Source organism: Sylvia atricapilla, chromosome 1 (genome assembly GCF_009819655.1).
Source record: "Sylvia atricapilla isolate bSylAtr1 chromosome 1, bSylAtr1.pri, whole genome shotgun sequence".
Taxonomy (NCBI): Eukaryota; Metazoa; Chordata; class Aves; order Passeriformes; family Sylviidae; genus Sylvia; species Sylvia atricapilla.
In genome coordinates this window covers 124656984-124729072 of record NC_089140.1, presented here as the reverse complement: position 1 = coordinate 124729072, position 72089 = coordinate 124656984, and the positions used below count along the sequence as shown (strand labels likewise).

General features: G+C 38.6%; 1 protein-coding gene across 3 annotated transcripts; it reads left to right on the top strand.

The window, feature by feature from the left end:
- Positions 1-38162: 38162 nt before the first annotated feature.
- SNX16 (sorting nexin 16) lies at positions 38163-65933 on the top strand. Of its 3 annotated transcripts, none has more exons than XM_066332766.1 (8): positions 38163-38233; positions 42764-43229; positions 47337-47423; positions 52143-52291; positions 56797-56866; positions 61018-61154; positions 64066-64182; positions 64444-65933. In XM_066332766.1, exons 2-8 carry the CDS (start codon positions 42858-42860, stop codon positions 64547-64549), a joined length of 1038 nt encoding a protein of 345 aa, XP_066188863.1. In that variant the 5' UTR covers positions 38163-38233; positions 42764-42857; the 3' UTR covers positions 64550-65933. The 3 variants fall into 3 exon arrangements, with proteins under 3 accessions (XP_066188863.1, XP_066188880.1, XP_066188872.1); XM_066332775.1 differs by lacking the exon at positions 38163-38233 and adding an exon at positions 38535-38774; XM_066332783.1 differs by lacking the exon at positions 64066-64182.
- Positions 65934-72089: the final 6156 nt, after the last annotated feature.

The following is a 72089-nucleotide window of genomic DNA, read 5'->3' as shown; positions in this document are numbered from 1 at the left end:
TGTGAAAGGGGTCACAGAACAAGGACTGAATAGTCTATTCCTATTTGTTTCATACTCAATCCCAAATTAACATAATTCTGATGTCATTTCTGGGCTAGTTCTATTTTATATTACCCTTCACATTATTTAGTTTTTCCTTAGCTAAAAAGACAAACTCAACAAACACTGGTATAAACAATTTTTGTCATTCTCTAAGCATTCAGATATGCCATCAAACATCAAGATGAGTTTAGAAATTTTAATGATAAAGAAAACAATCTTTCCTTTAAATCAGATCTTTCAATCTCCTTTGTTAAGTTCTGTAAGGTTTTCATTTATATTTTTAGTAACTGCTAAAGAGCTTCTTAACTGACCAATTAATTGTACAATCACAACTGATATTTCTAAAGTGGAACCTAGAAGCAGAATAAATCTCAGCAACAAATTCCTATTAAGCCTTGACCCTGCAAATGAAACCACATGGAGAAAAACTGGTTTTAGATAAAGAAGAAAAAAGATAAAGTCAGCTGTTCAGAGATGAACAAAGCTACTTCATCTGGTCCCATGTTTAAGAGCCTTTTGTGAAGACTCTACACAGAGCATTTTTCTTCCAGTAAAAGGAATGATCGATAAATATCAATTTTCTTTAAGAAAAATTTTCTGTCTATAAGCCATTTCTCACCAAGATGACAACCCTTTTTTCTTAGAGTCCCAAAGCAGAGCTATTAGATTGCATTTTGGCAAGAGCTGTGTCCTTCAGGAACACTTTCAAAGTCAAGTGATGTCTCACCTACAAATTGCATCCAGGACTGGCATTGAAGGGATTTAAGCTGGTAATAAAGGTTCACATGGCCAGTTAGACCCTGTAGTTTAGATGACTCCCATGAGTTCCTACCCTAGGACGTTACTGAGATGATGCATCAAGACCTTATCTGTTCTTAACTCAGATGACTTCCACATCAACTTGTCAGCAGGTAAGATTGTAGCTCAGAGCTCAAGACTGACATGTCTTTTGAGATAATCAAGATGAGCAGATGAATAAAAGTAATTTATATATATATATATTTGGCAGGTTGACAGTATTTGGCACTGAAAGACAGAAAAGTTGAGGGAAGAAAAAATAAGGCCTGATGCTCTTTGCTTTTAAAGCCCTTTGCCATCTTGTGGGACTTCATCAGGAGCTACAATTCATTAGACTAAAAAGACTATCCCAGGTAAATAGGATTAATAAGTAATAATGCCAGTTATACAATATATGTATGTCTGGGCCAAACAGTGAGACTGAAACAATTACACTAAGTTTTATATTATTGTACAAGAAAACACTTTATAAATGCTGTCATTGGATGTGTGACAGTCCACATTGCAGTCCTGTCCAGAGAACAAGCAGCACAGTGCCAGACACATTGCCCAACAGCAAAGTCAATCATAGACATACACCACTAAGAACAACATTGGAGAGTGCTGGAACTACAGAGAAAAAGATTGGAAAAAATGAATCTTCTCAAGACAGAGAGGGTAAGATTGGGAGAGAGGGAGAACATGGACCAACATAGTGTTTGACTGCATGACAAATCCTAAAAAATTTGTCAGAACTCAAAGGTATGTTTTTGATAAAAAATTGCCCAGTGTAAGTGAATGGATTGTATTCTGCTGTGGGATAAATCAACTCATCTGGACACAGAAAGCAAAACCAGCAGTCAGCAACAGAAGAAATTAGCTCTGTGTACACTGAAAGAATTCTGAAGCTGTTAGAAGTTATGTGCCTCCATTTTGAAATAAGAAGGGAAAACTGCAGCTTCCAAAGTAATATCGAGGGCCTGATGTATTATATCTTTTACAATCACTTCCTTAAAACAATGCAAAATAATTGCCTAAGTGAATACAGATAAAACTGTGAATATAGACAAAACTGTGCACTTGGAATTGTAACAATTAATAGCTTGCACGATAATCTGAAAGAATAATAAACTCTTTAACAGACATCAAATAAGACTGATTTGTTCAGCATAACTTGTTTGATGCTGTTAAAGCCAAGCTGCATGAAAAGAAAAGACAGATTTATGTATTCTCTCATATGAAAAATGTCAAAAAGTATTGGGGAAAAAAAGCTATATTCAGTCTTGCAGGAAGATGATTCACCATCCGCCCCTTGTAGTCACTGAAGTCAGACACATTCATTACCCATTATGCTGAGGAGTTTCATTTTTCCCCTTTCAGTGAATAAGTGCTGAATTACCCATATCACTGAGCCATCTCACTAAATGTGGTGGCTGCTGCTCGCCAAAATAATAATGAAAAGTTTATCTGTAAGGAACTCCAGCTTTTAAGTACACAGAAGCTGCCTCTGCTAATAACAGAGATTTATATTCCATTCTGAGAGGGGTGTACACAAATTCTAAAAATCACTAGTCAATACTACATTCAAGTATAAATGCTCAGTGAATACTTGTGGCTTAAGTCTCTTCCTTTCCATTAGAAGCATTTAGCAGTCTTCAGGGACAGGGTTGATGAAAATGTGAAAAGAAATCACTTTCTGTGAGGATTTATAATCTCCTAAATTCTAAGAGTCCCCTGTTCCATATGGATTGGATTTTGAATTGATAGCCAGAAGCCATTCCAAACATCAAATTTACTATTTTGATGTAAAAATTAAATTTTACTTTTTCTCTAGCTTCACATTTTTAACTTTCTCCTTTTAATCAATTTACTCCCAATCACAAAATGCAACCATTAGGCTGGATTTTTACCAGTCTAGATCTTCCAATCTAATTTGACACTACCTATGTATTACTTTGTTCCTGTAATTAAATCTACTTAAAATAATACTAATCATTTAAAATGTACTGCTGCTGTCACCTAAATGTATGCTCTACCGTGCCACACAAAGATCTGCTTATTATTATGTACCTGTGGAGCTTGAGAATAAATCAACTTATATCAAAAATGTTTTTGTTGAGAATAAACAAATCACACAGGTGTTATAGAACTGTATGAAAGAATCTTCCAAGCTATTCTATATAAGTTTTTTCATGTATTATATTCACTGTTTATACATGGAGTTAATTGCTTCTCCGTTTGCAGAAACAGGAACAATGAGACAGGTTCCTGTCACTGTATTATAAATAATGAAATAAGATCTAGTTACTGGACCAAATTTGACCCATTTAGGTTTTTCACTTATTGGATGTGCAGTTGACTGCCATTTTATTTTTTAGCAAAATTTTTTATTAATCATGTGCAGTTAAGCTCTAATAAACCTAGCCAAGAAAGACACACATCAATTCAAAGCTTTTTCAATTATCCTTCACATTTTTGGACAATTATTTTAAATGTTTAAATGGCTTTTATTCTGTTCCTCTGAAAACTAGATCTTTACACACTAGTCAAAAAATGGTGGGGTCCCTGGCCAGGAAGTAATAGAGGCAGAGCTTGGTGGTAGCTCTCCAACCAAGCTTTGAGCAATGATGAAATCAGGTTAACTATAATAAAGTAGTCCACATTTTCCTAAAACTTTAATGTAGCTGATTAATGCCAATAAGCTAAGTCATGTATTCAGTGTTTTCAAAAACATCGAAAAAAGTAAGGCCAAATAATTAATCCATTTGCCTGGTAACTGGAATAAGGATAGGCTAGAGAGGTAGGTCAGATCACCATAAAGCAAATCTCAGTCCAGGCTCAGTCCTGAGCATGCTGCAAACCAAGCTGTTTGCTTTGGCCTTCAGACATTTTTAGGCCATGTACTAGAAATGTGGATTTCAGTCATTTATCAGTCTCTTGTATTGAACTTCATCAATTGAACTTCAACAATTCAAAAATAACTCAACCTTATTTCCACTCACTCAGATTTTGTCATCCTTTATGTCAGGCAAACTGCTTGCCCAGTAAAGGACTCCACCATATGACTCTAACATCTCAGTTTTCAACTCACTGGTGCAATAAATACAGAAAAACAACTGCAAAAAAAAAGAAGCTAAGAAACTGACCTTGATTTTAAAGCTTTTCATCTTGTACTGTTCTGATGAATAAAGATCTTGCAAACTTTCAGAACACAGACTCAGATTAAGATTCCCAAAATTGTTCTGCACATATGAAAGAAAACTGACTTCTATGCAACTGCCTTCAGTTATTGGAAGTGAGGTGCTTGTACACAGCATGCTGCCTCTACCAAACCCCAATTTTACAGAGGAAAAATGTTATGCAGGAATTTCAGACAATTATAAGTGAGTAGCAGTTTTAATTCTGAACATATTGAAAAACCTAGACTAGATAAAATTACCTATACAAGTGGCAAGACTAAAGAAATTATTCAAATAAAAGTATGTTAAGTATAATTAGAAGTTTAGATGGAATAAATGTACAGTGTGACAGAAGAATGATGGCTCACTTTCCTGTTCACAATCTATTTTTCCTGCATTCTAGGGATCTGATCTAGTAGCATCATTTTTCTCATCATTTCCCCAAAATCAGCTCTAGATCTACTAAAAAAAAGTTTTAAAAAGGTCTGTTTTGTGGCTGGAGCCAAACAGAACCAACTCCTGTGAATGCACACCTTTGTGCCCCCACCTGGTCCATACAATCTCTTCAAGAGATACCTTGCAGGTGTATGATGACATAGCCACTCCAACTTAGCATCCTGAAATTATTCCTCTGCCACATCCAGAGTGCACCAAACTCAGGAACTCTGAAGAATTTGGTTCAACAAGTCAAACTTGGTTTGTCGGGACATTTCGAATCATTGATGATTCTTGATCCTAAAACAAATTTTGATTTTAATCAAGCTTCTGGGAAAAATACACTCTCTTAACTAATGAACTTAATGGAACATTAATCTACAAAAAATGACTAAGAAAAGCCCTGTTTTCCTCTTCTTTTTCTTCTATTCCATAGTACCATGAATAGAAGTGTTTCTAACTGACTCAGTCTCAAGATAAATTCAATACTTTAACAATACTCTTCAGAAATTAGCTGTGGTGATAAAACCAGCACATATTGCCTGTTAAAAATGCTATTGAAGTTTCCGAGTGGAAAGGAAACGTTTTAAGGTCCTCATTGAATCGCATGCACCTTCACTGGAAAATAAGAAGAAAAAAAAAAGGGAAAAAAAATACTCTCTGTGAACTGCTGCTATCTACTGGAAATTAAATAGAAAGGCATTTGGTTTATATACACCTAGAATAAAAGTCAAATCAAGGAAAATAAAGCAGTGTATTCCCTACAATACTACCCATAATATGTGCGTTGCTGACTGGATCTAATAAAAAAATAGTTTTAGTTACTTGTGCAATTGCTTCAGCTAGTTTCATAGACTGATTTGTCTGAACTCAGGCTTTGTAGGGTTTTTGAGTCTATTTTTCTTAAATGGTCTCATATGGTTTATTCCCACATATCAACTTCTCATCACTTCAATAAACAAGGTGTTATTTACACTAGGTAGAACAGTTTTTCAGACTAGGAATATACCTCTTCTTTTACAATACCCTGAACATCAAATGTTCCAGCACATGGCTGAGGTGACACTTCAAATACCAAAAGATGCACCTCACCGACCTCCAGCTGTCACAAAGACCAGCATCAAGTTCAATGTTACCATTGAGGCTACTTCTCTGCAGTCAATGGAGAAAGACAGACACCTCCAGAGTGTGATTCATCTCTTCTGTTCCAGGACAGATAAAGCATTGACTGAAAGTACCAGCCCCTCTCCTTTTGAGGCGACCAACCAGTCCAGAACAGATAGCTAATCCTCCAACACCTTCAGTTAAATGAGATGACTCCCACCCTGACTGCCTGAGGCTGTACCTAATTACCAAGAAAAAAAACAGGGCATACTCCAGGATTTTGATTGCTGGTCTGGGATCCTCCAGGACTTTGCCTGGCTTTCCTTTCTGCAGATATCAGAGCAATGAGATGAAAGGAGGAAGCAGCCTTTTGCGCTCCAAGGTCACAGCCTGACCAGGAGCCAGGATACAGTCTCTGACAGCACCTCAATAAGATTAGAAATGACAGCTTACAGCTGTACAGCCTTCCACTGCTGGAGGTGTGCCTGCTCAGCGTGGTGCAAGGCTGCAGAGAGAGCCCCGAGGCTCCTTGGAACAAGCCAGTCCAGAAGCAAGGCAGCTGCCTTGACCCAGCCCTGTGTATCAGCTTTTCATCACAGCTAATTAGCTACTTTAATTCAGCACACTATCCTTGTTATACAGGCTCTACACAGTTCAAAGACATCTTGGTTATATCTTCATTTTAGATTTAGCCAGAATGCCTGGGAGCTCACACAGATTTAACTCACTTATACTTTAAAAAGTGCTTCTGCAACTAAAGGATTTGAAACGTATTTTCTCCACATGAAAATTCATTTTCTGGAGCATAGTTCAGGCTCAGGGAAGATAAGAGAGGAGACCAGTACAAGGACAAGCCCTGAACTACAGGGCTAGAGACAGTCTACCAAAACGAAAGAAAAAGATATTTCCATATTCAGGAACCTCCACAACTCCAAGGTCAACCTGCTCCCAGTGCTTATAGGCTCAGATAAGCTTCTAAAGCAGAGGTGGAAAACAAGTGTCTTTCTCTACACCTTCAAAAATTTGGAATGCTAAAAATTTCAATCACATGTTACAACTAGGTATTATGCAAAAGTTTGTCCTTTTTGATCTGTGTTTCAATGAAGAGGCTTGGAGAAGACGGACCCTTTGCGATCTCCAGCAATGACAGAGCTGCCAATGGGAAGAGCTCCACACTTAGGTCTAGGACAGCTGAGGAATGGGCTCAGAGTCACCAGAACCAGTCCCACCCCGCACAGCTTGATTTCTTCCAAAAACTGGTATAAATAGTAAAATTACCTCGGGCCTCATCTGACAGTCAGTGAATTCAGTGCACAGTGAGGGTATTTGCTGTACATCTTTCTGACACATCATCGCTTTCTTTTGTTTGGTTTAGCCTGCATGTTTTTTGGGAAAGAGTGCTTCTGGCTTACAATACAGTCAACAGCCAAAGCCAACAGTGCAATTACTTTTTTTCTGGTTTTGGCTGGGGTAGAGTTAAATTTCTTCACAGTTGGCGTTTTGTTAACAGTGTTGATAATTCAGGGATTTTTTTATTATTGCTGATAAATATCAAGGCTTTTTATGCCTCTCCCTCTGCCCCAGCAGTGAGCAGGCTGGGTGTGGATGAGGAGCTGGGAGTGAAAATAGCCAGGACAGCTGACTCCAACTGAACAAAGGGATATCTGATACCATATGACATTATGCTGAGCATAAAAAGCTGGGGGAAGGAAGAAGGAAGTGATGGGAGTTGACATTCAGAGTTGTGGTACTTGTCTTCCCACGTCACTGCTATGTGCCATGGAGGCCTGCTTCCCTAGAGATGACTGAACATCTGCCTGCCTATGGGAAGGGGTGAATTAATTCCTTGGTTTGCCTTTCTCGGGTGTGTATGGCTTTTGCTTTACCTTTATCTCAACCCACAGGTCTTCTCAACTTGTACATTTTGATTCCCTCCCTCACCCCACCAGGGGTGAGTGAGCCAAGAGGCTGTGGGAGGGGTTTGTTGCTGTCTGGGGTTAAACCATGACACTTTCAGGGTATTCATGAGCAGACATCAAAAATACATGGAACTTAACTTTGCTATATATATTTTCTGAGGGCAAGGAGCAGCTTAATACATCTACAGCATGTAAGGACAAATGCTTTAGTTCCACTATCATGTACATGGCGTGCAGGAATGAGTTGTACATTCCTCCTTCTCATAATCCCCCAGGTAAAGGGAGCTCTCAGAAGAAAAAGACCATCACCTTTACAAAAACATCTAAAAACAGTGATGGGGACTGACAGGAACACAATATTTCCTGGAAGTCTCCAGCTAGTATAGAAGATATTACAAACTCATAAAACACTCAGCGTCAAGCTTCATATTGCCCCACCACCAATAATGGCAGCTGAGCAATCCTCCTTTTTCCCTTTTCCACACAGCAGAAGAGAATCCATACCATAAAGATTTGATCTTTCGTCCATTAAGAAAAATAACAAAATTTGCTAGAGGTAGATGTGGGCTTTTGATGGTTCACTGCAGTTATATCTGTGCTACATTTGAATTCTGTATTCTAAAGATGATTTGGTATGCTATGAAAAAGAGCCAGTATTGTTCCATGGGTTTCTGAGCGCAGTAATTCCACAACACAGTCTGAAAGCTTCCATTTTCACCGTCTCAATAAATGTACCAGACCACTCACTGACATCCACTACTCAATATGCATAAGTCTTCAACAAAATTTACCTTGCTGAAGCCTGATACACTATGTCAATGAAATCCAAGTGCAGTTTATTTAGGACTTGTAAGAAAAGGTTTTGAAGTATATCAAGATACTCTGACTCTCAGCACAAGCAAAACTCAGTTACTGAATAGAGTAGCCCTGTCTGCTAATACAGCCTAGGAAATAAATGTCACACATGCTTTCATCTACATTCAAAACTGCACCAAGTTGTCTAAAGGGACAACATACCCTTTCACATACCCACTCATCTAGAATGAAACACTTTCACCATAGTATATGAGACTGGGGAAAAAACAAGAAATTAATTCCAACTCTGAAAGGAATTCCTTTTTGTTTGTTTGTTTTTATTTTACAGATTTGCACACATTACCCTTTATGTCTTGTTTAAAATGTCTGATGGAAATTGGCTTCAGAGTTCATGACAGATCTTGATCTCATGGGACATAAGGAGACAACAGCTTGAGCTACAAATGAAAGTGCAATTAGAGTTAGTTACATCATGCTTTAATCTTTAGTCACCCCACAGTATCAATCACACATCGTTTATACTGGAAAATAAGCACCAAGGAACACGGATTAAAAATAATGCAACTAAAAAAGAAGTAAAAGGAAGCAACAGTACCTTTCTAAGCAGTTTGGGGTGGGGGGTTGATTCCCCATGAGAAATGTAAATGTAGGTGTGTTTACTGTCTTCTAGAAGGATGCCTTTCTCCACACAGAAAGTTGGTCCAAATCAGATTCAGCACACACAGTATCTGAAGGAAACACTCAGCTGCACCAACTATAACTCAGATTTTTTAAAATACAAATAATACTTTTTGAGAAGGGATATAGAGTTTGTTACAGTCTCTTCCCTAAATAACTAAATAAGTAAAATATTGGCAATTTTTTATTTTTAATTCTTTTGCTGTTTGGATAGTTCTAATCCTCACTACACTCACATGGCTCCTATTAATCATGTATTGAGGAAAATGTGTTTATCAATTCATATTTCTTACAGAATAATATGAATCCTAGCTCTTCAGTGTTCAGGAGAAATGCCTAAGAGCAAGCATTTTGTTTATACACAACTTGGTTAAAACTAAACATAATGCAATTGCCCACAGGTGATGAGACAGATAAAACAATCTCCAGCTCCCTTCTGAGTTCTAGGGGAAGAAAGGGGATTCAAAATGAAAAATTAGTTTTAGACTTTAAAATGAAATTATGTAGGCCATCCAGATATAGTGTAAACACCACTGAATGTTAGGCCAAACAGATAATCTTCTCCCTAGGGAAGAAAAAAGAAGTTTTAAATTAATGTTCAAGCATGGGATCAAGTAAGTAAAATTACAGTCTAACATCTGTTCCACTAACTCCAATCATAATCAGCCCAATTCTGCAAAAAAAACAAGTATACTCCTTTCACACTTATTGTCAATAAAGCCAATTTGCCAGGACTGTATCTTGGATTTTTATTTAGCCAGTCAGCATTGACTGGCTAAGAGACCAGACCAGACTCCCAGCTGGGCTGTTTGGCTTACCACTAGTTTAGCAAGACAGAAACAGGGAAGAAATCACTGTCTCAATTTCTGACAGTAGTTTCTGACAGCAGCTGCTGACTTCTCCTTTGCAGACAGTGGGACAAAGTCATTCCCAATTTAATAGGATTGCAGAGTAGTTTCACATGCAACTCTGGTAGAATCATGACTCTAGAAAGAAACAGACCATAAATTAATTCTTCAGTGTGATAAACAGAAACCTCAGCCCAACCTCCAGGCACATTGTGGTAGCAGAACTGATGTAGGTCCAGAGCACCAGCCTGAAGAGTGATGCTGATGTGTGAAAATACTTGTGCAGACATGAAAAGAAGTCCTTTCTCTGAAGAGAGCCCAAGACAAAACAAAACGTTCTCTCTGTGTGGTGATTATCCAAGTGGCCTTGTACTAAAAACCCTTCACAACCTTTTATACCACTCAAGCCTTCTGAATTCTCTTTCCTTGAAGGTGCACCTATATAGGGTACAAGCACAGGCACAGTCTCAGGGTGCTTCTTACCTTCAGCCCATGATCCTGGTTTTAGAAAGGATTTAATGGCATATATTTATTCTCTTTTAAGCAAAGCTGGAAACATAAACTTCAGATATAGTGTCATCTAAGTTGTGTTTAAACACTGCAAAAAAAGTTTCTTCTAGAAGAATAATGGGAGAATGGATGAACTATCAACACCCTTCCTTCCTTTTAACAATCAGGGAAGAAGGCTCAGGACCAATCAAAATGCCTATGGCAGAGCTTGGTACCAGCACTACTCTTATTGTTAGTCAATTTAATAATTTTAACATCAAAACATTTTATCTATTACAAGAGTAGTTTTAGCATGCAACTGGATAGAAGAGTAGGCAATAAGGTCAAATACAATTCTCTAACAATAAGGAAAAATGCCTTCATCGCTGAAAATACGTGAACACCAATGTAAATGTTTTACTATAACATACCCATTTTATAATGTTTAGACCACTGATCAGATAGGAAAAAAAATCAACAGACCAAGGTTGTAAGAATTCAAAACCATCATAAGGGTCTGCAAAATATTACTATTTTAGAATTTCTGAATTGTATTAAACATCTGTACTATTGTGTGTCAACAAAGTGAAGCATTCTTATCCGTGTAGTATCTCAGGTAAACAGAGGACAACATCAAAAGAAATAACTGACAAAACCTTCCAAGTACATAAATTAGTCCACAGACACACTTTTATTATTTTTTATTCCTTGCAGCCTGATAGTCACGTTTTTGATTTTAAAATAAATTGCTTCAGAACTTGGCTCCCTCCTTTCACTTTGAGAAAAATGGATAAGAATGGTTCAACAAAAATTCCTTTGCATTTGTAAAATACATCTTCTCCTTCAGCTAGAACCCATAAAAGGACATTTTCCTTATGTCAAATTATGCCACAAAAATGTGATTCCGGTTCAGTTACTCTCTCTTCTCACCTGCTTGACCAATTCAAATTATACAACTGGCAAAACTGAGTCTTGTTAACTGAGCTGCACCTTAGCTAGCTCAAAGGTAGCTGGGAACAATAGGTATCTTCCAGGACACGCCCAAAGAAGAGGAGAAACCTTCACATTTGTTGGGGAAAGTCAGACTACGAAAGTTTTAGAGAATTAAACCAGGCAGGAATAATGTTCCATTTTGTCACATGCATCCAACATTTTTAAACTGAATGGCAGAGTTGCAAGCTCAGGATTTCTCCGTGCTGCCTGCCAAGCAAGTCAGACCTTCAGCCCTTTCTTTTTACTTCAGTCTCCTTAATGAATGGCAACACAACACAAAATCTCTGATTCAGTTCTGAGCCTATTTACAATCCCTCAGTCCAAGAAAGAGAGAAGATCCTGAGATTTTTGCTAATAAGCTAAACTCAAAATAAGCCACCCTTATCTTTAATATACAGACATTATCAGAGAGGCAACATTTTCCCAGGGTAAATATAACTGGTGAAACTGCAATGAGCTTCTATATACTATATCATCCAGTCTAAACATCTATGTTGACATCCATATTAAAACTTCCAACTTTTAAAATCACAAGGTATCACTTGTTTTTACCTGCAAAGAGTAGGCAGATGCCTTACACAAAATTCACTTGCTTTGAAGACACAGGTCACAGGCCTTACTCAGGTAAGGGGATGTACTAGCAAGCTAGGTGAAAAAAATATTAAGCTTAACCTAATTTCTAACAAAACTTTATTACATGCAAAGACTTCCAGAATGAAACATTTGTACTTTTGTCTTGGAAGCATGTCTTAGATTTGTTTGCCATGTCAGAGAACAGATGAAAAAGGACCTAAAGAAGAGCCAAATGGTAAATTATGTTGTATTGACCTTAGAAAAAAGAGATAACTATGTTTAAGTCCTTGTTTCAGGCCAAGGGAAACAGAGATTCAGATTTTTGTTTACCATTATGTAATTTTAGTGTCTCAAATAGCTGAATACTTTCTGTTCCATTATAGCAGGTTTTCACCTTTGCACTCATTATTTTCTAGCAAATTTCAAGATATCTAAATTTTTCTCTATGTTCAACCAAGGCCAACAAGAAAGGCTTATTTCAGATGGTGTCCTGTGCGCTCAGAACCTTTGCAAACCCAACTCATAGCTCACTATACCACACTCAGCTCTGCATAAGCAATTTCATTGACTTGCACAGATTTGTGCCCAATTCCTCAAGGTCTGATTAAACAATGATCTCTAAAATGCCTTTGAGTAGACCTCAGAGCTGCTTAAATTTGTTATTTTGTACCACAAGCAATTATTCTACTATCCAGCATTAACTTAAAATCAATTGCACAGCACCACAGCTAGCTAGTTATCTAAATATACCTGAGATAGGTAAGGAGTGAAGAATACACAGAAGAAATTCATCACCAATTCAAATGGATATCAAAAAAAGATATAATCAGCAAGGGACTGCATGAATATATAAGAATGTTATATATGAGTTTTATGAGTTAATTCTCTTGTATTCATTACAAACAGCTTTCAATCATTTCTTTTTCTCATATTGATTAATCGGGTGGAGTGAACAAGACAAAACTTTAAATAGTATAAGTCTGTGCACAGAGTTCATGATCCAGTCCATAAAATCAGTGATTTTGGCGGGGGGGCTGGGTTTTTTGTGGGGTTTTTGTTTGTTTGGCTTGGGTTTTTTGTTTTTACTGTTCTTGACAGAATGTTTCCAGTCACAGACTCTAGCCAACACCCAGACCATCTGGTAAATTTTGTCTTGGCTAGGGTCTAGGTGTGGATTCCACTGGTGAAACTCTCTACATGGATTTTTCTCACAGTCCTCCAGGCCATGAGAGCAGCCCCAGCAACACGGCAGATCCCAGGCACAGCACAGCAGATTGCACAGCAGACCGAGACCTGGCACACAGCATCAGGCAGAGCAGACTCTGGCAAGAGCAGCCAGCCAGTCACCAAGGACTGAGGAGCATCAAATCAAAAAGGAGGGTTCAGAGTGACCAAAAAATGGGGTGGAAACTTGTAGGCGAATCCGCAGACGGCTGGGACAAGGAATTTTGCCGACTTGTGTATTCTAGAACATGCGGTTTTATTGCAAGGGTCGTGGGTAAAAAGGTCTTGCCTTCAGCCACCAGCCTCGGCTGAAGGGAAGTCCCAAAGAGAGAGGGAGAAAGAACAGCAGGGTGAGAGCTAAGAGAGAAGGGAGTGAGAGAGCAAGGTGGCAGGGGGAAGAGAGCAAGAGAAGGGGGAAGAGAAAGGGTAAGAGCTAAGAGGTAAGAGTAGCAGGAAGGAGAGGAGGAAGAGGTAAGACGTAAGAGGGTTAAGAGAGTTAAGAGGTAAGAGCTAAGAGAGAGTGAGGTCTTTGTTACAATACATTATATCTCCTTTTGTGATGAATATTCTAATTTACAGTGACCAACCAATACAAGACACAAAAACCTATAGAATCTACATACAGCCTATAAGAACTACTACATTACCATACTGTGTTATATTTTAAACTCTAAAAACTACTCTTTGGACTTCTGTTTTGCTACATTGACCTTTGGATCCCTTAGCCAGCAGAAAGGCATTGTTCAATCAAAAGGGTTTCTCCTTCAGCTAGCTCGGCTATTGTTTTCAGGTTATATAGTAATTATGACTCAGTATCCTACAACTCAAAGATTTCATTTCTATTTCGATTATAGGTTTCATATTTTCAGAATCTTTTGCTAAGCAATCATATTTATAAGGTTTCCCTGATTCATCTTCCCCAACAAACTGTGGTGCTGTTCTCAAGCCAGGCACTCTGAGGATGTGCTTAGAGATGCTGTGTAATAGACGAGGAACCTTGAATGAATCCCAATAAATCATTTGGTATGTGATGTAGTTACTAGATAGTAAGAGTAGCTCAAGAGCAGTGGGAGAAACATGCTGAAGGAATATTCCTCATGATCAAGAGCAAGCCAATGAAAACAATAGGGAGAGATGTGGTTCCTTTTCTCTTGTTTCAGCTTCCTCCCCTGAGAATTTATTTGGTCTTAGAAGAATTGGGATATTTATTCTCCTTATTTGATAGATGCAAAGACAGCAAGAGTTACAAATTCCCCTTATATACTGGGATTTCAATTTTGTGCCACACATGAATATAGAAAAGCAAGTAAAAATTAAAGACTTTGGGATATATACTGTCAGTCAAAGCCTCAAATCCACTCAATTTGTACAGTAGATTGGTTTTGTTGCTTCTTTGAATTTAAGGGCAGTAAAAAGTTTTCTTTTAGAATGAATAACATGCAAAGCTTTGGAGCTCTGCATCCAAACAAAGCTTTAGCAGTGAAAGCATGCGTTCATCTTTTATTATTGCTATTATTACTATCACTGTTACTGTTATGTGATTTTCATTCCCAAAGCTTTGTTACCTGAGTTCTACCCTTATCTATCATTGGAATAATTTATCAGTCCCATACCCATGGGAAAAGGAGAGGTTTTTCTTTTCTACTTCCTTGAATGTTTTCTGCTCCAAGATAAAATATAACACCTGCTGTTTTCTTATCAAATACTCATGAATAGAAAAAAAACCCCACTATATTTGATATTGTATATCTTTGTGAATGTCACCCAGTTACACTTTTCCATGGAATATAAAATTAAGCATACACACAAAAGAAAACTAAAAATAAGGATCAATCTACATCTGCTTTTCTAAGGAAAAAAAAAAAGTAGCAAATATAGAAATAGGTCATTTTACAGAGCCTCCTGGCCCTACAGATCTGCAGACAGGCTTCTGATGGGTGCTGGGAGCTCTGCTGGGAGTTACAGGCAGAGGCAGGGATTGCTGGTGTGATGCAATGCCCAGCCCACCCCACAGTGGGGATCTCAGCCCTGCAGCACCTGCAGGAGCCAGCCTTTGGGCTAACACAGCCTAAGGAGTGCTCACTGACTGAGACACTCACCTCCCTGCATGTGTTAATGGTGGATTTGATCCTCTTGGAGGTCTTTTCCAACCTCAACAATTCTGTGATTCTATGATAACACAATGTGCATAACCCTCTGTAGCAGGAAGGAGGAAAAACAATATAACAGACACTTAAGCAAACTAGAAAGGCCAGAGTGATTCAGGGGCAGAAGAAGAATTTTGACACATTGTGCATCCTATTTTGTCAGAGGAAACATGCTGGACCGTGCTGAGGATGCAAGCCTGTGCCTCTGCATGCATCCTCCTTTCTTCAACATGCACAGACACACTCTGGTCCCCTACATTTGCCAGCACTAAGAGTCCTTGTGCCTGACACACCAGTGCCCTGGTGTCCTCGCCCAGATGTGTTTATTCCAGAAAAACTGCAATTTTGCAGAGAATGCTGAAAGCATCCCGTAATTTTCCTGTTACAAACTGTACCCTCAGAAAGAGCACTTTGATAGCAGAGATCGACACAAGTACAGCAGCGCATCCATACCAGCACTATGTCTGGCCTAAAGTCCTGCACCTTGACCCCTCTTTCATCTTCAGCTTTCACCTGTCTGAATTACCACCTTTCACTTCCTCTTACAGCCTTTTCCTTCAGCCTTGATCATCAATTTCCCTGCTGCACAAAGGATGCTGAGGCAGGGTAATGTGCACAAAGATTTATTAGCAGTATCCACTGCTGATGACACACATCGACTCTAATAGACAAAGTAATCTTGAGGGAAAAAAACAAAAACAAAAGCAGAGAAGGGCAGAGAAAAGAGAACAGGAGAGAGGAAAATGCAGAAAGGAGAGAAAAAAACTCTCCAGAGGCCAGTCAGTAAGAGCAGCCATGGGGTCCCAGATGATCCTCATCCTCTGGACAGTGTCTCCAGTGATAATGAAGGAGGAGGACTTTTCCCCTCATACTAATTGTTTTACTGAAACACACTCAAATTCCCTATGGACTGCTACTGCTTATGATGGTGTTAGCACAGATCAGAGTACAATAAAATGATGCAAGCACTGTACATCGCCTGATTTTTAAGCTTTTTTCCACTTTTATTATTGGATAATGTTTATTGACCATTTGGATGACTACTATCTACTTGTTGTACAAAGTCTTTGGTTTCTCTAATATAGATGAAAGTCTATTCATATTTTAGGGATTGTAATTATCTCACAGTCTTTCCTAATGTACCTCTCAACTCTTACTGAGATAGCAATGCCAGAACTGGGGATCTGTCTGCAAATTAAAGCAGAACAGAGCTTTCTGATTTCCAAAGACTGAATCCAGAATTTGTACCATCCTATCCCTGAATTAAACTAGGATACTCACTAGATTTCTGGTTAGGTAGGGCAGGTTTATATACGTAAACAGACTCCAAACCAGCAGGGGTATCTCAGCAGGGAGGCCAAGGACTAAATGCACATGGTGAGTAAATTATCCTCTCATCTTCCAAAACTGCTCCCTCTGCATGGCATTAAAGACATGCATTAGTTATGTGCATCAGCACAGAAAAAAATTGAGACATGTTTCTGAACGATTAATGATCACTTTATCAAGATGAACAGGTGGACTACATAGGATGGCAGCAGCTAGACAAATAAACTAAATTGTCAAACAAACCATTTGTGAACTTCATTTTACTTCCAAGTTTTAGCTCTAATCTCTCCATTTGGATTCTGTCCTCAGCTTCCATTACAGCAAGGCAAACTTACAAGTGTTTGATATGTGCAGCCTTGCTGAGCCACTGACCATGTTTCTCTGAATAAAGGCAGGATTCAATTACTATCATTCAAAGGTTAATAGGAGAAAAAAAAAGAAGACAGAAAATTATTCAGAAAGTTCCAGAAAATGCACTGAATGTCAAAGACTGCAATCCAAGCAGTTACTTTCTAGCAGAACATACGATTAGGTTTTATGACTAAATCCACCTATCAACAGTACAGGCTGCTAAATGCACTGGCAGACCATCGCCGAACCTGAAAGTGAAGATCCAGAGCAAGAAAAGACGAGGCAGTCAAACGTAAGGACTCGGGTCTCTGAAAAAGTTACAAGTGATTTATTGGCACTGGCATGGGAGGGAAGAATACAGGCCCACTATCCTGCATCAGGATAGCAGGCCAGCCCACAGGGCACCACCCTGGGAACTGTGACCGGCAGTAACAGGCAGTGACAGGCAGAGGGGCTTCCAAGAAGCCCACTCATGCCACAGATGAAGAGAAAGAGGGGTCAGTGAAGTCCATTCCCTGGGAAGCATGCCTGTGCTCATCTAGCGATCCAACCATGCAAAGCACACACAACTCCCCAGGAACAGGGCCTGTAATCTGTTTCCTTTGATTCTTGTGTAAATGATGTTGACTTTCAGTGTTCCCTGACTCTTGTAGAAGATGGGTGACAATCCCAACTCCAGACCGGCAATTAGGACCATCCTGTCTGTCCGGTGGGTGTCCTGTATCCTCAGATGAAACGTCCCAGTGCAAGTGAATTCCAACACACACTGGGGATGCTCCATTCCTTAAGATGCCAGTAGAGAGAGGAAGGAAGACCACATCAGGAAGACTAGATCCTCATTCGATGCTGGTGGCTTTTCTTATGCCAATTTCAAGACATTTCCATCCTTACTTAGAATACTCAAAATTCATTTCCAAAGTGGTGAAATTTTAAAAATCGATGTTCTGAGTTTCTTCTAAACAACTCAAATTAAACCTGATAAAGCAGCACTCCAGCAAATTAAAATCTTTAATAGCTAGTATCTTTTTTTTTCTCATGATGAATATATGAACTTTATTAGGAAAAAGAACAAAAACAGGTAAAAAAATACATCAGAAGAATAATTGCAGAAAATTGGTAACAAAAAGCAAGTCTTTCAGCTCCCACAAAACCCCATACACACAAAACCATTAGGTCACACACTGTGGCAATGGAATAATTTGTCCTTTCCTATAGCTATATAGGTAAAGGTACCTATAAAAAACTCGATTAAAAACTTTGAATATATACTATGCTGTTAACTCAGAAGGCTGCTAGTGTGACATCTTTTACAAAAAAAGCTGCTATTCATTAAAACAATGATATAGAGAACAGGATAACAGATTTATATTCCAAGAGGCTGTAGTTGCAGTTACAGACAGGATAGATGATCATCCTGTACTCTAAATTCCACCATTACAGAAGTTTGGTATAAACCAGAAAGTATCACCCAGTTAGAAACTTTAATAAAGAAGTCTTGAAAAAGAATAAACATAAAACCATTTCCAGCAAGCCTCTAGGTCCTACTGAGATGTGCATTAACCCTGAAGAATCAATCTACCCATAGTCCTTGGCAAAACTGTGCTAGTGCTTTAAACAAACAGACCCTTGCTAAAACTGTGTGATTTAAATTGTTGTTTTTTTGGGTTTTTTTAAAGTTTATCTTAAACTTTTCAGGTGACCTCCTACTGCACAGCGCCACAGGAGTGAATCGGTTTAAAGCACATGACATCCTCCAAGTACAAAGTTACAACCCAGCCTTTTTTCTGACCCAGAAACTGAGGCTGGCTTTTTGTTACAGAACAGATGGTAGCAGGAAATCAGGACTAAAGCATGCATCTTACAATTGGCATTTAGCACTGTTTCTAGTTTCTAAATGGGGTTTTCCTCTAAATGCAACTAAAGCATTGTCAGAATTGCATTTTTGTCATCTCTTATAGATTTGCAGGTTAAATATCTCAGTTTACCAGGAAAATTACTTTTTCTTCTAAACCTCAGGCCCACAAATTCACTCTGGGGAACAGGAAGTCAAGCTGGGTTTTTTCCATCTTAAACATTACTACCAGAAATAAAGGCTTCACAAGACAAGTTTAACTCTCAGTTGTACTTCTGTAAATTCCCTACTTTTAAATCAAGCTTTTAGTTTTGAACTACATCAGGTAAATTTACATCTTAGATGGTTCTCAGGGCAAATATTTAGGTTTTGGAGTTGAGTTTGGAGGGCTAGAGGAGCACTGCTGATGCAGGGACTTTGGACCCTGATGCATATTGTCCTATGAAGGGTCTCTGCTAGTGGTCACCCCCACCCTGCACACTTGTGTCTCTGAACATGACTTGCTGTAATGTCTGCTTATTAGTCTTCAAACTCCTTTGGCCCTCAGACTGCTGACTCACACAGAATCAACAAGGTTGGAAAAGACCTTTGAGATCATCCTAAGTCCAACCTAAGTGACCTAACACCATCATGTCAACTAGACCATGGCACTAGAGCCACTTCCAGTCTTTTCTTAAACACCTCCAGAAGTGATGACTCCACCATCTCTTTGAGCAGCCCATTTCAATGCCCAATCACTCCTTCTGTGAAAAGCTTTTTCCTAATTGTCTTAGGGTGACTATGATTTCCTCCCAAATTTCCCCTTAACCAGGACACTAACGCCCAACCTAAACTTCCCCTGGTGTAGCTTATGACTATGTACTCTTGCTCTATTGGTGGTTGCCAGGGAGAAGAAACTGACCCCCATGGGGTTACAACCTCCTTTCACACAGTTGTAGAGAGTGATAAGGCCTCCCCTGAGCCTCCTTTCTCCAAGCTGAAGACCCACAGCTCCCTCAGCCACTTCTCACAGGACTTGTGTTTCAGACCCTTCACCAGCTTCATCATCCTCCTCTGGACATGCCACAGCACCTCAACACACTCCCTAAATGTAGGGGCACAGGACTCAAGGTGCAGCCTCACCAGGGCTGAGTGTATTGGAAGAATGACTTCTCCAGTCCTGCTGGCCACAGTACTCCTGATACAGGCCAGGATGCCATTGGCCTTCTGGCAGGGGACAGATGCTAAGCAAAACCAGGCACACCCATGCTTAGCTTTCCTTCCTAAGGAGCACTCCAGCCATGCCAAAATTTTACACAGCTCAGTATTATTCTGCACTCCTTAGAGCTTGTGGAAAACTGCTTCAGCATTGGCTTGGGTTCAGTGAATTTGGTAAAGTCAGTTTGGGATCAAGTGCAAGGTCTGGCTCACACTGGCAACACATTCTAACCATTGCACTGAGTTGCATAAACAACAAAGTCATTTCATGGGCAAGCAAGGGAAACTATTGCCAGACCTGCCAATCTGGGACATTTCATTAAAACTAAATTCAACTTTAAGCCCTGTCTCCAAGTCTTTAGCAAATCCATCGGTTTTAGACCAGCTCTAAAATACTGAAGCACAAATTCCAGAAAGCCCAGAAATTCTGAACCACAACATTTTACCTGTGAAATGTTTGTGAAATGCTTCCTAATAAAGCAGACTGAAGGGAGCCCCAGAGAAATCTGGTAGATGTCCTTATTTGGATGCACAAAGCTCCACAGCAAAATGGGTACATTTCTGAAAAAGCTGATGGCAAGCCATGTTTATTTATTTGTTCAGGTCTACAGGTTCAAATTGCCTCAGCTAACTTATTTGGAACTAATGCCATTATAAATATTTGTAAATGTCAGAGATAATCCTCTTGGTTGATTTTGTATTACTTACTCTTCAGTGCTTTAAAATGATACAGTGCTGTCCTATTTAAAATTACTTTCTCCAAGCACGTGCAAAGGCACCAAATTCAAGAGTTTTCTATTGTTTTCAAGTTTCTCGAATGGTGGCAAAAATCAACAACCTGATCCCAGAAAAAAAGCTTCATTATACTGTCACTGCATTCACTTATGGAAAAAATGCAATAAATAACTTTAGACTGCAGAACAGATAATGTTAAGGTTCTTACTTGTCTATCAGGGAACAGACATAATTAAATATGCAATACACAGTATACACTAAAGATTTACTGCAGTTTAACCCCTGTACCCCAATGCAATCAAAAGAGAAAGATAAATATAACAGTAGCACTTTCTAGGAGAAAAGCCAAGTGTTTGCTCTGAACAGAAAAAAAATCTCCCCACTATTTCATCTCTAAAACCCCTTTTAGATAAATACTTAGAAAAGGAATTATTGTGAAAATTAATACAGAAATTACACAAAAAGTAGGCCAGGTAACAATACAATCAATCTTGGCATAAACAACACTTACCGTCATATAATGGATACAGCTTCAGTGCATATTATGCTCCTTTTTTATTTCTGAATTTTAGGTATATTATACTTTACTTGAAATATAAAGAAATAGGGGCCAGAGCTGTCTAAAATACAAAATCAAACTTTAAGTACTAAAAATTGCACAGTTCTTGTGTACTTTCAATCAGCATGACCCTTACTACTTAGAGAATGGAGCTATATATACACAAGACATAACAATAGGAACTCATATACTCAAAGCTTGTTCATTTTCCTGCTTTTCCTTCCTTTTACATTCTTAAAATAAGCCAATAGTCAAGGATGCATATCACTGTAAATACTTGATAGCACACTAAAACACAACATTCCTATTTTAATCCTAAAATAATGTGAACAATAATCTAAACAGCAGCCATGTATTTTTCTGTCAGACCACTTAAAGAAAATCAGGTTTTACAAAGGCAAAAAGTGGCACAGGAACAAAGAAGCAAAGAAATTACTTTGAAAGAGAATATCCAAAAAAGCATTCCTATAATTTTCAATGGTGAAAAAATTGCATTAATGTTTGGATTTATCAGCTAAGGACTAATTTTGGTGATAACACTAGATCCATTCTTGAAATGAGTCTCACTGTTTGGAAAGGTGGAATGAGGTAACAAACTGAGACAAATCAGGGAAAGTAACTTTGAAACTATATATTTGCCAAGACCACTGAGTGTTCTACACTGAGCAAAACAACCTACTAAAGCAGCCTCACTGCAACATATACTTCTTCCTAACAAGACACAGTTTATGCAAATCTTAGCACTGACATACATTATTGTGTTCAGGAAGCCACTATATAGCCCATGGTAATTCCATCTCAATAAAATTTTCCCATTTGAAATTCCTGTTTACATTGGCAACACTCCTAATCTAGATAGACAGATGTTAAAAAGAGTTCTTTGTGAATACAGCTAATTCCATTCTCAAATACAGATTATATTATGATAGCAAAAGAATTCTTTTCCTGGTATAATACACATCTTCCTTGGAAGATGTGAGGGGTTTACCACAAAATCTTTTTAAATGATAACAGAAAGCAATACATCTGATGTCCAAAAATTATAAATATGCAAAACACAAATTCTTTATTGTCGCTTTGTGAATGAACAAGAACCTGAGGGTTTTTATATGCTGGATGAGTTCATAATATCTCCCTTATGGTTTATTTGAACTTTTCCAGAGAAGAAAAATTATTTGCCTGGCCACATTTTATTACTTCTAACACAGATTAGAGAGAATCTTCCTTCCTCCTCGAGAAAAACTGCAGGTCTCTGTCAATGTCTCCTGAACACTCTTCTTTTGTAGGAGTCTTTCTTCAAAAATGGCAAAGGTGACCCCATGTAGATGAGGGATGAGATGCAACAAAAAACCTTAAGCATCATTAGCTATGGAGATCACACTGTTTCAGGCAAACTACCAAAGATGAGCAAGCAGTTTGCTGGAATGTTCAAAGTATTCTCACCAAATGTGAGTTAGTGATTCATCTATGAGAAATGCATAATGCAGGATCAGCACAAATGCACACCATGCATACCAATTCAAATTGCCCTCCTAAATTCACAGAAGAGCACCTTCCTCATTTGTTTCTCTGAATAAGTATTCTTCTATAGACAATAACTGATATTAAGAACTTTCCTAGGGCTGCTAGATTCAGCATATTATGTAAATGATGGAATTCATAACTTTTCTCCATCTAAAATGCAATTATAACTTATCTGTGATGTAGCAACAGAAAATCCTTTTCTGCAAGGAGATGATCCTAATCAGGTTAACCTGAATTTTGACATTGATTTGCATAGAAAAAATATTTGGACTCTGACTACTTATGCATGAAAGAGCAGTTATCTACCTCCAAGACATCTCCTACATTGGTACAGATCTGTCACCTTGCATGACTCTCCCAGCTTCCAAATTGTGCTTCTGAAGTGGTCTAATTTTCACACCACTGTTCCAAAGTCAGCAGCTATTACCCATAACTAATACAATATGACAACACTCCTCAATGTCTCACTCTTCAAATGCCCTTCTTAGTAATTGCCATCACTCAATATTCAGAATTATGCATGCTGGGAAAATGTAGCTCGTAAGTGTAGAGTCTGTTATGCACAGAAATTCCTCTCAAACTTTCAGTCCTGAGTTTTCAGAGGTAATATGAGCCCTGCAGATGCAAGTTCTTCTAAACAAATACATTTCAAAGTAATGTTTTCTTCTATGGGGAACATCCTTGAAAATATAATAGAAGGCATTTTGACCAAGTTATCTTCTGTTTGCCTGCAGCCAATCACACTCAGTTCACATTAGCTAAGCCATCTGGTTTACCCGGATGCCAGTAACCTACTAGAGTTTATCCTGAGCTCTGCAACCAGTTTTGCCAGCACAGTTCTAGATTACAGAAGAGGAATACTGACAAATAATGAAGTATAATCACTGCTTGGAGCACAAGGTGCATTATCTTACGGACTTGTTCTTTCTGTCTCAGAATCAAACATTTCTTTGATCACAGCTCTTCTCCCATAGCAGAGTGGCTTAATAACACTGGGCTCAAGAGCAAACACCCTGACTTTTGTCACCCTTTCTCACCTAAACAGCACTTTGTCATGTAAACAGATACACTGAACCAATAAGTACTTTTAGAGTAAGGCATTTTATTACCTGAAATGAGTCAGGGTGACAGAACTGAACCCTTCCTATTTAAAGGGGGCTTAATCGGTACATACATGCCACCACTGCCCATTTGCACTGCTCTGGAAGTATAAAAGGGCCTTGAAATGGGTGCAACTACAAATGTCAGATCAAAACCAGCAGTGCATGCATACTGCAGTCATTAGCAAGGTACAGAGTGTGAATAATGGACACAGGTGGCGTCTGCACAGCAGACAGACAAGTGACTAGAGGGGTGCATGGCTAAATAACATGAATAAAGAGTCCAAGAGTTAGTACTGCACTCCTTTATCAGAGGTTCTAATGTCCAGATATAGATCTTTGCAGAGAAAGAGGGGAATGAAAATGCCCTACAACAGCAGCAACTGCAACCCTTAGACCACCAATGGGAGTCATCGAGACAACAGGAGCTTTCTCGAAGCTTACAAAAGTCTATTGTAAGCACTGAGACATGACTGGGGCCCAAAGAAGCATGGCTCAAAACTCAGCATGAGAAAGTTGTCATTGAAAAAAAGTAAGCACTGCCTAAGAGAACTCACTCTGAAGGAAATTAGCTCGTGTTCTACCAATGATACGCAAGATTAGGTTAAAAGAGTTAAGCGGTGAACTAAGTGAAAGGCAGAAAGTGGCCTTGGGCAAAAAACTATCTCCTACAAAGATTGGCTTCACGTCACCTGACTTCTTGGCACCCTAAGGTGAGAGAAAGCCTTAACAAAAGCAACATTCTTTCCTCTGCCCTGAAATCTTAAGACTGTGACTTGGTCAGTCAGCTGAGTGATCAACTTATGTTCCCTCCATCATCAAGTATTTGACAGGGTGTTATTTTATCAGTGCTAAAAAGCCCTGATGTCTCAGTCCATTACAGAGAGTTTCTGAGGGTAGAAGTCTTTTCAGCCTGCAGAAACACGTACAGAAGTGTCTAGAGAAATCTTTAAAGACTTCTAAAATGTAAACCAGTCAATTTTATGTACTTGACAGGTGCCAAGTTTTTCATGGTCCTTGAAAGCATCCTTTCATCCTATCCAGTGAAGATAAAAAGTAAAGGGTATTTAATTGTATCATATGCAAACTTCTACGTGTCAGTGTATTTACTCTGCAATAACCCCCATTTTTGTTTTTCTCCTAATGGAAATAATTGAATGGACTCAAATATATTGAAGCAAATTAAGTAGAAACAGAAGACAGTTTTCTCAAAACCAATACAAACTCATTTATTTAACAATGCCTTTTTTCCTTTTTGGGACATTAACCTAACTGAAGATGAGGCAAATTTTGCTTCACTTTAGTTTTAAGAGTTAGAAAAGAAACAGGAAAGAAAGCAGGCAAAAAGAGAAATGGCAATTTTTTCTGATAATACTTAACTCAAAACATAGCCAAATTTGATAGCAAATGCAATCAAGAATAGAAGAGTTTTAAACTAAACAAGCAGACAGCATACGTAATTGAATGGGTATAAATTTAGAATAAATCTAGCAGCAAGAAAACTACCCCAAACTCTCTAAAATTGCACAACTTTTTCTGTAGAACAGGAAAATGATAAGACAGGCCAATATGGAGAAAGAGATTAAAGAGAGCAATATACATTGCTAACAGTTAATATGACCACATTTTTTTTGCAGCAAAAAGGAAAAGTTTGTTGTTTTGGTGGGACTAGTTAGTTAAGATTCAAAATTTTGTCCATAAACACTTATAGTTCATAATGGAAGTTGTTTATGGCCTTTAGGAATAAGTAATTTTTTTAAAAAATTGGAGATACTGCAGGTGAGATAGAAATCTAGAGTATTAAAGCAGAATAACTGTGAAGAAGGTGTAAAAGTTTTGGAAAATTGTCCATTTTTTCCCAGTGTGATTAAATTTAGTTAGTGCTAATCTTTCATTAGAAACCCTTTCTGAAAAAAATTATGGACAATTTTTTACAATGTCCCTTTTTATGTCTTTATAGAATAGATAATAAATTTATTGCCTTTTATTTAAAAAATTCCACTGAAAATATATGAGCTAACTTGTTGCACCTTTCAGCACTAACTCAGCTACAAAAAGACAGCAGTTTTGTCATCCAGAAGTGCTTGAATTATTGAACTGCTCTCAGTGTGGTTGATCCTACGTCCAAGTAAATATCCCAGCATTCATCAGCAAATCACACAGCATGCTCTATTCAGCAACCACCACCATATTATCTTTTAGGGACACCCACTGAGATTCCATTACACCTATTTCCAGCTTTTAAAACTTGCATTCAGACTCCTTGAATCTTCCTTTCCTTTATGGGGATTCTCAAAATTCAGGTATAAGACTTAAAGGAAAGCTCAGATATATTTGTGGAAAACCTGAGGGGAGACGACTGATTTTTTTTCACACCACCCAGAAAGCTGGGATGCATCATCCTTTTTTTTAACCACACTGACTTAAAAACACACATGACAATAGGGAGTTAGCAGAGAAAAAGATAGTCTTCTAATTTCACACAGCTTTGTGAGAGCATTATTCTTTCACTGTTGGAAAGCAGAAGGAAATGGTACCCATACCCATCACTCCTGAAGAGGTTGCTGAGGTATGTGTAGAGATTCACACAATTGAGACTGATGCTGCAAATTGCAAAACAGTATCTCACTGAAAAACATAATGAGCTATTTCAGGAAGCCAAACTGGGAACAGACAGTGTTTCAGTGCATTTATCTAAGCAATCACAATTCACACTTCAAAGCAATAGAAGCAGTAAAATAAGAACAATCAAAGAAACTCACTTGCCTAGGTACATTTAATAAATAGGGATGGATGTGGTCCTAAAGAAAGAGTGCTGATCTGTTGGTTGATCTTCACCAGCATATCTTCTTCCCTATGTCCTGGTAGTGGACAGGCTATATAATATTCTTTTCAATACAGAAAATGTGAATTCTCTCCAATACAGAAAGTACATTCAGCTGCCAGGGGTAGAGGCAAAGATGGACCTTCACCCAGAAATCAATCACGTTACGGTTAATTATCTCTTTCCTCATTAGCAGCACTGGCTCTAGAATGAACATCTGGTCCAGACACACGGATCTTTAACAAAACATGGCAAGAATTCATTTTTCAGTTTCCCATAACATCTAAATATGTAACCAAGAGCACACCTTAGAGTAACTCTTATCCTCTGTATTTCCCACCTGAAAAAAAAAAAAAAAAAAAAAAAAAAAAAAAAAAAAAAAAAAAAAAAAAAAAAAAAAAGAAGAGAGAAGACCAAAAAGGAAGCACAAGGGAGGGCATGCAAGCAGTAGCTGAAAATCTTCGATCTTCTAACTTACGTTTGTTGCCTGATAAAAATGTGATAGTTAGATATCTAAGTCTGTAACACCCACTTCAAGAGATCTTGGTGTTAGTCTGGGTCTTTGTACACATACAGCACATACCTACCACTGCTGACCTTAACACTGAATTCTTAAGTAACATTTTTGAGGGAGAGAAAACACTGGTTTTCCCATTTTATTTTTTACTCCAAAACTGAAACACACACCTCAATGACTAGTTTGAGACTCCCAAAAGAAAAGTTATTATAGACAAGCTTTCACTGCAGGAAGTCATGGAAAGTCCATGCTCTTAAGTAATAGGAAACACTGCTTTCTGCCTTCAGGGTGAATGTCATCACTATAATTTTCAGCATGAATATTTAGCATTCACTAAAATATCACATTCTCCTCTTTTCCTTTTTTTAACAGGAAGAGTATCCCCAACATACATAATACATCTTCTGTTCATCTCTGCTCTTAATCTTGTGGATTAAACTCTCATGGAAAATTTTAACCCATATGTCATTTTACTTGAGAGTTCTTGCATGAATTTCCCTCTGGCCATACAAACAAAACTGAGACCCAGCCATCTGGATGAATTGGCATCCAGTATTCATGTACATGGAAACCTAAGCAAAATGATCCAAAAGCAATCTCAAAAAAGGGTTATCACAGAAAAACTGATGTCCTCTGAAAATGTGTTTGTTTAATACAGGCTACTAGGGATATCCACTTTGAACAGAAGTTTAGATGGCTAAACAAAGGTAAGAAGCTTTGTTCCTGAGTGGGTAGGAAAGAGACTCCACTGATGTGACAGTGGACCAAATGGCACAAGAATCTAGTCATCAAAAGGACAAGTCTCCTGACCACTCTACATCATTCACTTAACTTGTTCCTAAAAGGACTGTCTGTCATGTTGACTACAATTTTCTCTCTGCAATGAATCCTCAACCACTGCTTATTCCTTGGTATTAATTGGGTGCTATCACCCCAGGAAATAATTTTTTTTTAATGTAAATATCTAACAGGAAGGAGAACAAAACAATCAATTCCTGCCAAATAGACCACTGAATAATCTCCTGGTGATGACAACTTCAAACCACAATTGACATGGCTGAAAAAGGACTAACGATTTAGATAAGAAAGATGCTTTATGATACTGACAATCCTTTTGCCCTCTACTTGCCCCAGAGTACAATCTTGGTAAAACTTGCATCAGGGAAGGAGGTTAAGTAAAGAGGGCTTGTAATGCAGTATCACATACAGTGTTCCAAAAACTTCAGCTTCTAATCACATTTCATTTTTAATAGTCATCTCCCAGATTATTTATTTTTCAGACAGCAGCTTAAGTTATTTGAACAACTTTGTGAGCAATTTCCTTTACCCCATTTCTTCAGACATTTGCAGTAATTTCATATGTACTAGCTCCTTACATTATTTTCTAGCTCATCACTTTTACTATCATTTTGACTCAGAGCTCATTTCTTTGATGTGCAATAATTTGTTGTGAGAGCACAGGATATCAAAGGACAGAAATATCTTCATCATCTAATGTGCAGCACAATCTACATGTCAGAAAGAAATAGTAAGGTTATTATTTATGCTTCCTCTCAACCATCCGTCTTGCACAATAGTCAGATTGCTACATGCAAATTACAGCATTTCACGCCAAAAAAAAGCTCCATTTAATACCAGGCAAGGAGCCTTGTGGTGTAAAATCCTGTATTCTACATTGCAGAGAGTAAGAAAAGTCCAGCTCCCTTTGTCCCAAAATTGTCCAACGCTCTTTAGATTAATCTGCAACATTGAAAACATCGGATTTGGATCCTATATGCACCATTTCTTGTTGTTGTTGTTGTTGTTGTTTTGGTGTTTTGTTTGTTTTATTTTTTTGTTTTGGGTTTGGTTTTTTTTCCCCCTTGCTCTGGTTTATTTTTGTTCTTTCGTATTTCACTTTTTTTTGTTTTTATAGAAATCTGTTTTAGCCAACCAAGACAGAACCTCTTTTTATTTCATTGTCAACCCACACCCTGAAAGGTGGTTGATGCAGGTTAGCCTGGGTTGTGGGCTGGTATATTCTATATATATCCATCTGGGTTGGATGCAGAGGTGGTATAGTGTACCTGTCATCCTAATTCACAAAGCTGCAAGATAAAAATCAGCATAAACAATAAAAAGTGCAACATCAGCTTTTGTTGTTCTCTTCCCTTTTATGTCTTATTCAATTCCCAGCAAAATTATATGAGAGAAAAAAAATTGGGTAAACAATAGCTTGAATCCATTTCAAGCACATTTTTCTTTTTCCAAAGAAGACATTTGATAAAGTCTATAATATTACCTATAATTTAGTTTAACTAGAGGAACTCCCTTCTAAAACCTTTTCATATACAAAGGAAAACAATTAGGGGATGCCAATTAAATAAACACTTCTTACTTTTTAACATATTACATATTTTTACATTTTTAAATAAAATCTGTATCTTTAAAAGAAATCTTAAATTATACCTCAAATTTTCCAAGTACTTTTCTTCTTTTTTCCATATCTTTATTAAAAGATTGGAATATCTTTTAACAAGACAAAAATAATTTGCAGTGTCAATTCTGGACCGAATAAGCCAAGGTCTTCATGCTGAAACTTCACTCTCATGTGAGTCAGAATAACATGAGACCATTTAGGAACACTTATGAAAGTAACACCATCAAAAATAAGAGATTTTTTTTCAATTATGACAGTAATGTGCATTTGTGGGAATGTGGGTAATAATGCCTGAAGTGGTGAAAGGCAGTATTGATTTCTGATTAAAACCTGACTGTTGCTGTAGGACATGAAAGACTCCAAATATTTCAGAAGGCAAAAAGCATAGAAAAAGAAGGATTTATTGTCTAAATTCTTACTACCTTTTATAAGGTATTTCAGTACAGACTTAACATGATTGGTGAATGACACTTCCCTAATGCCACTGGTTAAACTAGAGAAACAGCAAAACTGTCTGGACAAAGGTTGTTTTGAGAAAAGATAATTGTTTACCAAGATTGTTTTGAGATAAAGCTTTCTTCAGAACATTTTCCTTGGGAAAAAGTTAGCAGCTGCTAGCAGGCTAAAAATATCTCAGGCCCACATCTGATCATTCTAACTAATATTGCCTTTCTCCCATTGTTTATGATGTCTGCTTTGATATGCCTGTGACAGTTCTGACAGCAAATCACCATCTAGCATTGCCTACCTTTCCTACATCCACTCTTGTTTTTGCCACCTCACCCTATGTTTGGAACACCTGCCTTTCACATTACATCCAGCAACAGCAAATGTTTTCATTCAAAGGGCATCCTAATGACTGCCTTCCCCATGAGCACATAAAGGATATTATTTACTCATACAATTTTCTAATTTTCTCCTTCATTTAAAATTATTGAGTTTTGGGGAATGCTGCAATATGCCAGTAATCAGCTGTGTCTGTGTTTCTAGGTGAAACTACCACTACTGCCTGTGAACTGTGGTACCCAGGACTCTTATCCCCAGTCTTGGTGTGAGACATGGCTGTACCCTACCAGCATGCTGGGACCACCCCAACTTCTGCTTCCTCCCGTACTCCTGCATTCACTGGGAAATTCAGCACACGGGCAGTTCAGAAGGAAGGTGCTGGCATTCCAACCCCTGGAACCACATGCAGATGACAGTAAGACAAGTAGTGCAGAAAACACTGCGAGACAGCCTTGCTTCACAGTTTCTGTGATTGGGGGTTTCCTGCCATGCTTCCTCAGTGAGACTTGACACAGCTGAGATCTGCTAAGGCATTCCCTCTAGACCTAGTCTCTCCTAAGAAAAGTCTGCTCCATGTAATCATCCATCATAAATAAATACTGTCTGACAACAAATTCTAAGTCAAGGCCTCAGGTAAGTGATTGATCTTCCTGTGATAACCCTTGCTCTCTCTTATGATCTTGTCTGAAATGTTGTTTAGCATCACTTGTTTCTTCCTGTTCAATATAAAGTTACAAACCTATCCAGAAAATAACGATGTTTTTCTATGTCTCTGCAAATGTTTAGCATACCTTGGGCTCTGCAAGATAGCAAGAACAATAACCACTAAACAGTAGCCTCCAGTCCTAGAATAGCCTGAAAATGTTAATGCTTAATTAACATGCCAGTGTGCAACATATCCTTTAATTGCAATTCACAAGAAAAGTAGAAATAAAAAGAGACCAAAATGCTAAATAAATAGAAAGCAATAGAAAACAAAGTCCTTCTGAAGAAGAGATTTTGTTCCTCTTCAAAGCCAGAAGTCCAAATTATCTGCAGGGGTTTTTAGCATAAATTAAGTACACTATTGTATAATATTCATCTAAAACTAACTCCATATTGCTACTTCACAAGAGAAGAGTATGATTCTATCCAAGTTCACATGTGTGGATGTCAGGTATAGCAGTATCATTTCAAACTCTACTTCTAACACAGAAGGAAAAGCTGCTAGAATTTTGGCTGGCTGAACAGAATTTGAGCTCAATGCAGAAGCTTACTTAAGTGTGGCAGTACTGAACATTGCCACCCTGGCACTTACTGAAGCACAGGGTGTGCTCATTTCCATATCAATGCAACACATGTTTCTCCTAGACAAAGCTGTTTCACACCACTGCAGCTATTTGAACTTTGGAAATAAATGGAAAGGTTTCGGTGTTATTGTTAAAAGACAATGAAACTTATATCCTTTGTGCACAGGATACAGTTAATAAACGCTGTCCTTTGTAGAACTGTATTAGTGATTTTGGGCAAAAGGAACACATTATAACAGAGCTGGGTTGTGGAAGAAAGACAAGTATCACTTTAGATTCAGAACACAGAGTTGCAAAGTAATAGTAATGCCTTTCAGATTTAGAAGATTATATTCACTGCAACTTTGTTAGCTTGCTGAATGAGCCTATAGCAAAACCTGGGAATTGACATTAAAGTGAAATTTAAGTGATTTGTGCAAGGTCACAGAGAAACACTGGAAACAATTAACAGTCTGTCCCACTTGTGTGCCCACTCATGTTTTAACAAGACCAAATTTCTTCTCCTTACCCCACAGAGAAAGAAATACTTTTCAGACTCTCACAAATCAATACTAAAATACAAAACAGTAAGCTGTAGAGCATTAGGAAGAAAAAAACAAAACCCTCAAGAAAAGCTGTATCAAAGGACCAGAAGTTTTGTCACATCACATTAAAACCCAGGGTATCACTGCATCCAAAAGGGTATTACTGGGAAAGAACCACCTCTCCCCTGCAGCAAAAGCAAGCAAATGGTTCAATGATGTAAAACCAAGACCATTTAAAGTCACTACTTTTAGCTAAGAGCAAACCAATTACTTTTAAATTTGAAGCTTCACAGTCATGTAAAGAACTCATTATTGTATATTAATATGACCCCTCAATCTAAATGCCCGTAATCCCTACCATAATACTTTTATTTAGATTGAAAAGAAAACATATAGTCTACTAAATTAACAATAATTCCTTATTCTCTGCTCCCTGGGTTTTCCTTAAAATGTTCTTTTCACAATGATTACAGGGAAGAAGAAAGAGAAGGCAAGAAAAAAGTACCTTACTCAGAAAAAAAAGTATCAGAAAGTACATTCAAAGATTACCTGTCAACTTGCCACAAGTTGAATTTTATTTCATCACACAACAGCAAATGAGAACAATTTTTTCTCCCATACTCTTTGAAGAGTAAATGCTTTTAAGAAAACAGAAATAGAAACAGTGCTGGTGCCTTTTTGTTCTTCAGCAACAACAGGATGGAGGGTCTCTAAGCTCACAAAATCAAAGAAGGGTTGCTGGTGCAAGGAACCTCTCAAAATCATCTAGTCCAGCCCCTGCTTAAAAGAAGGGTCAGCTAGTGCAAGTAGCTCAGGGCTGTGTCCAGTCAGGTTTTAAATATCATCAAACAATTACTTCTCTGGAAATCTATTCCAGTGTTTGATCCCCTCACAATAAAAATGAGCTTTCTTATGTTCAGATGGAATTTGCTCTGTTTACGTTTGTGGCCTTGACTCTCTTCCTGTCACTGGGAGCCACTGAGAAAAGCCTGGCTCCAACTTCTTTGCACACTCCCATCAGGTATTTCTGCACGTGGACAAGGCATCCTTGAACCTGCTCCTCTCCAGGCTGAACAATTCCAGCTTTTGATTTGCAGATGTCTACTTGTACTTGGCATTGGTGAGGCTGCACCTCAAGTGCTGTGTCCAGTTCTGGGCCCCTCACTTCAAAAAAGACATTGAGGTGCTGGAGTGTGTCCAGCAAAGGGCAGCAAGGCTGATGAAGGGTCTAGAAAACGACACTTATGAGAAGCATCTGAGGGACCTGGGTTTGTTAGGTCTTAAAAAGGCTCAGGGGGCACCTCATCGCTCTCCAAAACACCCTGAAAGGAAGTTGTGGTGAGTTGGGGGCCAGTCTTCCCTACCATGCCTGTGACAGGAATAGAGGGAACAGCCTTAAGCTTAGATGAGAGATTCAGATTAGATATTAGAAAAAATTTTTCTCTGTTAAGGTACTGGAGCAGGCTGCCCAGGGAGGAGGAGGAGGGCTCACTATCCCTCAAGGTGTTTAAGAAGTGCTTGGATCCAGTACTGGGTGATCCTGTTTAGTGTCAGGTGCACAGTAGGACAGGATGATCTCAAAGGTCTCTTAGAACATTGATGGTTCTATGATTCTATTTTTTAATGACACATCATTATTAGCAGTTGGTGATCATTACTACTTGTGCATTTTAAAGCTGAAGCAAGATATACCCAGCCAGGACAGGGGCTGAAAATGCTAATGGTAAGGATAAGAAGGAAGTAAGAAGGAAGGACACAGTTTTCTAGGCATTTCAATAACTGCTACTGGACAGAAGCAAATGTTACAATCCAAATTATTTTAAAGTTCACATTTATAGTTCATTCGTCTGAAAATTCTGGCCATTACATCCATGAGTTTCTCTACCCAGATGGAATCCCTAAGAGAAATATTCCTTATTCCCAAATATTCCCAAATATTCCCAAAATACAGCTAGCCTCTCCTAGGCAGAAATTTTTTAACTCCTTAGAGGCTTCTGCTTTCTTACTTGAGGACTCCCATCTCAGAGAGAAGCACAACAGGCATACCTGAACAGAAAACTTTTAAGTCTCATTCATAACTCATAAGTGAATTGCCCAGAATAATACACAAGAGCTGAACTCCACATGTGAACCTGTTATTCCACAAAAAAAAGCCTATCACGGCTACCTTTATTCCATAAATGGATCATTATCATTATAGCACATTGGAACCAAGTTAGGTGTAACAGAATATTAAGAGTACAGCTAAAGACGAGCAACAGAAGATACCATACAGACGTTAGCAGGCTAGGAGGAATCAGTTAGGTGTCATAGAGGCAATCAGTCTCCCACACCCGAAGTCATGGTCAGGGGTCAAGTCTGAAATCCAAAACCTGAGCTAGAAAGATCTACAGCGAACAAAAAACGGACTTTGTGAAAGCTTAGTCTTCAGCAAGCTACTTTAAACAACAACTGCAGGCTCCCAGGAGCCTACACTGCACAAGCAAGGTGCCCCACAACGATTTCAAAGGAAACTTGAACACAGTCAGCCACAGAGCAGTGAATCACAGAGTCAGACCAGAACCAGCCCACAATGGAGTCTAAATCCTACCTCTTACCTCTCCCCAGATCCTTTCTGGATATCTGAAATAGGGTATTACAACCTCCCAAGGACAGGAGCTCTCAAAAGATATATGAAAAAGATCATGGTTTTTTAGCTTTTCAAAAACCAAAGTCCTTCTGAACATGTGCTGACATCACACAGGCACAGGAAGTATTAAAATACAACATCCACACACTGACACCCCCTCTGAAGTGGAGACATTAGTATGACAGGACATACTGAAATTCCCAGTTTCAATGCTTAAGTCTACTTTCAGAATATCCAGGTGTAAATTTCTGAAGTTGTTCATTTTTTAGAATTTAGAAGGAATTAAAGAATTGCCTCTAGAAGAAGCTCCATCACTTCTAACAATGAAGGCTCTATAGCTGGGAAAGAAAATTAGCTGTTTTTCAATAAAACAAATATCCCCCAAGTCACTGAATTCATAGTATCCTGAGAGAGAAAGATCCAAATCCCATTGGAATATAATGAGATTGAATGTATGCATTCTAAAGTACAATGGAATTTAAGTGCCTACATCCAACTTAAATGCAATTAGATGTGAGTACCTAAATCCCATAACCTGATTGAAAGTCTACCCTCAGTGATCCCACAGGATCATGGGGGCAGGTGGGACTTTGAGAACATATCACATTATTGCTCAACAAGAACAAAAGAAGCTGCATTTAGTTCAATAAGATTAACCCAGCGCTCTCACCTATAGGATTATTTTCTTGGGTTTTATTCTTTTACAACAGAAGGTGGCATTGCTGAACCACTGGTGTTACACGATTAGCAGTTCTTGCATTCTTCTTCCCAGCAGAGAAAGTGCAGGGAAGTTCACAGAGGTTGCATAAAGTTCTCTTACATTAATAGGCTTTCCTGATTCTGCAAGCCCTAGCCCCTAAATAAGGTTAAATTAAGCTAGTGAGCCAGTCAGCATCAGCAAAAATCATGGGTTTGGCACATAGGATTACAACGGCTGCACATATTTTGATCAGGCCTATAATATACATATACCAATCCTCTGTAAAAGTAAATAACTAGCAAACGGAGGCAGAATATATATGACATCTGGTACCAATATATGAGAGAGGGAAAAAAAAAGCCAGCAAATACTTTCCACTGTTTTACGCATTCAGTAACTAGTTTTGTGCTCCTTTCACCAATAAAGGCGAATTGCAGGGTACTGCCACAGGGTGGCTCATCTCGCCCGCGATGCGAGTCACAGCGAACTTGGTGCCTACACAAGCAGCCGAAGCAAAGCCCATCTTTCTCAAAGCCGGATTGCCACTGACGGAGTACACAGGGAAGAACTACTACAAAGAGAAAGCCAGGAAGAGCACAGACCAAATTATAACTCATCTTAACCATAGTTTCTGTCCAGCCCGTGAACCAACAACAGTCATTCCTGATGAGTTTCCAGGCAGATAGAACCTTGTGACATGAAGGCTATGAGCCCACATCGCTCAGCAGCCAAAAATCCCACTGACTCCATTGGAATGTCCAAATGACCGAAGAAATTCATCCTCACGCCTTGGTCCTACACCTGCTCACTGGTGACAAAATAGATCTTGTTCTTTTCAAAGGGCATGGGATGGGACTCCTGTTCGATGGACAGTGCCATTATGAAAACTGACCTCACTATCACCTGGGGGCCGGTAAAAATTTTATGCTAACCTCTGCAGGAAAATCATATCACAAACTGTTAAGAAAGGAGACTTAGCAAACTGAAAAACATACACTTTTAACTATCATATAATCATATGTGAAATGATTATGATTATATAATCATATCATAAAATCTAGATGCGAAAAACAAACCCCTCGCTTCTTTTAGAAAAGGAGCTTTATACAGGTAAGAAAATAAGTAACTGTTTACAGTTAAATAAATTCAAACATCGAATATGCGACCAAATTATCGTATTGATCAAACATGATCAACTACTGTTTAAAAAAAAAGTGTTCTAAAGAACTGGAAATTAGATTTCTCTTGTTTTTAATGTTCCCCCCCCCCTTTTTCTGTGGCTCTATGTTGAGGAATATTTTCATCCTAAGTAAGACAAAGTTTAGAGTTCATAATAATTATATACTCAGCATATCTGGTTTGGCAGTGCATTTTTCAAAATGTAATTTAATCAATTTCCCCAGATTTAATATGACATTTTAAAACCTAGTGAATTGTCCCTTCCCAGTACCATGTATTTAAAATGGAATTGGATCCACAAAAGTTCCCATTGCATGGCTTCTGAACTAGTCATTCACAAATACTTTTTGACTGTATTAATTCTACTCATGATTAATGCAAGCTACCCTGCCAAGTCTGAGACTATTTCTTGAAAGAGTAGCATCCAGAAAAACCACCAAGTTCAAAATTAACTCCAGTCAGTCCAATGTGCTGCTGAAACAATACGACAGAGCAGGGAAAAAAACCAAAAACCACTAAGCACAGAAAAAAAAAATTCCCTTACATGCTAAGAATATAATCCCAAGGGAAGAATTACACTCCAGGGGTGACATTAGCCCCCAGGGCAGCATTTACTCCCAGGGGCGATGCCACAGGCCGGTCAGCAGCACAGCCCGGATCGCCCGCAGTGCAGTTCTGTTCCGCTATTCGTGAGCCCGAGCCCCGCAAAAGGCGTCGGGTTCATGACCAGCGACAGAGGAGTTGTGCACTGCAAACAAGGGGTGCCGTATTTTCCAGAGCCGTGAACACAGGAGACATCTCGGGGAGCGGCCATTGCGCTTTTAAATTACGTATAAAGAATGTAAAACGAGTGAAGGAAGTGTACTTGTTACCAAAAATTGTGCTGCGTTTATCTTCTCCAGAGTATCACACCACTGCTTACGTACCCTAAATCACTACTGAGATAGCCAGAAGTGATTTATTCCCACCACTACCTAAGAACAGCGCTTTCTACCCCCCATCACCCAGGAAATTCCCAGATCACTTTGATCCTCGAAATTCACACGGCGCTCCACGACCACACAGGTAACGCTGCGCTACCCTGCGCGGGCAACTCGCGGTACAGCGGGGCTTCACGGCAGGGCTAGGCGAAACCACGTGAAGAGCCCGCACTCGGCAGAGGCCAGGGGGCTTTCCTATAGGCAGGAACCGGGAATGGGAAGACACCCGGCCCTCCCACGCCCTCCTTCCCTGCGCGGAGGCGCGGCCAGCCTCAGGGGACATCCCGCCCCGCGGGAGCACACCGCCACACCACAGAACTACAGGCCCCAAAATGCACCGCGCGCCGCACACCGGAAAGCGGAGCTCGCGTTAGCGGGCGGGGCACGCCGGTCGTTGTAGTCCCTGCGCGGCCCCGCCCCTCCCGCCGCTCCCGGCAGGCCCCGCCCCCTGCTCCCCCCCCGTGCGGGGCGGGCGCGGCGGCGGCGCGGCGGAGCGGGGCGCGCGGCGGGAGCCGGTGAGCGGGGCCGGGGAGCGGGCGGCACGGCGGCAGGAGCGGCAGCGCCGGGAGTCCGGGGGCAGGCTGGGGGAGAGCGAGGCGGTGGGCAGCCCGCGCGGGGAAGGCCGGGGGAGTGGTCCCGCGCCGGACGAGAGCGGCCCCCGCCGCCTCCGCGCAGCTGTCTCAGCAGTCGCGCACCTGTGGGGAGGCGGCCGCGGGCGCTGGCACCGCGGGGTCCGGTCCTGCTCGGGCGGGACGGCGCCTGCGGAACCCGCCGTTCCCCGGGGCGGGGCCTCGCCGCGCCTCCAGGTGTTTCCTCGGCCGGTTCCCGCAGCCGTGCGGACGGGACTGTTCCCCGGGCCTTGCCGGTGTCACGGGCTCGGGGCCGCCCCTGGAGTTACGTAAAGCGGCGGCGGCTCTCCCGGAGCGCGGCCCTTCGGCGGCGGGGCCGGGCCGGGCGCTGCCCCCGCGGTGCCGGCCCGTCTGGTTTGGTTCTCCTCGCTTTCGGAACCGTCCGGTCAGAAGTAGCGCTCCCTGATGTGCGGGTTTTGGGAGCAAGGTACATGCAGTTGTTTCTAGTTCCGTAACAGACTCTTTGGGGCGGGAATTACTCGTGTGTGTGGTGTGATAAATAGCCGCCCCCCTCCCATTTTGAGTTTATAAGCAGGTAAAAAATGTTGTTAGGTAACTTGGCTGAAGTCAGCACAAAATTATTATTTAAAAAATCGCTAAGCCTAACTCTGGAAGTTGCTATATATTCCGCTTGTTCTTCAGCTGACATTCCTCAGTAGCACTTAAACCCTAAACATCAGAGATCAGCTTGTCTGCGTTGTCCAAACAGAGGCAAGATATTTGTAACCAGATCACAAATAGTATTGCATAGCTAAAAGTCTTCTAAATCCAATTACAGCTGTTAAGTACGGATTGTTTTGTTTCTAACCTATTATCCTTGAATCGTGTGGCTTACATGTTTCTCACTGAATATACAAGCCATTAGCTTAAAAAGGTTTGGAACTGCGATAGCTGCAAGCTGTAGGCAAACCCTTTTTAAGTGGTTTTATTACAGCCTATTTGCTTCACCCGCAAAAAGGGAGGTGGCTGCTGTAAACACCAGGATAAGCTGGTGTCATGCTGCTCTTGTAGCATGTGACAGTCAGGTTCCCGGGACTGTCCTATCCTGTTTCAGATCTTGCAGTTCAGCGCTTCCAGCAAATGTTCTCTTCCTTCTCTTTTCGTTCTTCGCTCACAGCTGAGTATCAAACTATCAAAAAACAGGTTCCAAACAGGAAGCAAGTTTCTTGCAGAAGGTCAACTAAATAGCTAGAGAAGAAAGTGCAGTCTCTGGGGATTCTCATAGGTGTTATGAGCAGTTTGCTCTTAAAGTTGGTGTGCTGCAATGTTTCTGCTGGTTCTGTGCAGCTGGGGTAGGAGCAAACAAACCTTCCTTGCTGCGCCGAGGTAAGTAGGGAGTGACGTGGTTTGTTTAAAAGGATTGGTTTTTTTAAACGAAATTGTTCTTGGTTCCTTTTATTGCATGAATTGGCAGTAAACTATATTCGTAGATAAGGCTGGATTCCTAGGGTTATGACCCTCCTTTGAGCATTGTATTTTTTCTGTAATATTTAGTAGCCTTTGTAAAGTGCAGGTTGATGTGATTTTGAACCCTGTTGTAACTCATAGCATGTAAATATTTTACGTACTAGGAAATTGTGATACCTCTACAGCTGAAGATGGATTTGAACATGTATTTAGGAATATATATGTATTTGTGAATCCGGTAATGTAATATTTTTTGTGTATTTCTTTCACGTTTTACAAAAAAAAAAATACCAGGTTAAGTGAAGCTGTGTGCCATTTGCTCACTTGAACTGACGTTTACTCAGAGAATACTTTCCTGTTACTCTTCAAAGTTAGAGGAATCTGTGTCTGACACAGGTAGTATCAGCCCCTTTTATTTGTCTGTGGGCATGTTTACTGTGTCAGATTGAGTCAGGAATGTCCTTCGGAAGAATATAGTGTCATCACCACCATTAATACTCATTGACTCATAATTTGGGGTGGCCTTAGAGAGTACCAAAGAAACTAAACCAGAAAATGTACCCTGGGAGCAGGCTTAGTGTAGTCCAGCTGCTAATAACTATCCAGGCAGTGGTACCGAATTAGAGGTGGTCTGAAATGAGAGCTGCTGAAGCACCTACAGGTGTTGGCCTCTCAGCACCAAGGGCTCTGTCCTCAGGGTGGTCTGTGTGGAGCTCTCGTGCTTGCCAGATTGGTGCAGCTGCTCAGAAATTTTTGTGCATTTAAGAGTAATATGTAGTAAGTAAAGAAGCTCAAGATAGTAAATTGTTGACTGGCATTTCACTTTCAAGCAAGAAGTTCTTCTAGGAGAGGCTGTTCACAAGTATTGTAACTGGTGAACATATCATTGTGGGGTTTTGGATTTGATTTGGTTCCTTTTGTTAAGTGATGAAAAGCACAAGCTTTTTTTTTGCATTTTAAAATTCCACAAACTCCTAAGTTAACTTCAGTATTCCCTAAGATGTGGGCTTATTTTCCACTCCAGGTTTGCATCATGCAACAGAGTATAATCACATTTTACATATCGATCATTTGATTTTTTGCAGTCTGGACTCACTTAAGTTTTTCTGTTTGCAGGAATTTAATCCTACACCTCCCAAGACATGGCTGTGTGGGACACTGTTTAAGGGCAATTCCTTGTGTTGGTAACATGGAAAAGTCACTGAAGTGGCAAGTGAAAAAGAAGCTAGCTTTTTTAGTGTTTCATTTAGATTCTTAGTTGTTCAGAGAATATTGCTAGAGAAGATTATCAGACAATGCTTCACACCTTGCATTAAAGAAAAAATATTGCAGAGGTTATTGTTCAAGGCAGAAAATAGATTTTCTTATTGAGATGTGGGTTTAAAAAGAGATTTAGATCTAGTGTAGCTCCAGGAGAGCATCTTGTCTTGGAAACAGATGTGACTTGCTTCTCTCACACTAAGTGAGGCTGAAGCAGGTCAGATATCTGACATGTGGCTTCGCTCACACAATCAAACACAGACTGTGCTGCACCAGAAGCTGCTGGATACTTCAAATCCCATCCCTGACCAGCTGAGTGAATCAGCAAGGGTTTATCATACTGACGTTTCAGCTCCCTCAGGTGCTGCTGAATGTCCAGCCTCATTCCATAGTGAAGCAGAGATGTTCCCAAGAAATGACTGCCAGTTTGCAATTGCTCTCCTGGTCAAGTTAATTGAGCCTTCTGAAAGAGAGTGGGTGAAGACTTCCTGGTGTTGCTGAAAGGATGAATAAGTTTGGTTTTCCTTCCTTCCACTCAAGGAATTTGTTCAAGAGAATTTCTCAGTTATGCTCATGCTGGTTCATTTAAAATTTATTTCTTTACTCATGTGCTGTAGTATTAACTTAGAGCAAGAGTGAAAGCATCATTTCACCCTCACAATTAGGAATCTCATTTGGTTTTGCTGCAGTAGATGATTGATTGTCTGATGTGAATCAGGTTGGCGGTTTCCCATTTCACAGCTTCCTGCAGCCTCCTAGTTGATTGGTTTATTCCTGGGTGAAATAGATCATGCCTCAAATCCTGTTAATCCAGAGAGGTGGCATTTAATTTACATCTTGTAAGAGCTCTTCTTTGGGTACTCTGTTAAAATGAGGAGATGGGGGGGTTTTGGCAGTTTGATATTGCTGTCTTAATTTTATTTTGCTTTTTTTCCAGAAATGTGTACATGTGCACACAAAAGACTCGTTTGAAATGGTTTTGTTGAAGAAAATATACTAAATTGTGTATTTATCTTTTCTCTGTGCACTTTTTTTTTTTTCCCATTTTAATCTTCTGGAATGGAAAACTACCTGCTGTAACAACCCTGCTTTTGATGTGCATGCTTGTAAAACTTAATTGCTCCAATTCAGATTCCAGAAAATGTGCGTATTTAACATTGTGACAAGTGTCTGCAGCATTATATACGACAGAGTTGTTTTGAAAAAATACTTTGCATTGAAAACAGATCCATTATACTTCAGTGAATTCGTAATATGCAGATATGTTTTCACCTAAGTTGTTTACTGTCATGTCTTTTGATTCTTGTCATGTTTATTGTTGCCTGTGTGTTTGGCTTGCACAGTCTGCAGTGGATGTCTTACAGAACCAATTTGGAGAAAGTCTTTTCTACTGTTCAGATGAAATAGTCACTGAAACTACTTCTTATTGGCCAAAAAATTGCTGACTCTTTGGATAAAACCATATAACATAAGTCTTAAAGGACAAAAGGATTTTTCTCTTTTGTAATCTTGCTTTACCTTTTTGCCGTTTTAATACCTGTGGAAGACAGAACTCTTGTAAAGCTGTCTGTCAAATAATTGAGATACAACCTAAAAGCACCAGTTTATATGAAGCCAAATTCTTTGTGAAAATGTTTTACCATCAGTGCTGCTATGTACCATCTCAGAGCTAATATAGACTTTTTTCCAAAGCTCTTAGTGTTGCTTTGACTTTAAAATGACAGCAATATTTTCTGTCCTTAATTGCAGGTACTGTTCCTGAAAACAAGAGGAAACATGGTTTATACAGCAAATGACGTTTAAATTCCTGGACTGAAAACTAAGAGCTTTTTTCCCATGAAGGATGGCAACACCATATGTTCCTGTTCCTATTCCTATTGGAAGTTCATCATCCAGCTTTACAAACAGAAACCAAAGAAGTTCTTCCTTTGGGAGCATCTCAACAAGTTCAAGCTCCTCAAAAGGACAGCTGGAGGACTCTACAGTTGATAGTTTTAAAAAGATGAGCGTGCCTGACCAGATTGGTTCCACGTCATCTGCGTGTAGCAGTCCACTTGTTAGGACTAAATTTACAGGTCTGGATACATCCATAGAATACTGTACTCAGCCTGTAGAAGAAATAGAGCAGAATGAAGATTCCAGGAGCTGGGAAGATCGACCATCCACGCCTACTATTCTGGGCTATGAGGTGATGGAGGAAAGGGCAAAATTCACTGTAAGTTTTGGGCATAGTATTGTTGAGCCTGTAATGAAAAGATAACAATTGAATGTGCTTTGCATTGTCTTTCAGGAATTAATCCTACAGTTCAGAGATGTTACCAGTTTAGCTTCAAAGTACTTCCTGACAGGAAAATACCATTCCTGTTACACAGGTGGGAAAACGGGGACTAGAAAGCAGTCTGTCCTGTAATTGTGTATGTGGAATAGAAGGAATTAATTCTGTTTCATGTATCAATTTCTGCTGGAAAAGTCGGGAATTCCTTGCAGTTACAATTCCTTGTGAAATTGACCTTGTGTAAGTTCCATGTAGTTAACATTCTTAAATAAGTTGTAGTCTTTTATTTGACATGAACGATAAGAAACCTTGATGTATATAACCCTTTGCAGTTATAATTAACAAACAACATTTCTGTTAAAGTGCAAACGTGTAGGTTTCAACTTCTTGCCCAGCTCGGTTTCTAGTAAGGGGAAATCTGTTCTGTAAACAGACTGGGAAGTCACTTGTGCCATATCTTTTGCCAGAACACCACCCTAACTGGTTTGTATTGATTTTTCTCAAAGCACACTGTAGCTAGCAGTTCATTTTTTTCGCATGCCATAAATATATTGATGTACTTCTACCTTTGTTTTTGTGGGCGTGGTGGAAATATTTCTTTGAGATAATATAGCAGTGCTTGTGGGACTAATGGAAGCTGTTTCTGGTTATTAATTATATTACTTGAGATAAACAATGTTAATCAGAAATAGGTAAGGAGAAGGAAGTAGCACACAAACTTTTTTCCTCATGTTTTCTTTTAGATTAGATAAGTGCAGAATCTTTGTAGCAGTTAAAACACTAATGAAATTGAGATCTTTTTTCAAAAAGTAATAATAATGATGCCTTTATATTATTTGAGAATGATACTGTCTTTTCCTGAGATTTTTCAGTTTCTAAAAACTATTGTGCGTGTTAGCGTAAGAGAATAGCAGGACTTTTTAACCAATTAGATTTAAAAAGTGTTTTAAATAATAGCCTTCAAAACTAAAACAACAGTCAATATTGTTACATGTACAAGGATTACTCTGAAAATACCACAGAGTGATTTAGGTTGGAAAAGATCTCTGAGATTGAGTCCAGCCTTTGGTCACCACCTTGACAACCATATTATGGCACTAAGTGCCTCATCTAGTCATTTCTTTAGCACCTTCAGGGATGGTGACTCCACCACCTCCCTGGGCAGCTCATTGCAACGTGTAACCACCCTTCCCACGAAGGAATTTTTCCTGATGTCCAACCTGAACATCCCCTTGGTGCAGCTTGAAGCCATGTCTTCTTGTCTTGTCGATGGTTGTCTGGGAGAGGAGACTGATCCCCCACCTGGCTACAGCCTCCTTTCAGGTGATTGTAGGGAGCCATAAGGTCTCTCCTGAGCCTCCCTTTCTCCAGGATAAATATCCCCAGCTCCCTCAGCCACTCCTCACATGACTTACCCTCTAGACCTTTCACCAGCTTGTTGCCCTTCTCTGGACATGTTCCTCTTTATCTTTCTTTAAGACATTGCCAAGACATATTCCAGTGTGCCTGTAAGGTGTTCTTCTGTATTAACAACGACAACTTAGTCTCCTTACTGTATGTGGAAGGCCAGGTCACAGTACAAGTGAAACATTCTTCCATTGTAAATGCTTGGATGCATTTTTGCGCTTCCCGATTTCACTTCTATTCCTGTGTTGGTTTTTGAAACCACACAATTAACTGTTTGTTTTCAGTTGCATGTTCTGTGTGCAGTGTGCTGTTGTGCATTAAAGCCAGAGAGTAATTAGTCCTAGGAATTTGAGTTGCTTTTGCAGTGCTAAATCAGTGAGATGTAAGGCAGTGGAAATCAAATTAAAATGATTTGTAAAAGGGAGGAGACTCAACTGCTGAATTCTTTTTTTACTGTGGGTAGCATCTCGTAGTTTCCAAAAATAAGAATCTGATTAAGCTGAATGATGTCCAACCTTCAAGAGTTAGATGTTAGTGCGTGTTAGAGTACATGGTTGCTAAAGCTTATGGGAGAAAAAAACCTAGGCTGAAAATGTTTTCTTGTAAACATTTAGTCTTCAGTGAATTCTCAGTCCTGGAATGTTCAGTTAGCACTTTTTTTTTAAGCCAAGTAGAAATGATAATGAGATGCTGAATCAGCCATAGAATGTTACCAGATATGGGTATATTTTTATTGATGATTTTCATTTTTAGAATAAAGCAGTTCATGATTGAGTGGCGTAAAATGAATTTGTTGAATTAATTTGTGATTTTTTACCCAAGATCTTATATGAAGGAACTGAGAGGTGTTTTTGTAATATTCTACATCTTATTTGTTAATTGCAAACCTTAAAGAAAAGCCAGAAAAAAAGCAAACCACGTTTTTTTAAACTTTGGCAGGAAAACAAAACATGTTTGTTTCAGGTTGCCTGTAATTTTGAGGCCAGTAATCACAAGTTGATTGCACTCCCTGTTACAGTTAAATTCACTGTAATCGGTGAACTTTTTTTAAGTTAGCTTATGTTCACTTAGAAATGATTCAGTTTTTTCTCATATACATGTTTAAACAATGCTTTTGCAGAACTTAGAGTAGAATATAAGGATAGAATACTGATTGGATTCACACAAATATTCCCAAGTTTCTTGTTCTGTGTTTTACTGTGTACTAGCAGAATCTTCACAGTTTTACAGTCATTTCTTATTTTTTTATGAAAATAAAACTGCATATACTTTTAGTATGAAAGCAAAGTAATAAAATATTTGGATAAGCATTTATACATAAAAAGGCAAGGCAGAAAAAAATATTTTAATGCTTTTTTTAACCATGTTTTGCAGCTTGAATTTTAAAAGCTAACAGCTTTTTCCTCTGTCACTCATGACTTCCACAGATGAGGAATCTTGAAAGTGAAATTGTGTTTAAAACATAGATAAGAGAAATAATTGCTGAAAAATTGCTTTTGATTTGCACCATAATAGTAACTATCTGGAACTTAATATATTATGGAATACAAAATTGCTAGAAACAGTCTCAGTCCTGTACAGAGGCTGGCTAACACTGGGGTTATCACATGTTGGGACTGCACTAAGAAAAATATACTTACTAGGTAAGAGGACCTGCTATGACAGCATGAAGTACTGGAAAAGACTTTACTATGTAACAGATTGGAAAATGTTTCAAATAGAATTTGGTTAAATGAGGGATTGTTTATCATTATGATTCTAAAAATAGCTTTTTCTTTCTTGTATTATATTTTTTACATACAGAGTGGGAAAAATAATCCAGTACAATTGCAGAACCCATCTTTCCTTACTTTGGAGAGAGTAAGGTTATGACATTTGACACTGTTTAATGTTTTCTAGTTGAAGTTGTGTTGCTAGATTCATTGTGTTCAGGCATTGGAATATTGATACTCCTAAAAAGTAACTGTAGTATCATTGTCATCATTGTTTTGTTTCTTTATCCATTTGCTTTTAAATAGGAGTATGGTACTGCTGTGCTGTTGTCTTGCTAAATCTGATTCAGAGTATCCATTAGTTCAGTTACACAGTGCTGGTATAATCATTCTGATGCAATTTTCTAGTGAAGTCATATTTTGCCTGGAAAGACAAAACCTAATGTTCGAAACAAATGCAAAGGAGGATGTAATTTTATTCTGTATCATTTCTCCTTGTGAAGCAAGTCAGATGAGACATTTTGAAACAGTATCACACTCAGTACCTGATTATTTACAGTTGTCTTAAAACAGAGAGGCCTCCAGGATCAATGGGTAAAACTGTAATTTAGCAAAGGTTAAAGTAGATCACTGAAACACACTTCCCTTACTTTTTTGATCACCAAGCCTTTTGTTCTGTCTGTCCTTTCTTACAGGCAGAAATAGGTACATGTATTTAGGAATTACAGGAACTCTGTACTTAAATACTGAAATTAATTTGAACTCTTTGTATTGATAATTGTTATTTGCATTTCTTTTACTCTAATTAAGATTTTTTTTTTTAATCCACAAGTTTGATTTATTAAGAAATGGAGGATCATTTCAGCCTTCCAGACATTGCAGGGTGAAGTTCTGCACATTTTTCTGATATTTCTGTCTTTTCACACAGGTATACAAAATACTGGTGAAAAGAAGTCCAGAGGAAAGCTGGGTGGTTTTCAGACGGTACACAGATTTCTCCAGGCTTAATGACAAGGTGAGAATTATTAACTGGTAAATTCTCAGCTGTCTTACCTCACTTCTTTTGTGTCCTACATTTTTGTCACATCTTCTATTTTTTTCTGATTTTTTGCATATAAAACACATACTGTATTAATGACTGGAAATAGGTGATTCCTCATTTTTTCAAAGTGACATGAAACACTACCACTGATGTAAAGATGTAACAACTTCATCTGAATCTGTTAGTGCGCTTCAAACTTTACATTTATTCCTAGTTTATATGATAAAGGAATTAACTCTTGAATATTTATCCCCTGCATAGAAACAGAACTAGGGGTTTGTATTCTCTTGCAGGAATGATCTAGTAGTTTAGTGTTTTTCTGTGTAGCAAACTCTGCTTTTGTTCATCATAAAACTGAAGTTTCGTGAACGTAAATATGTTCTTTGTATGTAGGTCAGTCTTTAGTTGTTTTCTGCATTTTCAAAGTTAATAGTGATTTTTTTTCAATCAGATCTTTAAAGATGGAGGAAACACCAGATGAATAGGGATTCTGGGTCAGCAACTTAATATTTTTAGAATACTTGAAAGGGAAGATGCTTGTCTGAAAAGCACAGGTTTTTATGGTTGGTAAATAATGTTTGGCTATCAAAAGTAGAGAAGCAATTGCACTTTTCTTTGTTCACTGTTCACTCCTAAAAATAATCTTTCATTGCTGGTTGAACACACTTTCTGCTAGTATGTTCTTTCATGTTTCGACATGAACCTTATAACATACAGTAAGTTCTTTCTTTTCCCACAGTAAGGGATTTTTCATATAGGTTATCACTTTGGGTTTATGTGCTGAATCAGCTAAATTCAGTTGACATTTTGAAAATGGACTTGAACTTATAAACTTCTGTGTGTTCTTGGTTTGACCTATTGAGTATCTTCTAGGCTACCTTTGAAACCCCAGTGGAATGTAAAACTAAATTGCCAAATGGGAATTAGCTTAGAGACTTATTTCTGACAAAATTCCTGTCTTAAATATAGTCTGTCTTAAATAAAAGAATGTCTTGATATTGGCAAAAGCCTGACTTCTTTTGAGACAATGATCTTGGTATTTCAACTCAGATTTTGGAAGTCAATTCATACAGCACTTTGCATTTTGAATCAGCTATGTCAGGTATAGGTCAAGAATTGGCTTAGTGTGTTTGTCAGTGGTTTGAAAAATTAAAATGCCAGAATATCTATTAAAATATATATTTAAATTTTACATGTGAAGCCCTTAGTCTTTTCCATCAAGTTTTTAGCAAAAGTATTTGGCTTCTACCATTATTTCTAGGTATTAATATTTCTGTTTCAAGGAAAAATCTCTATTTTAAAAAGCTTGCATCGCTTCTTAAATTTCTTAATTTTTCAGTGTACATCTAAACCATTTACTCTTTGGTCTGTAAGACATTATACTTCTTATATTAGAGAAATGTCAGCTCTAGGAGTTTAACATACTACCATTCAGGAAATATTAGAGATTTACAAAATAGTAGCATAAGTTTCGAAATGTGTATAAAACACATAATGAAATGGCTAGTCTTAAGAACTAAGAAGTTGACCATTTCTCCCCAAGACTGGGACTCATGTGACCTGTAATGTGTTACATGGTGATGTAGGACGGAGTAGGAAAGGTGCTGGATCCAAGCAAGCAATCACAGCCAGAATAAGTTGTCTGACCCCTGAGTTTTCCTGAACTGTCTGAGGAGTGCTCAAGAAAGAATGCCCCAGGACTGTGCTGTTGAGAATTAGTTCACTGACAGCAGCTGGCTCTTACACTCTTCATCCACAAGAGCAGTAATCTGTGGGTAGGTGTACTCTCTCCTTAGAATTAAATTATGGGATCCATGTGACCAGACAAGTAAATGTACCATTAGGCAGGAATCTGTGTGGTTGAAAGGCTTTCCCAGCAATGGTTATCTGCACTCTTCTGTACAACTAACAGCAATTCATTTTGTTATATTCTGTGGGTTCTGTTCTATTCAGATGCATTCTTACATATACATGGTATTAATGATAACTTGATAAGAGATGAAGGAACTTCACGGGACCAAAGATAAACTTAAAGATATAAAGAAGAGTCTAATATCAAGATAAAATTCAGTAAGAGGAAAACATACTTAAATAATTAAATTCAGAAATAAAGGGCAAGGCTTTGACAACAAACCATTCTCTAAATAAGCAATTAGTATTTATCATGGGCTATTTGAATAAACAATACTTACGATGTTTAAAAAGCACCTCATGCTGTGAAACAATACTTACGTAAGCAAAGGTGATCCATTAATGTGGTTCTTCCTTTAAAGTACATAGAGAGATTCTAGTTGAAGTGCAGTATCTGTTCTAACCTTTCTAAAACTTAATCTGGTGAAAGAGCTGTCCATTAGAATCTTCTGTCACTGTAACATTCATATTAATATATTTGGTGTCTGCAGAACATCTCTGACAGAAGTTGGCTAGATCCTGTATTCAGAAAAAAAGGTGAAGCAATTCTTGTGGCAGCTGAGATAGCAAATTTTGTAAAACCTATTTGCATTTTCATGTTGTTTGTAAATCCTCTCCTAGATTTTTCTTTGTCAAGCATAACTTTGAAAAATTGTTTTTTATCAAAATGTTCAAGTTTTTTTGATTATGGTGCATATTAGAAAAATAATTGGCACCCTTGGAGAGGTTCATTGTTGTTTAATCACAGAATCACTAGGTTGGAACAGACATTCAAGATCATCAAGTCCAACCCATGCCCTAACAGCTCAACTAAACCATGGCACCGAGTGCCACATCCAGTCTTTTCTTAAACATATCCAGGGATGGTGACTCCACCACCTCACTGGACGGATCATTCCAGTGCTTTATCATTCTTTCCATGAAAAACTTTCCCTGGTATCCAACCTATATTTCCCTTGGTGCAGGTTCAGACTGTATCCTCTCGTTCTGTCAGTTGCTGCCTGGAGAAAGAGACCAGCCCCCAGCTGACTACAGACACCTTTCAGGAAGTTGTAGAGAGTGATAAGGTCACCCCTGAGTCTCCTTTTCTCCAGGCTAAACACCCCCAGCTCCCTCGGTCATTCCTCATAAGGCTTGTGTTCCAAGCCCCTCACCAGCCTCTTTGCCTCCTCTGGACATGCTCAAGTGTCTCAATGTCCTCCCTAAACTGAGAGCTGGACACAGCACTCGAGGTGTGGCCCTCACCAGTGCCCAGGACGGGAAGAATGACCTCCCTGCTCCTGTGGCCACACCATTCCTGATCCAGCTGAGATGCCTTTGGTCCTCTTGGCCACCAGGGCACACTGCTGGCTCGTGTTCAGCTGCTGTCACCAGTGCCCCCAGGTCCCTTTCTGCCTGGCACTGTCCAGCCACACCATCTTCAGCCTATAGGGGGTTAGTAGGGGGGTTATTGTGGCCAAAATGCAGGACTTGGTACTTGAACTTATTAAACTTAATCTTATTCGACTCTGCACATCATCCAACCATTCCAGGTCTCTCTGCAGAGCCCTCCCACCTTCCAGCAGATCAACACACACTCCCAGCTTAGTATCATCTGCAAATTTACTAATGAAAGACTCAATACTCTCATCAATGTAGTCAATGAAAATATTGAGCAGAACTGCCCCCAGCACAGACCCTTTGGGGGGCACCACTGATGACTGACTGCCAGTTGGGTGCAGCACCATTCCCCACCACTCTCTGGGCCTGGCCATCCAGGCAGTTCTTAACCCAGCAAAGAGTGCTCCTGTCCAAGCAATGGGCTCTCAGCTTTTCCAGGAGTGTGCTGTGGGAGACAGTGTCAAAGGCCTTGCTGAAGTACGAATAGACAACATCCACAGCCTTTCCTGCACCCACCAGGCAGGTCACCTGGTCATAAAAGAAGACCAGGTTGGTCAAACACAACCAGCCCCTCCTAAACCCTTGCTGGCTGGGTCTGACAGCCTGGCCATCCTGTAAGTGCTGTGTGATGGCACAATATAAACTGCTCCATTTCCCTACCCGGTACTGAGGTCAGGCTAACTGACCTATAATTAATTCTATGCCTTCATTCACGTGTATATTTTATATCTGAATTCAATGAAAAAATCTGGGTATTTCTGATGTCAGCTGTACCCTGTTGCTATTTAAGTTACTCAGAAATACAGTTTAGCATGTTTACTATGGTTTGAGATGTACTTGCATATTGAAATTTTATTATTCTGGGTGTACAAAGAACCACTCTTTACAAGAAGTATCTCATGCATGTGTTGTAATTTATTCTTCTAGCTCCTCAAGAAAGGTAAGTTGCAGAGTTGTAGATCTGTAATGGGGTTTTATTCTGTATATGTGTATATATAGTACTTGTTATCCCTGAGTAGAAGAAATTTAAAAGAAATACCACTGAAATTATTACTCATCTTATACATTTTATTTACAGTTTTCTTATGTGTACAGACTCAAAGGCTTTAAATAGCAGATTCAGGCATTAAGTAATAAAGGAGAGGTTTTCATTCCTATTTTTGTGTGTTAAATTTGAGGAAAAATACACAGCACTCTATTGCATAAGGCAGCACAGCAAGTGACAGAACAGTGTCCGCAACTGAAGTTGTAATTTGGATTGTATTTATGGTTTAGACTTACCTTGTGCTTGAACTTAGCAGAAGTCAGAAATATCTCATAAATCTGAGTAAAGTCAGTGCCTGTGGCAAAATTAATACTTTTTTAAAATTTTAAGTATTTTGTCTTTAATTTCAATTTCAGCTAAAAGATATGTTTCCTGGCTTTCGGTTGGCCCTTCCACCAAAGCGCTGGTTCAAGGATAATTACAATCCTGACTTCTTGGAAGATCGACAGTTGGGGCTGCAGGCATTTCTCCAGAACCTAGTAGCTCATAAAGATATTGCTAACTGGTATGTGATTAACCTTGGCTTGTGCATTTATGGCTTTTTTTCTGTCCATAGTCCTCTCATAAAACTCCTGGACTCCAGCAGTGTATCTTTGGGCAGTGTGGTAAGGGATTCTGTAACAATTATATTGTGCATTTGGTTCATTATGTGAATGATTCAATGTCCTTTTAAATTAGTCTCATCTTAGCATAAAAAATTGCAGTGTTTTGAATTGTATAGGGATAACTAAAAGCTGCAGTGTTTAAAATGTTAAAATAATTCCTTGTGTATTCCTAAAGCATTACTTCCTGTGTTTAATGCAGAATTGATAATATTGTTTATTTATACTAGGTGTGTTAGGGTTTCATAATGGAGAGAACTACACTTATTACGCAATTAGTTCTTAAAACTTGTATTGAACTACAGGGGTTTTATTGCCATGACATGAAAGTAATATAAGAGTCTTTACAAGTTCCTGTACATAAGTAAATGTAAACCACAAATCAAGAAAGTCTTAATAGTTTAAAAAACTATGTGTTTAAGCAGCAAAGTGCAAAGATTTCTTTCAACAGTATCTTTTTTTTGTACTAAATGGGAGATTCTTCCAAAGCAGGAAAATTAATATAATGCAATTCTGGCAAATGAAATGTAAAATAATTTTATTACGGGCGAAGAAGAGAATTTAAGTAAGCAACTTGCTAGAGGCAAAGCGGTTAGTTGTTAAAACCTTTGCCAGCACCAGAAATAAAAGTTAAGGTTGCTATACTTGAGATTCTCTGAGGAATGAGTCTGAGAACCTGTCATCATCTGAAACTTCATTCAAAACAAAGAGTAAGAAATGTTCTAAAGCAAACCTAATTCCCTCGAGACTTTTAAAGGAACAAAATTTTAAAATTGCCAATCTGTGGTGTGGGACCATGAAACCATACAGTGCTCCTACCTACTTTACTTCTTAGTAGAAGGGCTATTAGTACATTTGACATGGTTTTATAAAGCACTCGACTGCTGGGTCTGGCAGACAGGGATTTGTGCATCAGTCTGACTTTAGTACTGCTTGTAGTAAAAAAAACCCAAAGTGGTAAGCAGGTAAATAAAAATGACACAATGTCTCCTGTAGAGACAAACAAGTAGTTGTGACAGGGCTGGTATAAAATGGTTAGAAGACAAGGGGAAAAGGATGGTTGGAAATTCAGGGGTGATACCAGTGGAATGTTAGATCACAGTTGTGGACACTGATGTTCAGAACATCTTGAAATTATCTGGAAAATGGAATGAACAATGAGATCACAAACTATTGTAGAAGGATCCTGAGGCACTGAGTGACTAACATCAATTTTCGTGTCTTGAAGTAGAAAATGACAGTAAGTATACCCATACAGATTTATGAACTCAGCTGGTTTATGCAAATGGAAAATAACTATTGGTATTGATACCACTAGTTTTCTGGATCAGTTCCATACTCAGCAATAGTCAAAAAGTTTCATTAAAATCATTAGAGGAACTTAAAAGGGGAAAACGAAGTTATTGCTAGGGGAATCTGAATTGTACTTCCACACAGTTCAGTGTTAAAACACAGCATTCAGTTTCAAACGAGATGTCTGTTAGAGGTACAGAGAAAGCAAGCAAGAACAGATGAAGCTGCAGAAAATCTTCCCTGCAAGGAGAGTTCTCTTTAGTCTGTTGTCTTAGGTGAGACAAACAGGGCGTGTGAAATCATCAAAGTGGAGAGGGAAGGTGAGTAAAGAATGTTAATGTTTTGATGATTCATGGTCATGCTGGAGTATGTCATGCTGAGTAGCAAAGCTTTGCTGTGAGGTGTCAGAGACAAAGCTTAAATGGTTTCAGAAAGAAATGGGGCTCAACTTACGAGTTTCTGTGTCAGTGGCTATTAAGTAAGATTATATGGGTGAGGTATGCAGCTGAGAAGTTTGAAAACATCATAATAATTAAATTACACAATAATACGTGTGCCAAAAAGAAAAGGAATCAATCTCTAATAGTTCCTACATGTAACTTCTGTTATGGTGCTGGAGACACACTAGTGAATTGAATGGACTTGCTTAAATAGATCTGAAGTCTTTACACTTCACATTGTTGCAGCTAGTTCAGCATTTCAGCTGGCTTGTTTGTATCTTGGTGATGGACCATATTGGACAAAATAGTCTTTGTCATAGTTTAAGGCAAAAAAACTCCAAACTGACTTTTAGACTGCCTTGGTTATCAGATACAGGAAGGAATTAATATAAAATCTTTGCAGAATCAGTTTGTATTTTGCCTAATGAAGAGGTGGTTAACTGAAATGTGGTTTATAGAATGTCCTGGTAAGGCTCTGCATAAAGACATTTTTTTAATAAACCTTATAACCTATTGATAGGGTTCTAATGTTTGGATCTATGGAAGATCTGAATTCCTCAAGAAGTGATTAGAATGAGGGAGATTGGATCAATCTAATATATTTACCCACTTATCAGAGAATAAATTTATCATTAATGGGAATTAATACTTGTCCCCCACATGAGCAGTGTCAGCATTGCACCCTGTTTTCTTCTTTAAAGCTCACCATTTACTTATCCAGTGTTGCAAATAAGTCAAACTGCTTGGGTCAGACCTAAACCAAAAAAGCCTTTTCTCTTTTTAGATAAATCTGGTTTATCTCTCTTTATACTTTATGTAATATATTGACAATGGAAAATTTGCCCTTCGGGGATAGGAGACCTCATTTGTTGTATTTGTTTTTTAATAAAATTAGATCCACAAAGTATTTTAAAGATAAAATGGAGGATAATATATGCAGGTGGCTAAATTTAGAGTTTGTGTTTTGTAGACTTCTCATGTTTTATGTTGTATTGAAGATTCAGTGAAAGATCAAATTGAAATCCACCCACAGAGTTAAATCGTGTTCAGGAAAAATTCATATAATTTGTGAAGTGGGAGAAGGAAGTTTAACCTGCTAAACAGAAGCATCATCTGGCTTTATATAGATGACAGAGCTATCCTGTCTCCACCCTGTATAAGAAGCTTGGAAGGGAGGAACTCGGTCAGCTTGGAGTCAGCGATCCGATGTGCTGCACTGCCCCTTGCTGCCCTCCCTAATGCTGGCACTGCTTCTCCCTGGAGAGTGATGTCAGCCAGCACACGTCTACAGCAAGCTGTGTCATGGGACAGAAAAGATCCCTGTGGTACTTTAAAGGCAGAATTTTCCATTCATGAAATGAAAGGAAGAGATGTAACACATGGAGAGGAGAGCAGGGTCAGAGCAGACTCTCAGAGCAAAGCTAGGCTGTGAATAAGCATTCATGCCATCAGGTGCCTATTTTAGGTAAAGAAACAACATAGTAAATGTTCAGTGCATGTTAGATAAATCTTCTTGAGAGTCTTTTTAAAACTAAAAGTGATAGTATAATGAAGAAGAATTTTCTCCTCATTTTGCTTGCCACGCCTGAAGCTGGTTGATTAGGATGGCAGTTGGGTGAAAGTTTCCTTTCTTGTGTTTGTGCTTTGTGAAAACCTCAGGTGCAGACAATGAGTGGAAAGCTACTGCCTTTTGCCCTCACTTTTCCATGAGTTCCAGGTGGGAGGAAGAGACAGGAAATTAATTTTGAATTCACATTTTCATTTTTGTGCACTCGCTTCAGTAGGAGATGATTTAAATATTTGCAGTAGTGAATGCAAGCACAGCATTGCTCCTAAGTTACTACTTGCTGATTAATTGTGAATACAGTGTTCTGATTTGAAGTTATTTGAAGAGGAATAAATACAACCGAGCAGGAAAGTCATAAAAAGGTGGCTGAAGGGACATGTTTGGAGATGTTTAGGAGTTCTGTGAAAAGTAATCTAAATTTGGAAGGTAGAATGAGACAGATGCTTGAAATACTCTTTAGTAAACCACAGGATTACACCTACTTCCTTCTTCTTTTTGCAAAACTAGGCACAGAGAGGGATGGCAACTGTTACACAAATCCAGATGGAATGTGTGTTTGAAATGTGTGTCCAGAGATGACTGTGTAGTAGATCCATGGCACAAAGTCTTCTATTATTTTTAACTTGTTACTAATATAAAAATATATACTGGTGAACATGTTTCAGTGCTCATGCTTAAATCCTTTGATGTTACCTGAAGGGATCTGTCTTTGAATTTTTACAGCACACTCTTCATCCTTTGTATAATACTTATTTTTCTCCAAGAAAATTTTTCAAACCTCTTCAATACCAGAGTGATAAACTTGCCAGTTGTCATGTAGCAACAAATTCTATGACAATTTAAAAAAAAAAACATGAAAAATCATTTTCTAAAATTGCTTTCTCATCTTCATAAGTTACATTCTAAATACTGTCCCTGGTCAACACATGCAACTGAGACTTAATAGCTTGTTAACTATTTATTTGTTTATTATTTTGAATACTTGGAAATAAATTAGAAGATGTAAATTTTTATGTCACTTAAAGAAATACCTCCATTTTATGATAATTTTTAAGTGTTGTTGCTGGGTTTGTACTTTAAGTAATTCACTCTCTTTTATTTGGTAAAGCCTTGCAGTGAGAGAATTTCTTTGTCTGGATGATCCTCCGGGTCCTTTTGACAGTCTAGAAGAGAGCAGGGTAAGTGCTAAATAGTAAGATCGAAACAGAATGCAAAAGGCAGGTGTTGAGGTGTTGTTAGAATATTGTAAGATCTGTGTAACAATATGGAATTTCTGTTTCTGTTCTTTTACGAAAATCACAGAAGTGTTTCTCAAATGGGCACAGTCTGATAATTGGTGCACACTGATCATTTTGACTGATGTACTTCATCCCTGTCCCAAAATATATCTTTTTTTTGACTTGTATGAGCCATGGATGATTTTATAAGTTTACATTCAGAACATTGTTACAGTGCTTTTACCTTAGACTCCAGGTCTTGCAGGAAAATGTTTCTTGCTATTAAATCACAGAACCACAGAGTCATGGCATTGATTGTGTTGGCAGGAACCTAAAGGATCACCTACTTCCAACTACCCTGTCAAGGGAAGGGATCCCTTCTCATGTATTGAATGCAGTTAAATGATGAATTCTAACCACCAGAAATAGTTACTTAGTTGTTCTTGCAGACAACTAAGTAGTGTCAAGTAGTGCTGTAAACCAGCAGCCTTTCAACATTCATATGAGCACACTGGACAAATAATACTGTGTCCTGCAGCCTATTTTATTAGAAGTAAGTTTTACTGACATGCAGAGCTGTATCAAGGTTGTCTAGAGCAGATGATCTTAGTTTTCTTGCTTTATAGAATAACTGTGTTTTAGAACTGTACATACATTGTTAGTCTTGCAGAAATTATGCATGTTAAATTATGCTTGTTCAACTAAATTTGTACTTGCCAGTTTGTTTTGTAGGAGTGCCTTGGCTCTTGTTACATTACTATGTGCATGTGAAAAATTTGGTATGTTTTTGTGTCACAACCTCATGTTTGATTTCATGTTTGATTTGTACAATCCCTTTTTCATCCCTGATATTTAAGCTGATGAATGTTTTTAAAATTACCATAATTATTTATTCAGATAATACAAAAAATTTAAGTGCCTTCATTGAAATTTCAGTCGTGCATGCTGTGGTGAAATCTGTGTTATTCTTCCACTGGAATTTAATCAAACCATTAGAACAGCTATGCTGTTGTAGTTTTAGCTATTACCCATTTCTGTAAAGTTGTTGAGACAGCTGTAATAAAATTCTCCAAGAGATACCACACCTTATTTATAGAGTGACTAAGATTGGAAGGGATTTCTTGAGATCATCTATTCCAACCCTCCTGGCTCAGGTAAGGTCAGCTACTGCAGGTTGCTGAGGACTCTGTCCCCTCAAGTTTTTAATGTTCTGCAGAGGAGACTTCTCAGCCTCACTGTCCAGCCTCCTCCAGTGACTGATCACCAGCACAATATAAAGGTGCAACCTCTCAGGTCCCGTGGACATTAGTATGTCCAATTTGTTTAAGTGCTCCCTGATCTGGTCTTCCCCCACTGCAGGTGAGTTTGTCTTGACCTTCCTTCTGGTTGCAGGGAAGTAATTACTCAAGGCTGGTCTTTGTAATCAACACAACAAGTCTATGGTTTCCCGTCTTTCTTTTGCTGATGATGTACTTGTAAAATCCTTTTTTTGTTTCTTTTCACATGCCTTGCCAGATTCAGCTCCAGGTTGTCCTTCACTTTCATAATCCTGTCCCTGTAAGATTAGACAGCAGTCTTACATTCCTCCTGTGTGATCTCTTTGTGCTTTCACCCCTAGTCACCTCTTGCTTTTTAATGTCTGAGCACAGGAGATCCTTGCCCATCCACACAGGCCACCTGCAACCTTTGCTTGACTTTGTACTTGTTGAGCTGTACTTACTGACCCTGGAGGTGGTGATCCTTAAATATCAGCTAGCTCTCTTGGACTGCTCTTTGCTGCAAGGTGTTTTCCCTTTTTTCCAAGCAGGTTTCTGAAGAGATTTGAAGTCTGCTCAACCTGAAATCCATGGTTGTGGTCATGCTTTTTGTCGTGCTTCTGATTGTTAGGAGCCTAAACTCCTGTATACTAAAAGCGTCTATTGCCATCCCGTACTGTTTGTTGCTTTTTTTTTTTTTTTTTTTTTTTATTATCTGAACTGCTTTACACAGGAAAAGCATCAAGGTTCATGTATTTATTCCTGGAGTTCATTTTAAAAAATACTCAAAACTTAGTTCTGTTTTGCCTTTCTATTACCATCCAAAGCATTGCAGAAAAAAATCTTCCGGTTTCCTGATACCGGAAAATATGGATATCTTCTATTTGGCTTATGTCTATTCTCTTATTCCAAGGACTTACCAAAACACATTTATCTTTTTTGGGTGAAGGATACAGGTACCCGCTCCATTAGAAGCTGATTAGACCTAGAAATTTATTCACAGGAAAGTAGGCAAAATATTCACTAAATGTTTTTTTTTTCCTCATATCCTTGGTAGTTGTTCCCACAGATCTTTTCCCGGCCATCTCTGTTTCATGATCTGAAACAGGAAGCAAAGCTGTCTCCTGGTTGTCCTCTCAAAATTACAGGGAAAATTAGTCCAACCTGGGTATTAAAACTGTTCCAGACTCCAAGTGTCCAAGATAGCTCATTACATGCTGTTCCCTTTCTCAGCTTTGGTTCACTTTTCTGCTGTTACAGCATCCTTCTGAATATATTGATGCTTTCTTACTCTATTGCAAACAGTGTCTGTGTTTGCTTGGGCAGCTCATACCCAGATTGCAGACAGAGATGAGTTTTTCCAAAAGGCTTTATTCAGTTCTCATACAGAACAGTCAAACAGTTTTCAACATTTGTGCAATATTTTTATCTATTTTGTGTATAGGGAAGTTTCCATGTGCATGCATCTAAATGTTGAAATAATAGACTTAATTAATGTTCTTAAGGAAATAATGTCCAATTTTCAGTTAGGGTATCTGCAACCTTAAATATTTTACAAAGAGCAGAAAAAATTATTTAATTGGCTGGGCTGAAATGAGATGACTGCTTAACCAGAGTGATAGCTAAAGCAATCACTACAAATGCTGTCTCAAGAATGAGTTGCATGACCCGTGTTCTTGACTGTAGTAGACATGAATGAAACTATGGCTTAACTCATGACTGGTCTTCAAGTGCCTGTCAACAAAGATAAATTTGCTTTATGAGTCAATAAAATGAATTAAAATTCCCTGGAAAAAATAGGGTTATTGAATTTAAAACTTCTCACTTGTTTGTATTGTATAATTACAGGAAAACTTAACCTTTTAAAGATCATGAGTCTGCTTCAGTTAAAGCAAAGGATAGTATATTCTTCATGTTTGTAGCCTGTTTTAAAACTTCAGGAAAAAGAACGTCTTAACAGCACTGTTCATATAAAAGCTCATATAAAATGTTTATATTCAGTGGACTCTGAATTAGTGGTTAGTTGCAGGTAATGTTAAGCCAAGAAAGCCTCCCACATGGGGCTCTTATTTATAGGGAACATGTAAATTATTAAATCAGAATCGCACATTACTGTTGGAAGACTTGTGCTTTCCAGTAATAGATGAGGAGGCTCTGTGCCAATGCTCCTGTCACTTCCTGCATTCAGTGGATGTTGCATTAGACAGGGGCTCTTCACTGACACATCCATCAGGGTGTGTGATACGTACATGTCATGCTCAGCAGAGAAGCACAGCATATTTGTCATGGCTGAGTAGTTAGTGTTCACAGCATCCTAACAAACTTTCAAAATATTTTTGTAGTGATCTTCTAATTGTCATGATTTCATATTTGTAGCAGGTGTCTGGTACAGAACTGTACAGCTTTGTCTTTTTCCTGGGTAAGGAAAGCATATGTACTTAATCTAAATATTCCTCACATCGTGGGAATAGATACGTACATACTTTGAAACTGACTTTCAACTCATGTGGAAACAAAACTTTTATGAGGAGAAAAGGGAGCAGGGAGTTCGGTTTATTTTCAACACAGCCAAAAAGGTTCAAAATCAGGATCTGCTCTTCTAGTGTCTCTCTTGTTGTCAGAGAAATGATGTGATTCAAGTATTCGCATTGCAGTTTAGCATAATAAATTCATCATTCAAAGCAAAGTAGCTTTATGAAGATAAGAATTTTGTTAAAAATTGATTACTATAAAAAGCTCTATCAATCTGACAACAGGCAGCTCTAACACTGTTACAGGTTGATAGTTCTAAGAGAAAAGTCAATAAAGGCAGTCCACTGAAGGTAAATTGATGATGCTCTTGAATTTGTCTTTTAGGCTTTCTGTGAAACTCTAGAGGAAACAAATTATCGTCTACAAAAAGAACTGCTTGAAAAACAAAGGGAGGTTGAATCACTGAAGAAATTATTATCTGAAAAGCAACTTCATATTGATGCTGTTGAAAGAAGAATTAGGTATGTAGAAATTTTAAGGGTTTTAGGGGGTTATCTCCATGAAAGCATTTTCTCTATCTAGTCACAAGCACAAGCTTTAGCTGTATCTTGGAAACCATTTCCCTACATAACCACATACAAAGCAATTTTTTCAGTAAGCTCTTTCTCATATGCTGGCTAAAAGCTGTTTAGTACAAATGACTGTGAAACTTTTCCTATCTTTTCCCTCTAAAGTAACTGGGATTGTTTCCTAATCCTTTAAGTCTTGTAAAGATAGAGCAAGATTCTGTTTTGCTTTTGAACTGTTGAAAATGTGAAATGCCCTGCTAGAGATGAGTGGGAAAATTGCCTTGAGTTACAAAATTCTGTCTGTACTCAAAGCTTTGACAGAGCATAGTGATCAAGCAGTTACATATATCTGTAATAATTTGTTTAACTTTGTTCTGAATTGCTTGGAATGAGATGCTGCAGGTACTATTTAAATAGCATGGGAGATTGTCCACTTAAACCCAAGGGAAAATGGTACCTGTCTGCTAAATGCTGTAGCAGGAGCTGAGGAATTGATGTTGTGCTATCCAGTGTCCCATTAGAGCTGCTGAGTCAGTTTTGCAGCATTTCCTTAGCAAAAGACTGAATTCCTATGATCCCATTAGAACTTCATAGAATTATATGGGAACCTTAAAGATCATCCAGTTTCTGCTAAACCAGGTAGCTCCAGCCTGGCCTTGAACACTTACAGGGATGGAGCATTCACTTCCTTTTCCAGTGCCTCCCAGCCTCACAGTAAAGAATTTCTTCCTAACACGAGATGAGATGAAAAAATGTCCCCTCTCTGTGTATGTCAGACCAGGGACTTTAAAGAAATAAATAAAAAAAAAAGATAATTTAAAATAAATTTTATTTTAATACTGAATATCTTGCTGAGTCCAGCATATTTGTTGACTAACAAATCACACCTTAAAATGTTCTAGTGAACTACCTTTGGAAGAGCCTTTAAGCAGAATTATTGTGGCTGACTGAAAATTCTGATCAGAATGCCATATTCAGTTTGTTGCTTACTCCTGAAGGCAACTAATTATATTTGGAAGATGCTTCCCCTCTTTGATGAGCAAGTTACGACATGACGACTTAAATAGTGAAATAGTCAGGAAAAGTTAAATAACTTGCATTTGGCTAAAACATCATGATAGGAAATTCTATGTAACTGAAAATAAAAAGGCGTGAATAGCAAGGGACTTGGTATTCTAGTGTTTTCCCTGAAGATGTTTTTTAAATGCTCAAATACACTGCTTGCTTGTTCCCCAGACATAAAAAGTAACTGAAAGTCAGCCACATAGTGTCTGAGGTCTTTATGAAAAATAACTTCTGTGATTTTTAGCCGTAAAAATTACCAAATAAACTTGTTATCTTGTTCAGCTTGTCTGATGGGAAATGAACCCAAAAGAAATGTGTCTGTCTTTGGCCTTTTTGAAGTAGAATGTTTATTTGATGGCCCAACAAGAATTAAGCATTTTATGCCCACATGTTCAAAAGGCCAAGTGCTTACAATGGATATGAGACAGAAGAAGGGAACATAGAAGGGGACAGTAGGACAAGTCCTGAGACTTGTAGGATTGTTATTTTCATTATATTACTCGTGGTTTTGGCTCAAGCATAGCCAGTAGTCATGTTACAGAATGCTGCTAAGGCTTTACATAAGATGCATGCATTGAAATAAAATAATAGCAACAGTAGTTAGAGCAATGTAAAAGAGAAATACAGTAGTATCACTTTAAACACAAAATGGATCACAAGCTTTTTTTTCAATTCAAGTCACAGCTTTTAATGCTAAATTGATGCGTGTTTTCCACATAGAGAAATGGTTTGGTAAAAAGGATTTCTTTGGTCAACCTACATGACCAAAGAAGCCAAGCCCATTTGTAGCCAAGCTAGCTGGACCATTACCTTGTGTTGCCATTAAGAAAAAAATTGTCTTCATCACTTACGGAAAAATGTTTTGCTTTGAAAGTTAGTATATGGTTTTGTAAAGTTACAGTAAGAAACTTGAGAAACTAATGAAGAAATCTTTTTGTCATCCTCCTGTATTTCTTCTGAGTGTGCTTTGATTATAATCCTTCTGCCATTTAGGCAAGATGTGTGTGGCTTAGTCTGAATGCAATTTTTTACCTGAAGTCACACACACTCCTCAGTGATTTGAATTTTGTGAAGCTACTAAATTGTCATACAACCAGAGAATGATAAAATGGCCTGGGTTGGAAGGGACCTGAAAAGCATCTAATTCCAAAATCCCTGCCATGAAGAAGGACACTTTCCACTAGACCAGGTTGCTCAGAACTCCATCCAGCCTGGCCTGGAGCACTTCCAGGGATGGGGTATCCACAGCTTCTCTGGGCAACCTGTTCCAGTGCCTCAGCACTGTCACAAATACAGATTTTTTTTTCCCCTAATATCTAATCTAAACTTATTCTCTTTCAGTTTGAAGCCATTGTCCCTTGGGAAAAGAGTCCTGTCACTAGAGGCTCTTGTAAAAAATCTCTCTGCATCTTTTTTTTTAGGTTCCCTTCAGGTACTCGAAGGCCGGAATTAGGTCCCAAAAGCTGCCTCTTTTCCAGGCAGAACAATCCCAGTTCTCTGAGCCTTTCCTCATAGGAAAGGTGCTCCATCCCTCTAATCATCTTGGTGGCCCAGAGATTTCGAGGACTGAATTTTGTTTAGGAATAAGCAGCTGGAACAAATGAACTGTTTAAATAGCTATCCAGTGCAAGCCCTGCCATTTCTGTACCAATAAAAGAAATGTGGCATGCAGAGTGAGATTGAAAGGTTGCTTTCAATCTTTTTGCAGAAACTGCCAAGGTTAAAATGAAACAAACAGTTCTTCAGTGACAAATGTTTGCTGTATGGATTGGTGGTACTCTGTTCTTATCTGTTGTAGGGATTTATCTTTAGGAAAAATGACTCGTCAAATGTCAGGAGAAGAAAGTGAGTGCAGTGGTGAGGTGGAGTCTTCTGCAGTAGAAGCAGACCAGGGTACCCTGGGTGAGGACAGCTGGTAAATACTATTATTTTACTTGTATTATAGTTATTATTAAAATATGCTTTTTGAAATGTTTGGTCGTGCATTAATTCTGCACAGCTGAGAAATTCAGCATTTTACTGCACCCCTCTGCTGCATAAAGGCCCTCAGGATAGATAATTTTAGATCTGGAATAAGCAATAAGTTAAAAAGGCTTTGTTAATGTTTTGTGGGTTGTCTGCATAAAATGGCTGTAGAAAATCATACCAGTTTCCACTTATTGATCTGTCTTTGCAGCTCAGACAAAGAGAACCATGAGCCATGCTGGAGTGGCTCTTTGGCTGGAAGTTCTGTCCCAGAAATTGAAGTTGCTGAAGTAGCCTATACCGCAGATGAGGAATAGCGGCTGGTACCTGGGAGAGGTTTATGTCAAGGGTGTTATCTGTGGGTAGGATCATAGAGTAGCTGTGAAAAATTTACAGCAAAGAGCAAGAATGCACACGTTGAATGTTTACATAAATCCTTACAAATTTTTAATGTAAGAAATATACCCAGTGCTGCTTTGATTTCAGTTTTTATGTAGCCCTTACATATTTAATATATTGAAGTCTAATAAGGGCTAAAATCAGCTAAAGTTTAGATAGTATACATACACAATTTGGCTGACTTTCCTAGCAGAATGACAAGAGTTTCACAGTAAATCATGAAACATGTCTAACTCATATGTCATATATTGCCACTGTTGTGACACATTTGATGTGTTCATCTGTTTTGTATTTGTGTTTTCTTATAGCCATAAAATAATGCTTGCTGAAGTAAAAATGGACTCGTTTGTGTTTAGGAATGGAGAATGTGTTGGTTTTAAATTCTAAAGTTGAAGAAAGTTTCTCTGGAAATTTTATGCAATGCAATAGGAAAACTTCCAGTACCGAGAAAAGTAGTTACAAAATGGTATCATAGTTGGACATGGTAAAATGGTCATTTTTGCTGAAAGAACTGATCTGAGACCCCCAAAACACTGTATTTTCATCCCAAGATAGCATGCTGTAATACTTTTTGTTCAGTAATGCTGCTTTGAAAATCTGGGATACCTTTGTTATCTGCCCACGTAACAACAAAAACTGTAAGTTTGCCTTTACTCAGAACACTACCTCTTACCACCTTGCTAATGCATTCATGTTTGTTTAAAAATATTCCAGATTATGTGGAGGTTATTGAAAGACTTGTAAAGAAGCCATATCTTTTCCTGCACAGTTCATAACTAGATTGAATCTGGTTGCAGTGTATTTTTGTTTCAATATATTGTACACATGGGGATGTTGGTACCTGTGTTGTATAACCTATTTTTCAAAATGTATTAAGACAGGAGATGCACTTTATAATTAAGACTCCATTGTGCCAAGTTCAGTTGGCTAATTGGTTGAGAAATGGGAGTTGCAGGGAGAGGATTATGTAGTGCCTTTTTGTATTTTACTTGTTCATTACTGCAGAATTTTGTTACAGTGCTCTGGGTCAGTTATGTGGAATCTTTGATACAGCATTTTTCTGTTCTTCACTTATTTACTGAAAGTGCCTTGTTTTACTATGCTTTTCCAATAGGAAAAATGCTGTTTTGTTTTAATTTTTTTTTTTGCCCTATACCACCCACATTGTTGTTTAATGTTGTCAATATGCAGTGTCTTTGTGCTGGAGTTTTCAAAGAGAGCTTTGTACTTCAGGCTATGCATACAATGACCTTTATGCAGAACTGTATAAACCTTCCTGGTGAAATAAAACTGGACAAACCACCTGTCTTCTTCTTTGCATTGTAGAAAAAAACCAAACATTTAATGCCTTGTCTAGTAGAAGGATAAAATACTGCTAGAATGAAACATTTCTTACCTCGGAGATTTCCTGCACTTACTCAGCCTTGGTCTGAGTCCTGTTTGTACCAAAAATTGTCTGCATGAAAATGAATGAGAATGCTGTGACACCGGAAATCTTACTGTACTTTTCTTGAAGGTGAAAGTAAAAAAGAAACTGATTTTTTTTAATATCCTACATAAATCCTCATAGATGCTGAGTGAATTCAATAAAGTTTTGGCACATTATTAAAAATCATAAAATCTTGTGTCAGATGTCACTTACATATTTGAAAAGATCAAACTTTGTCTGTTAAAATATTGTTAGGTTTACAACTACAAAGAATTTTAAAATATTGAAAAGGTGCTTGGCTCATACATGCCCAGGATTTCTAAAGTTCAGCAGGTAAATCTGCAAAGCTAGACACTAAAGAAAGCATTAATATAATTTACAGTTTAGTCATGAGAGGGCAAAGGGATGAAATCTTCAAGATTTAAAAGATATTTTACTAACCTAAAGTATTTAGTATCCTATGAATAGACATTTTTGTTTAGAGGGACCTTGTTTTAACTAAACTGAGCTGGAGAAAGTGAATTTGTTCAGCAGCAGTGTGGGATCACTTCAGCCATGTTACTGGTTAATGAATATTATCCTCTCTAAAGGACATGCAGAATTTGAGGTGGACAGCCCATTGTGGCCTTTGAACTTGATAAAGGTTTATTCCAAGTCAATCTCATACTGATTTTTTTTTTCTGGTGCACTTGCTTCCATTCTGGCACTATATTCCATGTGTTTCCTTCTTTTTTCACTCACCGCTGCAATTTTAGCACAGAAGAAACCAAGTTTCCAATATTTCCTTTGTAAGAATTGACAGTGGAGTTCTGTGCCCTGCCAAAAGCACAGAGGAATATTCAAACTGGAATTGTAGCAGATTGAGCTGGTTGCAAGAATAACAACCAGTAACAGATTGTTCTTTTCTGTTGTAGGTGATTGTCTTAGTAGTTCAGCCACTGATTTACAACAGGGTTTTCCCCCTCATTTTTAGATTTTAATACATAGTTTAATCTTACTGGGGGTTTGCTTTTCTTTAGTACTACATCTTCTAATCCTGCAGTATTTTTTTATCCTCCAAAGCACATGCAGTCTGCCCACACCACTTCTCTGCTTTTGATTTGTGTACTGCTAAATCAATGAAAATGCTGACTGGTATTGAATCAAGAATGAGTCCCTATAAACTCCCCCTCCATACCTTTCCCACTCTGACAACCATTAGTTGGATGTAGAACACAACACAGTAGCTGTGAGTTAGCTGACAATAGTCCCAATTGAACCAGCTCAAGGAGGGGAGAAAATTAATTCACCAAACAGCACCTGACAGTGGTAGGAGAGAGCAGCCTCTGTGGTGCACTTTACAGTGGGCTTTTGTGCTCTCCTCTTTGTGTTAAGCATCTTTGTTTTCAAGGGGTCTTGGCAGTTGAAGTGAAAAGGGACCAGGAAAGCTCCTGTTCTAGGAGGTATGTCTGCCCCAGATGGTTTTTACTCTCTGCAGCTCATTAGAACACTAAGTAATTAGATTTTTTTTCTCTGCAGTTTCTATTCCTTTTTTGAAATGCAGCTACAAAGGAGCAACATTAATTCTCCTAGAAAAAAATCTAATTTTGAGTAGAACTTTAGGAAATTTCATGTGGTTGGTTTGTGGACGAGTTTTTCCTATGCTAGCAGGCAGGCTCTGACACATGCTGGGTCAGTGGTGTGGAATTCAAAAAAGTTATGTTCTGAAGTTGCTGCTAAAATCAGGGGGTTTTTTAGAAATGCTAGATATCACAAATAAATAGATCAAGGTCACAAATCACCAAGGAAGGGAAGAATCTTACAGGAAACACTTTATGGAATGCCAGGTCTTACGGGTCTTTATTCCTATCATTCCTTTCTATATTTCAGTTAAGTCTTTGTGAAAGAGGTCAGAACATTCAGATTACTAGACAGGTCCAACACTCCAAACTCAATACGTATCTTTCCTATAAAACACAGAACTTGCTTTACAGGATGCATGAGTAGCTGAACTGTATCCTTACATCCATGTTTGTTTAAATCTAATAAGGAATCTTGGAACTGAGAATGTAGCCATCTCCATAAGATGTCTCTTTTAAGAGTGTGTACTCTGGCTGAGCAGTCAATGCACTGACCAGTGGAGTTGGTTGTTGTACGTTTTTATGATCTGCAACACATTGTTAATGCAAAGGATCTTAACCTCTTAGAGGAAAGACAGAGACAATGGAAAAGAGAGAAGGGAAAGAGGGGATTGCCTCATCCATGATTTACACTTGAGCATTTTTCTCCTTTGAAAGTAAAAAATTATTCACTCATTTGTTGACCAGAACTGCTTCTCCACTAAGTGTTAGCTTCTGTGCTGTAAGTGGTTTAGGGTCCGTGTTAATTGTAACTCATTCTGGAACACCTTCTCCCACAGCACTGGTGTTTCTTTGGGAGCCTCACTGTGCTGACCTTTTTGCCAGCCTTGTTTCAGAGCACAGCCTTTTGTGTTTGGTCCTTCTCAGGTTGTGCATTGCAAAGAAAACACTGAGCTTTTGTTCAGTCTTTTTGATCTGCCAAGATTTTATTTACCTTTTGTTTCTGATGCAGCTATGCAGATTCAGAAGAGTGGAAAAACAGGGAAAACACTAAACATTCAGCATAAACATGCTTTATGCTGAACAATAAAAGATTACTGTATCTATGGATATCCTTATTTTGTATATAGGTATAAATGACAAACATCATCCTCAGAGTAATAGAGACTGTTGGTCAGTTTATGGATTATTTTCCAGGTGGACAGCTTGAGTGTTATACTGGAATGCAAAATGTTTCTCTTGAAATTTCTCCTTGGGTTGATGTGTTCAGAATCATTGATAGTTGTTCTAGAGACAGGAAAATGCTGTCATGAGACATGTCTAAACATAACTCTGTGTCACATACAAGGCATCTGTTTTTTCTTCTGGTGGTCATATTTAAAAGCCCCAAACTGCAAATTTTTCCAGCATCATCAAAACAAAGTGGTACTAGGATTGAAGAATCCTGTTTAACAAGGGTCAGGCAGAGTTACACTGATGCTGCCCAGAGCACAGGATGTGCACAAGCAGGATGTTTCCAAGACAAGCATTTTTCACTGTTATGTAACAGGAAGGCTGAAGGAGCTCTGTAATTGGCTGAGTTCTCAAATGTAATTCTGCTTAGCTGGATAAATCAGAAAGACTGATGTGTAGGCTATTCTTACTTAAGAGAATGAGAACTTTTTACATGAAGTCTTTCTGCAACAGAACAGCACCTGACACTGAAATTAAAATTCAGGAAAGCCACTGATGTTCTAACTCAACTGGCAAAGCTTTTCTTTGTCCCTTTATACCGCCACCCAACATTGAGAAAAATGGTATTCAATGCATTTCTCTTATGTATAACCCAGATCCTCATTGTTTTCCTGCCATTGTTTGTATTACTTAGGCCTTTTCTGTCTCATTTTGGATATCAGAGCATCCAGCCCAGGCTGGAATTTTGGTATGCCTTGCAAATATCAAACTGCAAAGCAGGGCAGCGTGGCTCTGGAGAAAGAGGAGGCATGGACGTGGGAGTTCTGAACTGGGAGTAATTATTTCAGTCCTCAGAAGTCACTGCTAGCCAGAGCTGAACCCTTCAGCTTTGGGAGACAGGGACACACATCACCTGTCAGAGAAGAGATCACAGTGAAGAAACTGTATAAACCCTCAGCATGGGTCTTTCCTAGCAAAGGCTGATTAAAGCACTGGCCTAATAAATGGGATTCTGGGATGAACTGTCAGCAGTGGCCAAGTCTCATCTATTTTAAGGGAAGTTACAAGGAAGTTACTACACCTTAACCCTTTGCTAAGCCTTCAAAAGCAATGCTCCAACCTGTGTTTTCCTGGTTTTCAACAGAGTCTTCATGGAGACCCTTCATGTAGCCCTTTTAAGCTCTTCATGGAGACCCTAAAGGCTTGCTGATTTATACTCAGCACTTCTTTGACTTGAGGATTTCGTGAGTGCTCACCAAACAAAATTTGTCCCCAGTTTGTATCTGAGAGATAGGTATTGTATTTCCCTCTGCTGTGCAAACAAGGAACCTGAGGAAGAAGGCAATTACCTGATTCACCCTAATTGCACAGTAGGTCAGTTGGTGCAGTCCTAGGATTACTCCTGATCACTTTGACTTGTCAGCAGCAAAATTAGATGATTTGCTGAGCTAGTGAGACTTTTGCCTGTACAATACAGGAAATTTGTCTTGGGAAATCTTAACTGGATTTCAAGTAGGTTTAAATATCCTTGCTTAAAAATTATTCACTGCTTCTTGATTTATAATATTCCTTTCTTCTACCAGTTCAGATTGAGCACACTAGGATGCTTGCATGTGGTGGAGAACAGGCCTCTGTTTTCTCAATCCCATGTGGATTAACACATCTCGTCGAGAAGAAACAACAGCTGTCACGGCTGTTTTATGGAAATGTTGAGGATGATTATGAAACACTGCTTGCTTGCTTGGTTGCTTGGCAGTTAATATGGGTGTAGCTGTGGGACTCCACACATGGCTTTATCAAGCATTGTTCATTTGGCAAGCACCTACTGGGAGACGGCTGCATATTGACCTTTCAAGATCTCATTATTGCTATGCATTGTCTAAAACCTATCTGTGGCTCTTTTCTAGGCATTTCTGGTAACCAGGGGTGGATTGTCTGTGGTGTGATGGAGTCTCCATTTCCCCCTCATTCTGCAGGATAAATACGCCCATTACAGGGATAAGCAGAGGCAACAGGCAAGAGCTCTACCTTATTATGGCAGCGGCTTTGTACATTTAGAAGAAGTCTTGCCCTGAGAAGTTTATTTTTTGTGTGTGGATGTGCAGTATGAATTTAGAAATCTTGCAGCACAGCTTGTAGGATAATTGTAAACCTAACAGAAACATCAGGAGGTTCCTCTTAGATTTTAATTTGGCAAGGGGATAATAACTTGCATTGGAAAAAACAGATGAGAAAACTGTCTCACTCATGTAATCTTTTGCAAAAAAATGACTAAGATTCAGTGAGATGGTTGTGTGCCTATAGAGACATTGCTCATGCTTAGGTGTACAAAAGCAGCCCAAAAATGTGTTTCTTGTAGAGATAACTGCAGAGAACACCAGTCAGATCTTAGTTTTTCCTACCTAAACAGGGAATTAAAAATAATTTAAGAATGAAATAAAATTAATGTGCAAAGTATGATGAAAGAGCATTAAACAATCAAAAATTCAGCTTAACTTTGCTGTGAGTTAGCATGAGAAACATGCAAGTAATTACTTTTATCTGGTTTTGCTGTCAGTGTGCTGTAGTTCACTACAGCATCCTCTGTGATCCTCTGTGAGACAAGTTTCACATGTGAGTCTAGATAACCAAAAAGACTTAACATCTTTCACTTTTCAAATTACATGAGTTACACAAAACTCATGATTATCCAAAGGTCACAGGACAAGATCTCTCAACAAAGAGGCTTCTATGTTCTGCTCTGGTGAAGCAGCTGTTGACTCAAATTTCAGTTTATTCAGACACAATATATGCTCTAGAGAGATCCTCATGCTACATAAATTAGTGTCTCAACTTATAATCTTTCCCCCCCATCATTTTTTCTCTCCTATTGTCTTTATAAAATTAAATCCTTTGTGTTCAACCACAAGTGTCTGCTACAATACAGATAAGATCTGTTCTCAGGTTAGTGCTGTTACAAACCTTTTCCAGAACAACTTGGTTCACACAGGGGGATTTTTTTCCCCTAGCTCAGTAAACTGAATTGACTAAAATATTTTGCTGACAGCTTGCAAAGCATTGGGAGCTGAAGGTTTTAACCTGAAAAGTGCAAAGGTGGTATCTCCAATCTCTGTTTATCTAGGAACTTATGAAACTGCATTACAGCTGTAAGAAGGTGTCAGTTCAGACGGAATTTCCTGTGCCAAATATATTCTCTCCTTGGTAAAGTTACCTTTTAAGATCCAAATTCACAATAAAACAAAGTGATTCATTTTACACATGAACATCAACAGCCTCAAAAACAGCAGCTGCAATACC

Coding starts and splice junctions, on each gene's coding strand:
- SNX16 (XM_066332766.1), top strand. CDS start 42,858: ATGGCAACACCATATGTTCCTGTTCCTATTCCTATTGGAAGTTCATCA. Junction 52,292..56,796: donor CATAAAGATATTGCTAACTG/GTATGTGATTAA, acceptor TATTTGGTAAAG/CCTTGCAGTGAGAGAATTTC. Junction 64,183..64,443: donor ACCCTGGGTGAGGACAGCTG/GTAAATACTATT, acceptor CTGTCTTTGCAG/CTCAGACAAAGAGAACCATG.